This window comes from Ochotona princeps, chromosome 11 (assembly GCF_030435755.1).
Source record: "Ochotona princeps isolate mOchPri1 chromosome 11, mOchPri1.hap1, whole genome shotgun sequence".
Classification (NCBI taxonomy): Eukaryota; Metazoa; Chordata; class Mammalia; order Lagomorpha; family Ochotonidae; genus Ochotona; species Ochotona princeps.
This window is the reverse complement of record NC_080842.1, coordinates 5,385,307-5,447,904: the sequence shown is the minus strand read 5'-3', so window position 1 is coordinate 5,447,904 and position 62,598 is coordinate 5,385,307. Positions and strand designations below refer to the sequence as shown.

General features: G+C 45.1%; 1 protein-coding gene across 1 annotated transcript; it reads right to left on the bottom strand.

Annotated features, from left to right (window-relative positions):
* Positions 1-3,029: 3,029 nt before the first annotated feature.
* LOC101521447 (zinc finger protein 420-like) lies at positions 3,030-53,680 on the bottom strand. Its single transcript, XM_058670470.1, has 8 exons — positions 53,561-53,680; positions 47,739-47,966; positions 47,506-47,648; positions 23,284-23,341; positions 12,894-13,020; positions 11,806-11,898; positions 5,317-5,381; positions 3,030-5,175 (listed from the first exon to the last, which is right to left on the bottom strand). The coding sequence occupies exons 1-8, from the start codon at positions 53,678-53,680 to the stop codon at positions 3,190-3,192; spliced, it is 2,820 nt and encodes a 939-aa protein (XP_058526453.1). The 3' UTR covers positions 3,030-3,189.
* Positions 53,681-62,598: the final 8,918 nt, after the last annotated feature.

Here is a 62,598-nt window from a genome sequence, read left to right as displayed (position 1 = left end):
TCCCTTACTTGGGGGAATTTAAACATACTAAGGTCAAGCCAGAGATAGATTAAATGGAAACTGATTATAAGTTGAAGAGATACAATTAAATGCAATGGAAAATAAAAACAGCAATAACAAAACATACATTATGTCTTAGAACCTGGGTTTAAAGAATTTTAAATATTTGGAAACTAAAAAGATCAAAGCATGCTGTAAACTATCAACTAAAACCTAATTGATGTGAATCTAAGCACTGGTTGTAACAGCTGCTTAACAAACTCCCAGGGCCACTACCGGGTCCTGATTCTGCCAGCAAAAATGATCACTTCAGGACTATACTTCCTGAGTGTTTTGACAGTCTTGGGTAATCAGGACAAGGACACGCCCACTGCCCATCTTCTGGAGATAGGAGTACAGGTGCAAGTACATCCCATTACACTTGCCTTTTCAGAAGCAGGAGGTAAGATGCCAAAATGTCCTCAAGTGACTGCATAAAACCAGGGCAAAGATAAAGAATAGGGTTTCCCCTGCTGTGTTGGTATGTATGAGAAAGTGAGAAATTCAGGAATCTATAATCCCCACCAATCTTTGGGGACCCAAAGGCAGGCAACAGTTCATGTACTTTCTGCTATGCTATGCATGGTCCTTGTGCTTACTGCTGGGCAATCAAGTTTTGGAAGCATGAGCCAAAGGTGTGAGCTGACAGGAGTAATGGCCCCTGAATGATTATACTATAGTATCATTCTCTTCCCCTCATCTAGTACAGGTGGTTTCCCTATGATAATTACGAAAGGAGGCAGTTCCAATGGATGCTTCATCTATGCTGATGTGGGTCAGTCAGCTTAGAACTGCTGTAGAAATAATTCAATAAATTAAATTTACAGTTAAATTGAATAAAACATAAATGCCCACAGCAGGTGACAACATGTTATGGTTTCTGTCCAACACATGGACAAATGCTATGGAGTATGGATAAATGGTAAACCAAAAACAGAGAATGGGAGGAGAAATTAGAAGAAATAATAATGTTAGGCCCCTCATGGTAGCCTAGTGGCTAACATCCTCGCCTTTTATGTACCAGATACCATGGGTGCCGGTTCATACCCCAGCTGCTCCACTCCCTTCCAGCTCCCTATTTGTGGCCTGCGCAAGCAGCCAAGTATGGCCCAAACTTAGGATCCTGCACCTGCATGAGAGATCTGGAAGAAGCTCCCGACTCCTGACTTCAGATCGGCTCAGTTCCAGTTGTGTGGCAACTTGGGGAGTGAATCAACAGATGGATGATCCTTGTCTATCCTCTCTGTATATCTGACTTTCCAATAAAAATAAACAGATCTTAAAAAAAAATACAAATGCCTAGGTGTCACAAAAGGATGAATTAAAAAGATTCAATATATGGATAGATTTTTGATTTCTTAATTTTTCAGAATCTTAGTACTATCATGGCATCTGGGGTACCTGTGGCTGGAGTGCACATAATCATTTCTAGAAATATTCATGACATCTGGTTATGATGTAAAAGCTTGAACCAAGCCTGAAGTTATGTTGAGTAGTTCCAGCTGCACAGCCCTGGTTATCCCCTTGAGGCCAAGGATCTAAGCAGTATGCAGCTGCAATTCACATGCTACTGGCAGCCCTCTGTTTGTAGTGCTTACTAGCTACCTGCCTACATCATCTACAAAGAGCTCAATTACTGGTCAGAATCATGCAAAATGCACCCAATCAAATTAGGATTCAACTATAAGCTGAATTAACTCCTACAAAGAAGTGGAAGGAAAACAATCCAAGAGCAAACATGACAGCAAATTTTGGTGAAGCTAGAATTATGGTACAACATGTTAGTTTCCTTACAATGCTAACAACCATAGCATAATACTGACTGGCATTCTGAGTCAACTCCTCGCAAACATACCTGAAAATGATTAAACAATGGCCAAATTGCTTGAATGCTGCCACCTGTGGCAGAGAAGCAGTTGGAATTCACGGATCCTGGCCCAGTCTCATCGGGTGTGGCTGTTTGTAGAATGAAAGGGTGAACAGAACATAACTATTTTTCACTCTAGCACTTTGACTTCCAAAAGGGGGACATACAGATAGAAAGGAAGGAGAGAAAAGGAAAAAGCGTGATCAATTTTCCATGTTGTTTTACCCCCGAAATGGCCACAACGGAGACTGGGCTAGGCCAAGGAACTCTACCTATGTCCCCAAGGTGGGTGCCGAGCCAGTATATAGGCCATCTTCTGATGCTTTCCTGGTGCTTTAGGGTGGTGCTGTTAGAACTGAAGCAGTCATGAACTGGACAGAAGTTATTTAAGATACTAGCATCTCAGGCAGAAGCTTAACCAATTTTGTGACACTGACAGAAAAAAAATCCTTCGACACATTAAGAAAAAAAATCCTTAAACACTTTGTAAAATCAATCCCAGGAATTTTCCTGGACTAAAGTCAACCAAAAGACAGACAAAAGACCTTCTTCAGCCTATCACCATATGGTAATCTGAGCAAAACATTGTAGGGATACTCACACATAAATCAGATATTCTCATAAAAACATCACCAGAGAATCATTCTCCATACTGGAGAAAACACTCGTCATTCAAAGCCATCTGCTTGGCATTACGATTATCAAATTTATTAGTAGACATTCCTGCAGTTGCAATATTAGCTTGTAGTAGAATAATGTGTGGGAAGAATCATGGAAAGTCAGTAAGAGCTAAACAACTTTGCAAAAAATAAGGGGTATTTCAAGTGAGTGTTATAGACTGAATATTTGCTATAAAAATTGAAGTGAAAGCAGAGCTCACTTACATTCTGAACTCACAAAAATGGGGGACAAAGACTGTATATCAGAGATGAAAGTATTTTGTGAGCACAGCCTAATCCTGATAAGCAGTGTTATGAGAATTCCTTACTACTTGCTAAGATCAACAAGATTATTCCACATCCTTTACACTTTTGCAGTGTTTCATATGTATAAACTTCATAATGCTTGTTTTTTTCCTCCATGTATATTCTCTGATAAAACTAGCTTATATTAGCTAACGTTCATATTTACTGGATTTTGTACTTCCGAGTTCTTTCAACTGTGCTAAAGACTGATTTCGGGAAAAGGATTTTTCAAAATCAATGCATGCAGTTTTTTTTTCTTTTTGTGAATTCTTTGCAGTTCAATTGTTTCTCTGAAGGAGTCTCTTCCATATCTGGCATTCAAAATGCCTCTATGTGTAAATTTTTTTCATATTTATTAAAACTTGTATTCCACAAAAATGTGTTTCCATGTTCATTATATTCATAAGTTGTTTCTCCCGTGTGAATTCTCTCATGTGTAATGAGAGCTGACTTCAGGGAAAAGACTTTTTCACACTCCTTATATTCACAAAATTTCTCCCCTGTATGAATCTTCTGATGTATAATGAGAGCTGACTTCTGGCAAAAATCTTTTCTACATTCTTTACATACATAAGGCTTCCTTCCAGTGTGAATTCTCTGATGTCTAGTGAGACTTGACTTCCAGTAAAAGGCTTTTGCACACTCTTTACACTCGTAAGATTTCACCCCTGTGTGAATCCTCTGATGTCTAATGAGTGCTGACCTCTGGCAAAATGCTTTTCTGCACTGACTACACGCATGAGGTTTCTCCCCCATGTGAATGCTCTGATGTGTAATGAGAGCAGATCTCTGGCAAAAAGCTTTTGCACACTCATTACATTCATAAGGTTTCTCCCCTGTGTGAAGTCTCTGATGCTTAGTGAGGTCTGATTTCTGTGAGAAGGCTTTCCTGCACTCACTGCATGCATACGGTTTCTCCCCAGTGTGAGTTTTCTGGTGTGTAATGACAGCTGATCTCCTAGAAAACGCTTTTCCACACTCACTACATTCAAATGGCTTCTCCCCTGTGTGGACTCTTTGATGTGTAACAAGGTCTGATTTCTGGAAAAAGGCTTTTCCACACTCTTTACATACGTACGGTTTCTCCCCTTTGTGAATTCTCTGATGTGTGATGAGAGCTGACCTGCGACAAAAGGCTTTGCTGCACTCAGGACATTCATAAGGTTTCTCCCCTGTGTGAACTCTCTGGTGCTTTATGAGGTCTGATTTTTGGAAAAACGCTTTTCCACACTCCTGACATTCGTAAAGTCTCTCCCCTATGTGAACTCTCTGATGTCTGATGAGAGCTGACCTCCAGCAAAAGGCTTTTGCACACTCTTGACACTCATAATGTTTCTCCCCTGTGTGAATTCTCTGATGTCGAATGAGAGCTGACCTCCAGCAAAACGCTTTTCCACATACACTACATTCATAAGGTTTCTCCCCTGTGTGAATTCTCTGGTGTGTAATGAGAGCTGACCTCTGGCAAAAGGCTTTTCCACACTCACCACATTCATAAGGTTTCTCCCCTGTGTGAACCCTCTGATGTGTAACAAGGTCTGATTTCTGGAAAAAAGCTTTTCCACACTCTTTACATTCATAACGTTTCTCCCCTGTACGAATTCTCTGATGTCTAATGAGAGCTGATCTCTGGCCAAAGACTTTTCCACACCCTCCACATTCATAAGGTTTTGTCCCGTTATGAGTTCTCTGATACGTATTGAGGATTGATTTGTTACACAGGGATTTTCCGTGCTCATTGCATTCATATGGTTTCCTTCCAGTGTGATTTTTCTGATGTCTAGTCAAGTCTGGCTTCTGGTAAACGGTTTTTCTACATTCATTGCACACAAAGAGCTTTTCCCCTATGTCAGTTCTGTGCTGGATGGTGAGGCAAGATTTACGACTGAACGATTTTCCACAGTGTCCACATGTATAGTGACTTTTTGCTGTGCACATTACCTTACTTCTTTTAAGATCTGATTTGTAAATGAGAGATTTCTCACACCTGAAATGTTCATGAAGTTTCTCTCCGGAGTGTGTTTGTTGACACTCGCTGAAGTAGGGATTTTTCTGGAAAGCTTCCTTTTTAACATGAATTGTTTTCCCAATATCAATTGATTTCTTATAGGTATCTCTGATATAAAAGTCTTCACGTGCAAAAAATATCCTTTTGCTGCTGAAGGTTTTCTCTTCCACACTGTGCTCAGCAGGCTGCAGCACAGCGTGAATCTTGTCATGCTGACTGGCATCTTCCCTGCATTGCAGTATGTTCCCCGGTATAGGAAGATCATCATGGTCCTCTGTAAGTGACATCCCATCAGACTTCCTAGGGAAAAGCACATTCTGAAGTAAATTATATTCCCCAGGTTTTTTTCCTGAATAATTGCCTTTTTATATCATCAATTTCATTTTTTGACCATTCAACTTATTTATGAGTTAATATATTATTTCTGTGACTACAACTTGCCTGAAGTTCAGTTCTTGACTTTTCTGATCGACTCCAAACAGTTTATCTTTTCCTAGGGCATCTGAAATGAGGAAAAAAAATATTTTTTCTTTTAAAATTTTACTCTTAGTACTGTCTATATAGATGAAGAAAGACATGCTCATGTGAGCCTCAGATTAAGATGGGTTGGGTCAGCTATGGAGGAAGATGGGTGGGACACATGTTTCAGTCTTTTTTGTTTGCTCCTGTGTCCACAAAGGAGGAAGGGGAAGAGGGCCATTCCTTGCTGCCAAATTACGTCAGCTCCCAGGGATGGGAGATGTTCCTTTCATTACAGATCCCAATGTTGGGAAGAATGTTCCCAGGGCATTTAGTTAAGTAGTTTTGACAGCCTTGAGACATTGTCAGTTTCATTACTCCAGAATTAAGAAAATCTTTCTAAGGTCTACTGGTTTATAAAGTCCACCTTGATGCATCCGCAGACCCAGAAACATCTGCAAGGCTATTTGTTCTGCTTTCCATCCTCTGAAGTGGCAGTTAATGTATGCTGCTTGCCTAGATCAGGTGGCCATAATGACCTCTGTGTGCAGCTGGACATGTACAGAGGCATAAGCAACTGAGAAGGCCTAGTTCTGTTACATGCACTTCAAGGTTAAACTATACATCCTGTGATTCTCCTTGTGTCCACAATGTGAGTCCAGCAGTCTAATCGGGGACTCCCGCAAGAAACCTTACTTGATTTGACTATTGTGTGTGCCAACCACTGCAGATTCAGATTTGCTATGTCATTTGCACCAGCCAATGCATTTACCAATGTATGCAGCTGCCTGGATAATTCTACTTTAGCCCCAGATCTCAAGTGAATCCATGGGTGTTATGACCCAGCCCAGGAAAACTGCCATAGACCCAGTTATGCATACCAGCAGGTGCTGAAACCTAATTGAGGATATCCACAAAACACCACCAGACCCAACCCCTAACCCAGTGCTTGTGCATGCCAGCCCCTGCAGCCGCCAAGCCTGTACCAGTCCATATCTCAACCAGCTCTCATGCATAGCCATGGGCTCAATAGAACAGCTAAGCCTGACGTAACCCCAAAACCAGCACTCATGTACGTTGACAGGTCAGTACCTTTACAAGCCTGGCCTGCCACCAACTCTGGTTCTTGTGCTCACCAGCAATAGCCACAGACCAGCAAGGGAGGGTCAAAAGTTCTCCCTGCAGACATGTTCCTAGCCCTAGATCTTGTGCCTGACAAGAGTTACTGCACTCCAGCCTGACATGACTTGTACCTAGTTTAGACACTTGCCAGCTGGTGCTGCAGCCTAGCTGGATTGGTCCTTTCCCATTCTGGCTCTTGTGCACACCAGTGGAAGTAGCAGACCAGAAAGGGAGATCCTAGAGTTCACCTACCAGGCCTACTGCCAGCCCCTGGTTTTGCATGTGCTAGCAGGTGCTGTTGCCTAACCCAAGACGGCCAACCTCTAGTCTTGACATTTGTCAGCAGGTGCTAGAGTTCGGTTTAGCCTGCCCTGCTCCCAGTCCCAGCTCTCTTGCCAGTGAGTGTGGCAGCTTAACCCAGCCAGACCCATCCCCAAACCTCTTGTGAACTGGCTGGTGTTGTAGTCCAACTCTGTCTGTAACACACCCCATCCTGGTTCACACTCATGCCAATGTGTGTTATAAACTGACCCTGTCCAACCAGCCCCAAGAACCAGTTCTTGAATGTGCCGATGGGTACCACAGCCCAGCTTTGCCTAGTCTGATCAAGCCCTGAGTCATTTATTTATTTAAATTGGAAAAGCAGATAGAGAGAGGATATAGAGAAAAAGATCATCCTCTATTGGTTCACTCCCCACATGGCTGCAAAGCTGGAGTGGAGCTGATCCAAATCCAGGAGCCAGGAGCTTCTTCCAGGTCTCCTACACAACTGCAGGGTCCCAAGGCTTTGGACCATCCTCTACTACTTTCCTAGGGCACAGGCAGGGAATTGGATGGGAAGTGGAGCAGCCAGAATCAGTGCTCATATGGGAACCTGGCAGATGCAAGCTAAGGATTTAGTCATTAGGCTATTGTGCTGGCCCCACCAGCCCCAATTCTTATACCCACCAGCAGGAGCTGTGCCTAGCAGGGGAGTTCCCCAGACTGCCCTTCCAGGCCTACTTCCAGCTCTGCATACCACACGACACTGGGTGCTGCTGCTAGACTGACATGGCCAGGCTCCAGTCATAGCACTCACTAAGTGTTGGGTATTGAGGCCTATTCTGACTGTCCAACACCCATTATGGCTCTCACCAATGGGTGATATAGCCTAGCCCAGCCTAGCCAACCCCTAGACCTACCTTTCACGTGACCTAGTGGGTGCTACAGCCTAGCCTGGACTGTTTCACACCATCTGACACTCAGGAGCACCAGCAGGTTCGGAAGCCCAGGGCAGTTTGGCCTGTTCCCAAACCCAGCACACACACATGCTGGCAGGTGCTGCAACCTTGCCCAGTTAGTTCAGTTTACCCACAGCCCCAGCTCTTGCACTTACCAGTGGGAGCTGCAGTTCAGCAGGGGAACACCCAGGGTTCCACTACATGGCCCTTTCCCAGCCCCAGGTTCTGCACATGCTACCAAGTACTTCAAATCACATCATGTCCAGGCTCTTGTGTTTGCCTGCAGGTGTCAAGGCTTGGCCCAGCCTAGCCTGCTCTCAGAACCTGGCCTACAGAAACACTGACAAATGCTATGGTCTTACCACAGCCTGGCTCACCCCTAGTTCTGGCTCCCCGATTCCCCACAGGAAGTTGTAAACTAGCAGGGAATTCCCCAAGTTCAAATACCAGACCTACACCCAGCCCTGGAACATGTTTGCTAACAGGGACAGTGGCCCTGCTTGACACAATCTGCTCTTAGTCCTGGTGCTCGCGTGTGCCCACGAGGCCTTCTCCCAACCCCAGCCCGCATGAGTGTCAGGTGGGTTCCTGTCAGGTGAGTTCCAGGGTCCAACCTGGCTCAGCCCATCACCAACCCCAGCTCTCCACATAAATCATCAGGTGCTATAGTCTCCTGGGTAGGCCACAGTTCCCCCGCAGAATCAGCCCCCATACCCAGTTCTCTCACATTCTGGTGGATGCTGTGTCCCAGTCTGATGTGGCCCAACCTCTGCTCCAACACTCATGGGTGGATACTGCAGCCTAGCCTAGCCAGGCATGCCCGCCCCCTCACCCCAGCTTTTGTAAGCACCAGTGGATGGCAGGTAATGCTATTTACCCCAGCCGAGGTCTCCCACATGGGCAGGTATGTGGCCTGACTCAAACATGTCCTTTGGTTTCCCCCTTCCTCCAAATCTGTTCATCTGTGAGTGCAGTGGCTTGTGGAAGATCTCTAAAATAATTCCTTCTCAAACATGCGCTCAGTTGTTCCCACTCCAATACATCCTCAGAACCCTTCCCCAGGCAATCTGTAACCTCCCCCATCCCGATCTGGGGTTTGAGATGGCATTTCATGGCTGGTGGTGACCTGTCATGCTTTTTTTTTTTTTTAAGATTTATTTTATTACAAAGTCAGATATACAGAGAGGAGGAGAGACAGAGAGGAAGATCCTCCATCCAATGATTCACTCCCCAAGTGACTGCAATGGCCGGCACTGCGCCGATCTGAAGCCAGGAACCAGGAACCCCCTCCAGGTCTCCCGCGTGGATGCAGGGTCCCAAAGCCCCGGGCTGTCCTCGACCACTTTCCCAGGCCACAAGCAGGGAGCTGGATGGGAAGTGGAGCTGCTGGGATTAGAACCGGCACCCATATGGGATCCTGGCAATGCGAGGACTTTAGCCACTAGGCCACGCCGCCAAGCCCTGTCATGCTGTCTTACTGGTACAGTTAACACAAATTCAGCATTAACCAAACGCAGAATGCCCACCAGCTATGGCCTACTTTTCTCCCAGCAGTTTAACACTTGCCTAGCACAAGGCAACCTAGGCCGTTGGCTACAGCTGGGGTAAATCTTTATTTTGAAATGTTCTTATAAAGACTAGGAACTTCTTTATTATTCTAGGTGCATCAGGTTTTACCATATCCATAAAATTTATTCATTTATGGACTTTACATACTTTTTTCATTACTATGTTGATGCATTAAAACTTTTCTCAATGTTCAACTGTATTTTCAATTTCTTGACATTTTTCATTTTATGGGAGGTGGGGAAACAGGGCAAATGATGTAGTGCAGAAAGTCTAGCCAATGCTGAGGATGCCTGCATCTCATACAGTGCGAGTTTGAGTCCTATTTACTTTATTTCTAACACATCCTGTTAATGCATCCTGGGAAGCAGCAGATGATAGTTCAAATGGTTGAGAATGTGATACACATAAAAAAATCAAAATATAGTTCTAAATTTGTGGCTTTTGGATGATTTAATTCTAACTGTTGAAGGCATGTGAAGAGTAAACCTGTGAATGGAACATATTTCTCTCAACGTGTCCCCGCTCCCTGTCTCTCTCTAATTTAAATTAAAATATGCAGATACTAACATGTGGGAAAGCACTAGGCAAAAACATTCACTCATTCACTGGCTGTAACAGTAAGGTGAGTGCTTTTGAACACCCATTTTTCCATATTGTTTTCCTGTAGATTCGTTTCTTATTAGCACGGTGTTTTTTGTGCTTCTCTGCTAATTTTTCAGCCCTGAAGATGGGAAAAAAATTTTCTGGGTCGTTTACTTTCTGAAGCAGGAGTGGAACATGTTTCTGTCTCCTAAGAAGAATACAGATTAAGAATAGGATGTCTAAGTAGGAACATGTTATGTTTGCACTTCCATGGGGAATGGTTATAGCCACCTGCGAGACTTTTTTTTTTTTTTTTTTTAAGGAAATCTTTTTCCCTTTACCTAGACAGTTTCTTTCCATTTTCCTAAGGAAACCTGTTATCTTCTCTTATTCAGCACAATAGTTTCAATACACCATCAGGGGTATGCTGTCCACAATTCAGGTTGTGGTTACCCCTTTAGGAAGTGTCTTCCACCTCACTGTCAGGGCAACATTCCTTGTGTTCCCTATCACTTTCTGGTCTACTGGATAACTTGAAGTCTTGAAGGCTGTAGATTTCTGTGTTGGAGGGTCACATGCCTTCTATTTTCATAGAAGTCTAAGTCTTCTATGTATTATCTCTTTTATTTTGGAATTACATTGAAAAGTAAAATTACTGCTTATACCACTGACATTCTATATTGGAGTACTGGTTTGATGCACTTTGGATCCTTTGCTTTAAGCTCTTTGCTCACATATTTGAAAAACCGGTGGAAGATGGCCGAAGTGCATGGGCCTATACCATCCATGTGGTAAAGGTTTAAAAGCTTGGCATGGCCCTAGATACTGTGGATATTTAGGGGGTGAGCCAACAAGTGGAAGACTTTTTTTTCCCATCTTGCCACTCTGCTTTTCAAATAAATTTATCTCGGAAAAAGGAAAAAGAAAGTAGGTCTTTAAGTACAATCTCTCTCCCAAACAAATGTGAGCTATCCAACATGACTCACTGGTTCACTTCTTAGAAATCAGAATCTACTCATTCTTTCAGTGAGCCCATGGCCAATCATTTCCATATTCTTGTTCGAAGTTCCAGTTACCATCATGCTTTCTGATGTTATGAAATAAAAAGTTGCTTACAGACATCACTCACCAGTTTCATGTTTGATTCATGGTTTTACAAAGGAAACAACAGAAGACAGATACACATCCATCATTTTCAGATGCTTTCAAACTTCCCATTTTATTTGCTATTTCATGAGACAGAATCAAAATGAAATGAGAGATATTGAGAGAGAGAAAACTAATGCACAGAGTTCCCAATCACTTCATTAGTTCTCAAATTTATGCAATACCAAGGACAGTATCTAACCAAACCCAGCAGTGAGAACTCAAACTCGGCAAATAAAATAGTGCCTGTATGCCAGCCAATTAATAAGCACTGAAAGAATTAACAAATCATTGAAAAAAAAATCTTACGGCAGATAGAGTAGGAATGTAGAGAGAAGGACAAATTACATTACCACTGAGTAGTAGACTAAGACCCCACCTGTAGGGCTGGCATCCCATATGGGTGCTGGCTTGAGTCCCAGCTACTCTACTGCTGCTGGCTCTGGATCAGCTTGACTCCAGCCACTGCAGTCATTGTAGCCATTTTGGGAGTGAAACAGCAGATGGGAAGTAACTGTTCTCTCTATAAATCTGCCTTTTAAATAATAATAATAGTAATAATGTCTCTCAAAAAATAATTTGTGAGAGGAAGTAGCCTTATTGGGACCATAGGATTTTTTTTTTACTTTTTCATACATCTAGGAGTAGAAAATTCTTAGAGAAAGAGGAAGACAAATATACATGTGACAGCTTTTGGGAAATTGTAGAACGTCTGCATCAGCTGCATCACTGGCCTCAGGGACGAAACTTGGAAAATGTAGCAAGAAGGAATCCAGTGACATCACTGAGCTATGTGTCAGCCTCCCTGCCTAGTGTGTGCTGACTTACCTGAAACTCTCTGGCTTAGGGGTTTTGTCGCTGTCCATGGCACTGCCCCTTGCTCCAATTTGAAGATCACATCAGGCTTGGTGATACAGTAACCTGTTAATGGGAAATGATACTAGACTGTGAAATCACTAACTTGGGGTTTCCAAAGACAAAAATATGGTCCCAGGACTGTGAACCAAAGTGCTACTTGTAATTATTTCTGGTGGCTGCAGTCAGGGGAACTCAGGCTGGGTCAGGTTTGAGGCATGGGATTCTAGCTCCCACAGATGCCATGCAGTGGACAGATCTGGAGTTAGTCTGGGCTTGAGGCTTGAGAAATTTCTCTGTCCATGGTTGCATGTAGATTGGGTCCCAGTTTCACACTCCAGATTCTGGCTCAGACCACTGCTGCCATGCTATGGGCAGATCTCATGCAAGTCTGGGATGGAGGCTCAAGTGCTTAGCTCCCCCAGCCACATGGCTGCAGCCAGGGGAACTCAGGATGGGTGGCCCAGGTGCCAATGGTGTCAGGAGAAGCCGTCGAGCCACCCAGCAGTGTACTCTGAGGACTTGGGGGGATGGAGGTTACAGGGATTTGGGGGGATGGTAAGGTGGGGATCAGTGCGAACAGAGACCTGAGGGTTCATGTCCAGGTGAGGAATGACTTCAAGATCAACAGCATTTCAGAATTATCACATCAACCTGGCCAGAACCCTTGGAGCATGAGTCACGTTGTGATCCTGGATTGACTTCAGGTGGCCATTCCCCATCCTCAGGAATTGGGATGGTTGGGAGGCTGGGTATGGACTCTCCCTTTATCTCTCCCCTCCCTCAAGAAATCAGAAGAAAAAGAAAGTTTGGAAACAATGTCCACACCCACTTCACCCGAACCCTAGACCCTCCCCACCCTGATCAACTATGTAAACATCATCTGAAGTAATAAAGAGAAAAAAACCTACATAATAGCAATTATTTCCTAGAGGGTAAATATCCATATTCTTCACAGCCTCAAATGCTAATCCTAGCAAGCACTATATTTTATCAAGTGCCCTTTCATTTGTCAAATAAGAAAAACGTATTCACCTTGAAAATGACAGAATTTCACTCACCCAAGGATAGCAGACTGCTGAAGGTCTCAAGCATGACATCCCTGTACAGGGTCCTCTGAGCATTGTCCATGTCCTGCCATTCCTCCTGGGTGAACTCCACAACCACATCTTCAAATGACACCAATACCTACAACAGTACATTAAAGTCCGAGTGCATTCTGTGTATATTTATTTCATGTACATCTTCTACAGATGCAGCTTACTAAGTAATTTAAATGGCAAAATAGACCAAGACCAACATGAAAATATCTTGTTTTACATTTTTATAATCCCAAAACTATAATTTCCCTAATTATTCTGTAACTGATATTTTTCTTAAATGATAATGAAATGAGGTCACTAATGATAATGAGATCAAAATTCAGCTGTAGCCATAAGGATAAACATACTACTGAAATAACATTTTATATGAGGTAAGAGGAGAAGGAGAGAAGGAGCAGGAGACAGGCAGGATATTGCTCAATACTGGTCAGGGTAAGATATTTTTAAAATCTTTTGAGTATTTATCTATTTTTATTGGAAAGGCAGATTTACAGTGAAAAGGAGAGACAGAAAGATCCTCCATCCACTTGTTCACTCCTCTTCAAATGGCTGTAACAGCTGGAGTTGAGCTGCTCTGAAGCCAGAAGCCAGGAGCCAGGAGCCACGAGCTTCTTTTGGGTCTCCCATGTGGATTCAGGGTCCCAAGGCTTTGGGTCACCCTCCACTGCTTTCCTAGGCCACAAGCAGGGGGACAAGCTAGGACATGTACCAGTACCCACACAGGTTCCTGGGGCTGATGCAGAGGATTAGCCAACTGAGCCATTGTGCTGGGACTGATACTTCAAAAATCTTATAATATTAATGAAATTCAATTTTTTCTTATACCAACTTGGAAAAATAAAATACTTAGAAATGTTGTTTAAACTGAATTTGAATAAATGAGCAAAGATCCTCTAAAGCTTATACTGAAATTAAATATATCTCCTAAATGTTTGTCCTTTGTATTACTTCTGAGAATGTATATATTAGAATTGTTCTCTTTTCTGCTTACTTTTCATGGAATAACAAACTAGAATTTTACTTACTGCTTGGTGTCCTATACACTGACTTAGTAGGAAAAAGAACTGTAACCCCCATCAAAACCATTTTCTTGCAACAAGCAGCTGAGTTTCAGCCAGTCAGTTTGTCAATTGAGCAAAGAAAATGGTGGAGGTGAATACCAAGCTATAATTAAACAAGCTATTTATGTATACACTTTTCCTTGTTGGCACTTTAACAATACCTAGTTATCTGGTATTTTATTTTCCTCTAGTTGTATATTGTTATTTATTTTAATACGAAAAATACAGTTCATATATGCCAATTTAAGACTATAAATACTTCTACATACTCTCATCTTTCCTCCCCAATTCTTTGTGTTTGTTTTTTAATTTTTATCTTTTTAGTTTAAATTTATTTCAATTTTTTGTGTTTTTTTTTGCATACGTGAGGGGATTTCAGACCCATGTATTTCTCTGGGTGGGATGGGAAGGAATGGGGGTAGGGGTGGTGAGTCAGTTAAAAGACCTTACTCTCCCTCCTGTAACCATGGGGTGGGTCATGGAGGTGGGAGAGCCGCTGTACAGCTCCATGCTGCCAGATCATGTCAGTGCCAGGGTTCTGAGATGGTCCCATGCTTTCATCCCAGGGACCCTGATAAAGAGAAGAATGTTCTGTGTGTGCTACTTGAGTAGTCTCAATTATTCTAAGGTAGCATTAGTTTCATTATACCAGATATGAGATACCGCTTCACACACTTACCGACTATCTACTTTGGGTACGTCCATAGCCTTAAATGGTTGGTGGAAAATCTGGCCTACACCATTATTCAACCTGCTCTTTTTCACATTTCTTTTGGTGAAGCATTCAAGTTCTGTTGAATCAAAGACGCTTGCTGTCCTGTCTTTCATGCGCACCTTAGTATGTTGTCTCTCCTTACACAAAGTCACCAATCGGATTGGCCCAGTCCTGCAACATGCATTCCAAGGCCAGAGCACCTATACATGCGGTGCTCCCTGAGGTTAACGATCAAGTAGAGTGGACCAATTGTGTCAAATCCTAAGAGTCCCTACTGGGTTGGGCCCAGGATCTTACTCTCCTTTATGCTCTCACAAGTGGCAGTAGGTACTGTAGCCTAGGCCAATACAGCCCACCCACAGATTCAGCTGTGTGTGTACCAGCAGGTGTTATTACAGCTTTGGTTGGGGTGACCCCCAAGATCCCAACCAGCCCTGCACCCAGACGTGGAACTTTCTTGTACCAAGAGGTGTTGTGGTTTAGCTGAGAAGACCCCTTTCCAAGGGGATAGTGAGTATCTCACATTCACTGAAAGGTGCTAAAACCTGCCCTACACTGGCCTGGCCTGGCCTGGCCCTAAACCTGATTCTTGTGTGTACTACAGATGCTGTGGCTTGGACAAACCCACCGCAGATCTGACTCTTCCATGTGCTGGCAGGTATTGCAGTCCAGCTTGGCCCACCAGACCTGGCTTTCATGCACACAGGCCAGAACTCTGATCCAGGCCATACCCAGAGCAGACTGATGTGCATGCCAGCAGGTACTACACCCCATTCGGGCTAACCCCTTGCCCAATTCCAGAATGAATCAACGGGTGTTGCAACCTGGCACAGCCCTCATCTACATCTGACACTTCCTTGTACTATTGGTGCTGTGGCTTAGTTGAGGACACCCCTGAAGTCCCTTTCCAGAGCTTCCCCCAGACCTGGCTCTGATGTTCACTGAGAGGCGTTGCAGCCTTGCATAGCCTGGCCCACCCCAGCCCCAGCTTTCAATGTGCACTGGCAGGTGCTGCAGCCTGGCTCTGCCCACCATCAGACCTAGCATGGCCCAGCTTATCTGGAACCACAGCCCTCACATGTGCCTGCAAATGGTGTAGCCTAACCCAGCCTGGTCTACACACAGCCCTGGCTCCCATGTGTGGTGACAGATGTTACAGCATGGTCCAGCCTGGACTACCCCAGCCCTTACTCTTCTACACTCTGGTTGGTGCTGAAGTGCATAAGGGACAGACCCAAAGATCCCCCTCCAGGACTGATCCTGGTCCTAGTTCTCAGATATGCTGCCAGATGCTGAAGCCCAGCCCTGACACCAGTGGGTGTTTGGCACAGTCAGGGTGACCCTAAAGAGACATTACCAGATGCACTCCATAACAGTGCCAGGGCATTAAAACCAACCTGCCCCAGTGTAGTCCAAGCCCTGACTCTAGCATGTGCAGACAGGTGGTTTGACCTGACGTAGGAAGGACTTCTAATTTCCCTCTTATGGTCCACCCTTCTCGGCTCCCTCAATTACCTGTGGGCACAGTGGCCCAGTCCATGGAAGCCCCCAGAAATCATTTTATACATATATCAAACAAATCTGCAGTGGCCCCCATTCTGAACCACTCGCTCATCCCTCGTCCCTCGTCCCTAGCAGTGCACAGCTCCCGTAACATGCTCATGGAAGCGGTGACAGTGGTGAGGTGCCCCTGCGAGGCCTGCTCCCACATGGGCATGGAGGGCACTCTGCTCACACCTTTAAGGAAAAAACAAAACAGGCATTTATCCTGGCACACTGATATATTTAACACAGAGCTGACATTAACCAGACTCAGAATGTCCACCAGCCTTTGGCCAATTTTCTCCCAGCACTGTAACACTTGCCTGGTTATAAGGCAACCTAGGTCATTGCCTACAGTTGGGGATGTTCTTTATTAAAAAAAAAAAAAAAAAAAAAAAAAAAAAAAACAACTTTTTCGCGATGCCATGTTTTAAATTTAAATTGTAATTAAGAACTGAAGTCTCCATTCAATGTAGAGTTCACAAAGAAAAAGGACTGTAGTTCAACAGGGGCATAGGCAAGGACTGTAAAAAAATAACCAAATGACCCCAGCTATAGGAAATGGCCCAGGTTTCTATGTACCTAGTTAAGCTCTACATTGCTAGAAGCAAAACAGCCAATAGCTGGAAGGCATTCTGGGCCTGGGTAATGTCAATTCTTACGGCAGCACAGTTGCTTATTTTAAAAGATTTGAGGGGTGGAGGTAGACGGCCCATCAGCTAGGGCCATTCCACTTCCATCACCGCCATGACAAGCATGTATGTGGGGGGAGGGATGGAGGGGAGTGGGACAGGGATTTGTGCATTGCTAGAGTTGCAGGACTAGGGGTGGGCCAGAAAAGGGGCTGCTGAGGGTTTGTTTTACATAAATAAAATTATTTCTGGGGACTTCAACAGACTGGGCCGTTGCAATTGCAGGTAACCAAGAGACCCGAGATGGGATGGATCAGAAGGGGGAATCCAGGGTGGCACACTGGCTCAACTGGCTAATCACCCACCTCCAAGTGCCAGCATCCTATATAGGTACTGGTTCATGTCCCAGCTACTCTGCTTCCTGTTCAGCTCCCTGCTCATGGCCTGGGAAAGCAGCAGAGGATTGCCCAGTGCTTTGGGACTTTGTACTCACAGGAAGAAACTCCTGGCTCCTGGCTTCAGATTGGCTCAGCTCCAGCCATTGCAGCCATTTAGGAAGTGAATCAGTGCATGAAAGATCTTTCTGTCTCTCCTCTCTGTAAATCTGCCTTTCCAATAAAAATAAATCAGTGTTTCACACAGAAGGGCGGGGAAGATCCAGAGGACCTCCTAAATGGGTCAGGCCAAAGCACCAAGCCACACAGAAAATAGCCAGTGTTGCGGCAGACAGGGACAGGCTGCTTTGCGGCACCTGGCTGTGACTGAGAGGTATATTTAGGGATGGTTCTAGTAGCAGTTATTGAGGGTTCCCCCAATTAGGTTGTAGCACTTGTTGACCAATGTCAGGGCTGAGGGGTAGGCCATGCCAGACTGAGCATCTGCCAACATGCTAGAGAACCAGGGCTGGGACTGAGCCTGGTAGTGAATCTTTTGAGATGCCTCTTCCAGGCCACAGCACCCACTGGAGCATACAAAAGCTGGAGCTGGAGGCAAGCCAGGCCATGTTACAGTACTCACTGGTGCTGCTCTGGGAGCAGACCAGACTGGTCTGGACTATGGTACCTGCTAGCACGCTAGTCCTCTGCTAGCCAAGAAAAACTGACTGCCATGTCCCCCCCAAAGGCATCTGGTAATGTCTCTACTACACGGGCATCAGAACACCTATCTTGAGTTCACTGGTTTAGTTGGAGTGCCCAAGGAAATCTCACCTGGGAAGTCCTCACGCTTGACTGATGTGTTCACCAGCTAATGCAGTGTCAGGTTTGGACTGTCTCCCAAACCAGACAATGCATGTATCAGTGGATGCAGCTGTGTAGTCAGTCCCACTCCAGCCCTATCTCTCATACAAAATGATGGATGCTGCAGCCTAGCCCAGCCCAGACCACTACAGGGCCAGCTCTCACACACGATGAAGGATGCAGCAATGCAGTTAGGGTGACCCTGAATAATCTCCACCCGTCCCATCCTCAGCCCTGGTTTCCGCACATGCCAGAAAATGCTGTGGCATCACACAACCACCCCCCCCACCGCCCCAGACTTTACGTGAACCAGTGTGTGCTGCAGCCCGGGCTGGCCCAGCTCACACCCCACCTGCTGTTGCACATACCAGAAGGTGCTGCACACTAGCTCATCCCAGTCCACCCCCACACCCAGCCAACAAGCATGCTGACAGGTGCTGCAGCCTTATCTAATCAGGCCCAATCCTAACTCTGGCTTTGATGCTCACCAGTGGGAGCTGCAGCCCTAGTTGAGGAGTCCCCAAGTTTCCCTACAACATCTCAGCTCCCTCAGTTACTGGCAAGTGCTATGGCCTTGTCTGTGGAAACCCCCAGATGTCATTCCAAACCCATCAAACACGTCCTTGGTGACCCTTATCCCAATACGTCCTCAGATCTCCTTGTCTGAGCCGTCAGCAGCCTTCCCCAACAATGAGCCACAGCCTGGTAGGTGCCAATACCAAGGTGGTATGTACCAACAGTGTGGCTTTGCCTGATAATCTCTCCTGCTGGGCTGCACGGCTCCATCACTTAAGTATAATCTGTTATATTTGGTGTGAGCTGGCTTTAGGAACTTAGCCAGCATTATTTAGCATAGTTGGAACACTGAAAAAAATCACTAAGTTAAAAGGATAATAGTTATTTGACATCCCAAATTTAATGTGTATCAGCTTCTGAATAAAAAGCAATCAATTGCCATTTTATATTATAAAAATGTGATTGTGGAGGCTGGCGTGTTTGGCTCAACTGGCTAATCCTCCACATCCATTCAAGTGTAGGCATACCATATGGACACCGGTTTGTGTCCCAGCTACTCCAACTGCCATCCAGCTCCCTACTTGTGGACTGGAAGAGCAGCAGAGGATGCCAGAAAGCCTTGGGACCCTGCACCAACATGGGACACCTGGAACAAGCTCCTGGTTCCTGGATGCTGGCTTTGGATTGACTTAGCTCCAACCACTGCAATCATTTGGAGGAATGAACAGATGGATGGAAGATCTTCATCTCTCCTTCTCTCTATAAATCTCCCCTTCCAATGAAAACAAATAAATATTTAAGAATTATATATATACATATATATGTGAATTTAAGATATTAAGACTATACATAGGAAACAAATTATAACATGGGCAACAAAAGAGGAATATAGAATTCAAACCTTTTGTATTTCCAGAATCTCAAGAGTATAACAGAAGCCAATTTGAAGGAAAAATACTTGAAAGTCATATTGTATACAAGGTTAATTCTGGAAATACATGATATATTAAAATTTTTTTCTGTAACTCAAAATAAAAACATATTCCAAAATGGAAAAGGAATTAAAGACGTTTCTACAAAGATAACCATTACTTATCAAAAAGTGAATACAAATGACAAGTGCAATGAGATTATATCTACTGCAATGGCCTTTAAAAAAACAAAAAGTCCACAAAGTTAGAAAAACTAAAACTACCATGAACTACTGGTATAAGTGTAAAATGATAAAATCAATACGGAAAACAGTACTCAAGGAATGCATATAGCATTTTTCCTCTTACTGACAAAGAGGCATTACATGGAAACACGGGAAGCATCAAAGTATGGTCACGGTCTCCCTATGTCTCTTTTTAAAGCTGTTAGTATTGAATAAACCCAAGGCCAACGCAGTGGCTAAACAGGCTAATCCTCTGCCTTACAGCACCAACATCCCATATGGGCACCAGTGCATGTCCTGGCTGCTCCACTTTGGATCCAGCTCCCTGCTTATGGCCTGGGAAGGAAGCACAGTATGTCTCAAGTTCTTGGGTCCCTGCATCCATATGGGAGACCCAGAGGAAACTCCTGCCACCCAGTTTCAGATAAGTTCAGCTCCAGCCATTGTAGCCATTTGGAGAGTGAATCAGTGGATGGGGGATCTTCTGTCTATCCTTTTTTCTGTAAATCTGTCTTTCAAATATAAATAAATAAATCTTAAAGGAATCTAATCAGCCCTGAGAGACCACCTTAATGATCTCACTTATCCTATTCACCTTCCAAAGACTTCACTTCTGAACACTATCATAAGAATGTTTTGGAGGAGTAAAGGGGTTAAACACATTGATGCAGCTATGGACCATGCTGGGTGGGCCACCTGGTGCTACCTAGTGGAGGTTGGGGGCAATGGGCCAGAACACACTACCTTGGCCCAGAGCATGCCAAGCCACAGGGCATGGAGGATTGCAAATTACCCAGGGAGGAGGACCTGGAACATACTGGAATAGGGGCCACTGAAGGCTTCTCATGTGTGGAATGACTTCTGTGGGCTTCCATGTACCAGGCCACTACATTTGCAGGTAAGCAAAGAAACTGAAATGCGGTGGTTTAAGAAAAGAAACCCAAAGGGCATATCTGGGTCAGGAAAAAGGTTCAAGTCCATGTGGGATGCTTGGGCTGGACTTGACAGCATCACCCACTATCTGCAGGCTCCTGTAAAAGCTGGTGCTGAAGAACATGCCTGGCAGGACGAGGCTACAGTACTCACCCACATGTGTTGGCGGAAGGGGTGGGTCACCTCATGCTGGGCTACAGCATCCACCAGCATGCAAGAGAACTGGCACTGGGAGTAGATTCTGTAGGGTATTTTGGGGCTTGCATGCTAGCTGGGTTTGGATGTGGGCTGTGTTAGGCCAGGCCAAAGCATCTGCTGATGCATGCAAGTGACAGAAAAACTCAGTCTGGTTGGGCTTTGCTGCAGCATCCATTGATAAGTACTGGGACATAGTACAAGTAGTGTCAGACTGGACTACAGCAATCCCTAGAAAGTGTAGGATCCAGGACTGGAATGAGCCTGGTAGGGAAACTATGGACACTCCTTCATGTTGCAATGCTGCAGCTCCCACTGGTGTGCATGAGACCCAGGGCTAGGGGCAGACTACGCTGGAAAAAGCAGCAGCACCTGTCAACATACATGTGGACTGGGTCATGGGGTGGGGTGGGCTAAGCTAAACTACAACATGCCTAGGTGTATATGAGAGTCCAGTTGGAATGTGACACAGATTGGACATGTCTGCTGCACATACTGGCATGTACAGGTACTGGGGCTGAAGGAGGGCCTGGTGGGTGTTATTGGGGGTCACTCCGTCTAGGCTGCAGTTCCCACTTGTGCATTTAAGGGCCAGAGCTGAGCCTGGGTGTGCTACAGCACCTGTCAATTTACACAGGACATGGGGCTGGGGACAAAAGTAACCAGGCAACTACCATCACCAGTGTATGCATAATCTGATGCAGGTGATGCACTGAACTGGACCCTGCACTGGCTGGCACATGCAACAGTCACACTTGGGAACATCCCAGGTGAGGTTTCTTGAGGGACTCCCCAACGGGAACACTGGATTCAAGAGTCTGGCCATATGGGAGATCACAGAATTGGGGACCTGCCTCTGGAATGCATGTTTGAGGACTGGGTCTTCTCAACTGCTGGTGCCTGTGCAATGGATGACATGCCCAAGTGTACATGACAGATAAGGTCAAGCTCATTTAGGCCTGCAGAGGATGTCAAGCGCCAAGTCAGAAGATGCAGAACAGAACGGGTTGGACAGCTCTGCTGACTGAGCTTTGGCAACAGGTGTCTGGGTCAGTGGTTGCACTGGGGTGAACTCTGTCAACCAATGGACTTTGGAAGGATTTTCTCAACCTTGGAGTAATGAACCCAACAGCATCTCAAACTATCAAAACCATTCAAGCAATCCCTCGGAATGTTCCCCACATCAGAGTTTCTAAGACGACATCAAATGGACATCCCCCATCCCTAGGCACTGATGTAGCTTGGCATCTGGCAGTGGCCTCTTCCCCCCACCATTCCTCTCTAAACCCCAGATACTGGAAAAAAAGGAAGAAAAAAAATTGGAAGCATTTGGGCCTGGCATGATGGCCCAGTAGCTAAATCCTTGCCTTGCATGTGCCAGGAGGTCCCATATGAGTGTCAGTCCATGGCTTAGCTGCTCCATTTTCAATCCAGCTCCCTGCTTGTGGCCTGGGAAAGTGGTGAGAGACAGCCCAAAGTCTTTGGACCTTGCACCCATGTGGGAAATCGGAGGAAGCTTCTGGCTCCTGGCTTCAGATTAGCTAAGCTCTGGCCATTCCAGTCACTTGAGAAGTAAATCAATGGATGGAAGATCTTTGTCTCTGCTTTTCTCTGTAAATCTTTCTTTGCTTTTTTAAAGATTTGTTTATTTTTATTCTAAACATCTTCTGTCTGCTGGTTCACTCCCCAAGTGGACGCAATGGCTGAAGCTGAGCTGATCTGAAGCCAGGAGCTCTCTCTCAGTCTCCCCCATGGGTACAGAGTCCTAAGACCTTAGGTTACCCTCTACTGCTTTCCCAAGCCATAAACAAGGAGTTAGATGGGAAGTGGATTCGCTGGAACATCAACTGACCCCCATCTAGGATCCTGGCACACGCAAGGCAAGGATTTAGCCACTAAGCCATTGTGCCATGCCCTTCAATAATGTTTGACAACGCTAATACCTTATAGTCAAGACAATTTGGCCTTATTTATCACATACCTTCTTTTTCATTTTAATTAAAAAACAAACAAAAAACTGGGAACTGGCATGGTAGCCAAGTGGCTAAAGTCCTCGCCTTACATGTATCAAGAACCCATATGGGCCCCACTTCCCATCCAGTTCCCTGCTCGTGGCCTGGGAAAGCAGTTGAGGATGGCCCAAGGCTTTGGGACCCTGGAGGAATTCCCTGGTTCCTGGTTTCAGATTGGCTCAGCTCCCATCATTGTGGACACTTGGGGGGCAAACCAGCAGACGCAAGATTTTTACCTCTGTCTCCTCTCTCAGTAAAATCCACCTTTCCAATAAAAACAAAAAGCACCTCATAAAGCTCCTAAAATACAATATAAAATGAACTTTAGAAGGTTGCTCATTTACTTACTGAAGGTGTGGTCATCTTCTCTGGCCTTGGGAACATGAAGTGGGCTCCAGGGCTACGCCTGGAAGAGAAGGTAAATGAAAGGAGTTAGGAGAGAACTTATCTGGCTTACCCCGAGTCTCTGATGTGGTAGGCAATTTCATCACATAAATGGATACAAAATACCGCACACATTGCTTGGGAAAAAAACAATGAAACAAAACAAAACAAAACAAAACAACAACAAAAGCACAATTAGCTTCCTTTTACAGCAAGGGCCAGGAAAACACACTTGAAAAAATACCAAAAATCTCACTAATTTTCAGTGACTACATTCAGTTAGGTCAATGGAAACAATTATTGGCTATTGATTTTATAAATAACAGTAATGTGATTACCAAGAAGTAACTTCTTCTTTCAGACTGTTGCTCAAATTGCAACACACCATAGAAAGAAACACCTTGCTGTCACTAAAATCTATGCTCAGAAGAATACTTGGGTAGTATTAGCTATTTCACTGATCTATAGTACTGCAGAAGACTTCATATTGGGAGTTTCAATAGGACATCTCTTGCAGGCTGATAGAATGGCTCAACTGTTGACTCCTCCACCTTGCAGCACCAGCTGCTCATACAGGTACTGGTTCATATCATAGCAACTTCGCTTTCCATCCAGCCAGTTCCCTGTTTATGGCCTGGGAAGGAACAGAGGATGGCCCAAAGCCTTGGGACCCTGTACCCATGTGGGAGACCAAGAAAAACCTCCTGGCTCCTAACCTCAGATGGGCTCAGCTCTGGCCACTGCAGCCATTTGGGGAGTGAACCAGCAGATGGAAGATGTTTTTCTCTTCCCCCCAATGATCCTTGATGTTGCAGTTTTATTTTCTTTAGCCCATGAGACATCTATAAATAAAACAGCAACGTAGTTTTTAAAGTACTAACAAGCTGGATTTCCCTCACTTAACAGTTACATTATGAAGAAGCCGGGACTCTTCCTGTTGGAGGTACAGAGCCTAGACAACACCCATAGCAAACCATCAGACTTGGGAGGGCTGAATGCTGGATGCAACAGGTTACGCTGCTACTTGGGACCCTACCACACCCCACACTTACATGCCTGGTTAGTATCCTGGCTATTTAGCACTTCCCGTATAATATCCTGCTAATAAGTCTGGGACAAAGTGTGGATGGATAAGCACCTGGGTTCCTACCATACCTCTGGGAGGTTTAAATGGATTCCTGCCTCCTGGAATCAGCATGTCACAGCCCTGACTCTTCGGGACATTTGTGGGAGAATCAACTAGCAGTTGGAAAATCCCTGTCCCCTCTAGATTTTCTACCCTTCAAATAAATCTCTTTTTTAATAAAAAGAACTAAAAAACAAATTAAACAGTTGTATTTGAAACTACATATTTTCAGGTTAGTTTGTTGGACATCAAATGCAGATATACTTTGGTGAATGGGAAAGAATTTAATCACATTTCAGACTCAAGCATGATTCATGCCAACCACATCAGCAAAGATTGTCCCACACAAATTGCAAAAAAAGAGCATAATCCTGAAGTTGTTACAGGTTTGGGGCACTTATTATATCTAACAATATAATCAGTAATAGTGTTATTTATACATTTTAAGTAAGTGAAAATAGGCTCACGCTAGATTTCTATAGCACTTAAGATTATCAATAATGGATAATTTGCATTAAGTGAGAAAACTTGCATTAAGTGAGAAAACTTGCATTATCTACCTATTGAACTGACACAATGTGGACAAAATCTGGGAGGGAAAAAAGATTGTCATGTTCAAGGAAATGCTTCCTAAAACACTGGTATTTTTTTCCCTTGTGTAGACTTCATCTTCTAAAGTAGATTTTAATTAGAAATTAGTCTAATTTATCTCTGGTAGCATGAAAAATACTGTTCAAAGTGCTTTGATACCTTATCATTTGATATTTGTCAACAGAACTATCTTCCTAAATGCACTTTTTTGGATACTTCTTGGTACAAAACTCATGACAAAAACTACTGAGCTATCCAGACAGAACTATCAGGAGGGAGCATTAGCATTCACTCCAAATACTAAATGTGGTGACAGATAATGTTTCAGACAGCTTCAATTCTAGGAATGATAAGGGCAGAATAAAGGAATGGAAATGTTCTAGACAGTGAGGCAGATTCTCAGACATGAAAGGTCACCTCTCTACTGAGGGACACATCAAGAACCTTCTAGTAATATTTCTAGGTCCTTGTCTATCTTCCTAAAGACTCAAACCTTCTCAATATTCACACAAAATTCCTAACATTATCCAGTTATCGCAAGCTTACAGATGTGGTAATACAGTATGACTCTGGCAGTGCGATGAGTCCTCACCACTTCAGGTCACCTTTGCCTCAAGCATGAAGCACTAGTGAGGGTTTGGTCAGTGGGGCTTTTTTTCAAGCAGATTCTAAGCACACACTACTTCATTCAGCAGAACTACTGTGTTAGGAAGGAAATAGGATTTTTTTTCTGGCATCAGCACCATGCTTTTGTGCTGGCACAAGGAGGTTCATAGGGTCCTGGCAGCTGGCACCGGTGCATGCATGAGGGTCTTGGAGGTTCACAGCCAAGCCAGGGAAGCAAGCATGGGGATTCATGCATACGCTTGATGCTGTGCAGGTAGGTGGGAGAGGTGGAGTAGAGAGAAAGGGAGGGTGCTAGGCTGGCATGCTGACATGGTGTAGGGAACTGTGAATGTGCTTGGGTCTCAGGTAGGCAGATGGGTAAGGTCCTAGGCCAGCACATATGCCAGACAACTGGGTCTAGGGAACTGGGCATAAGCTTGGGTTCTGAGTCCTGGGCAGGCAGGGCTCCAGGCCAGCAAACCACCTAGTAAGGAAGGCTGAGCTGGGGAAGCCATGTGCTGAGCCCAGCGGCTGTTGCTCAGGGAAAGGGTCATGGGATGCAAGGGAGGGGAGACTGCTGAGGGAGCATTTTACAGGTGAGGAATGACTTCTGGGAGACTTCTACTGTACTTGCAGGTCAGCAAGGGGACTGAGACAGAGCAGTTTGGAGTAGGAAAACCGGAGGAACTTTCTGGGTCAAACCAACGCACCTGCCCACAAGGGAGTCCTGAGTTGGGCTAGTTAGGATCAATCACTGCTGCCCACCAGCCACTGGTGAACATGAGGACTAGGGCTGGAGGCCTAACTGGCAGGGCTAACTGACCACAGTATCCACTAGTGTCAGAAGAGGGGTTGGGTCACATTAGGCTCAGCCATGACACTAACCAGCATTACAGAGAACTGGATCTGGGGGCAGATTCTGTTGGAGACAATGTGGCTCAGCCTTACAGGACTACAATATCTGCTGGTTTGCTCAAGAGCTGAGGGTGGTGACAAGCCAAGCTAGGAATGACCAGGAAACCCATCAAAACACATGGGTACTGGGGTTGGGAACACACCAGGCTGGTCCAGACTGTAGCACCCATGAACTGGGTGTGGGGCAGTGCAGGCTGCAACACCTACCAGCACCCACAAAGGCTGAGACTGGGGTCGCAACTATACCACAAAAGCCAAGACTGGCGGGGGGGTGGGGAGGTGCATACTCTGCCAGGTAAGAGCCTAACACCCACTGGCATGCGTGAGATCTGTTTCTGAGGGGAGGCTTGATGGGGGAACTTGAGGAACTCTACTTGTGGGCTTCAGCTACTGCTGGTGAGCACAGAAGTTAGGGTTGGATGTTCATCAAGCCAGGCAAGGCTGCTCCTCCTGTTGCCTGGGTGTGGGTTCCTCCGGAGGGGTGCATCATGCAGGACCAGGCAAACTTTAGCACACTGCCATGCACAGGAGCCAGAATGGTTGTGGGCTCTGCCAGGATAGGCTGGGCTGGGCTATCATATCTACCAGTTTGCATGAAAGCCAGGGATGGGAGGTTTGGCAGGGCTAGGCTGCAGCACCCACCAGTGAGAGTTGGAGCAGGGGGTGGGTCACGTCACGTCAGGCTGCAGCATCCAATGGCAAAGGCCAAGTCCAGGCATATCGGTTTTGCCAGGATGGTTCAGAGCTACCACTGGCATGTAGTGATGTGTGACTAAGAGCAGTCCTGATCAGGGGGCTAAAGGGATACCCCAGCTAGGTTGCAATTTATATTGGTGAGCATGACAGCGAGAATACAGGCAGTGAATTGGGCCAGACATAGCTTGTCCATGTCCCTTGGCACAGCTGTGAACTGCATTTGGAATGTGTCATAACGGCTAGCCTCCAACATCTACTGGTGTTCGTGAGAGCCAAAAGGATTGTAGGAGAGTTAGGGCTAGGTTCTGGTACCTGCTGAGCCATGTAAAAGCTGAGTCTGGGGGTGGGCCAGGCGGGGCTGGGCTGTAGTGTTCAACGGTAAGAGCCAGAATGGGTTGGGCTGATCAGTCTAGGCTGCTGTTCCTACTGGGACAGGAGATGGGCCAAGTCGGTCTGGGCCAAAAATTCACCAGTGGGTATAAGATCTGCAACTGGGAGATTTGACAGAGCAGTTGGGGAAATCCTGTATCAGCATACAATTCCTGCAGGTGAGCACAAGAACCAAGGCTGGGAGCAGCCCAGATCAGGCCAGGGTACAGTACTCACTGTCAAATGCTTATGGCTCGAGTCAGGGTTGTCCACTCTGGGCCAGTCATAGAACCCTCTGTGGCAGAGGAAGGAACCAGGACAGGGTACAGGATGAGCCAGGCTGGGCCACAACACTAGCCAGTTCACGTTAAGGTCAGACTATGGTATGCTGCAGCCAGATCTGGGGTTACCTCTGGTAAGGTTTCTTTGGCAATCCCCCAACTGGACCACTGGATGCCAATCTCCCACAGAGAAAACCACAGGATCTGTGGTCTGACCATGGAGTGCATGTGTCAGAACGGGCCTCCTCAGTCACCAAAGCCTGTGCAGTAGACAGCATGCCCAGATGCACATAAGGAATACAACAGATCACTGAGGCATCCAGAGGGCATCAAGTAATCTTGGATGGCAGAACAAATTAGACAACTCTCCCAGCCACGCTTTCACAGCATGTATTTGGGTGAACGGAGACTCTAGGTTGGACTGTGTCAGCCAATGGGTCTTGGAAGGATTTCCTCAGCCTTGGATCAACAAAATCAACAGCATCTCAGAACTCTCGAATCCACTTAAACAGTGCCCTCAGAACTAGCTCCACATCAGGGACCCTGGGATGACATCAAGAGGTCACTTCCTATTCCACGGTACTGACACGTTTAGGCTGCCAAGAGAAGCCTCTCCTGTTCAGCCCCGCTACCCCCAGATAAAGGAAGAAAAAAATTTTTAAAGAAATTGTCTCACCCACTTTCCCCTAAGCCTCAGCCCTCTCCACCCTAATCACTGGCCTTCTCAACTATGTAAACAACATCAAAAATAAAACAATTTAAAAAGAATTTATTTTTATTGGAAAGGCAGATATAGAGAGGAGGAGAGACAGAGAGGAAGATCTTCCGTATGATGGTTTACTCCCCAAGCGATCGCAATGGCCATTGCTGAGCTGATCCGAAGCCAAGAGCCTGGAGCCTCTTCCAGGTCTCCCACATGGGTGCAGGGTCCCAAGGCTTTGGGTCATCCCCAACTGTTTTCCCAGGCCACAGACAGGGAGCTGGATGGGAAGCAGGGCTCCTGGGATTAGAACCAGCACTCATATGGGATCTCGGCACGTTCAAGGTGAGGACATTAGCTGCTAGGCTACCTCACAAGGCCGAAATAAAACAATTTTTAAACAGGAAATAGGATCTTGGCTACTATTGTGACATAGTAAACAAAGCTGCTGCCTGTGATGCCACAGTCCCATATAGGTGCTAGTGTGAGTCGCTGCTGCTCCACTTTTGATCCAGCTCCCTGATAATTCAACTGGGAAAGCAGTGGAGGGTGGCACAAATGTTTGAGCCCTGCATCCCCAATGAAAATGCAGAAGCTCCTGGCCACTAGCTTTGGGCTGGCCCAACTCCAGTTATTGTAGCCACACAAATCAATGGACGGAAGAAATTTCCAGTTTTTTATCAGTTTTTCTCATATCTCTAGTTCTCTCTCTTTCTCTAAGTCTGCCTTTCTAATAAGTGTATCTTAAAGAAAAAAAGGATTTCATCCATTACCCTAACTTTCATCATAACCCCACTGCCTTTGTAAATTAGATTTTGAATAAACTTCTATGAACTCAAACAAGGATACCGGTTAGGCTACACCATTCAAGAATGAATCAGAAGCTTCACTTCCTGAAACGACACCGTAAAACTCACAAACCAACTGCCCCATATTGTATAAGTAAAATGACCTTGCACACAATGCACAATGATTCTGTTGGAAATTGAGAAATTGGTATTTTGACGGACAAACTAAAACTGTGTAGACTGGCAACAAGATCCTTCAGCAGCTGAGCTGAGCTTGAACCAAACTCACACCATATACTCCCTTTGTCAGGTAGCCTGAAGATTGCCCTCTTTCATTGCAACCCTGGGTTAATCCAGAACACGCCAGCCTTCTGGTAAGGAACAGCCCATGGTGCTCCTTTCCCATTTGCAGGTCAGAAGGTCAATACCAGTATGGCCTTTGTCACAGACTGAAGCCTGTGGCTCGTACCTCCGTATCAGCACTTAATTCTGGATGTTTTTGTTCCCAATAAGTTAAGAATGCATGTACCATGTCAAAGGGCAGCCTGTAGGACCTGGTTCTCACGGAGACAGAGGGATACAATAGCCACAGAGCAGCACCAAGAGAGCAGCAGAGCCTGCCCTTTTGGAGGACAAAGCAAGCGTATGAAGGACAGCCCTTGCTCAAATGCAACATGAAAAAGCCCCTTCCATTTTGCTGAGCTGGTGATGGTAAGGCAGTGGGACATTTCTCCCAAGCCTCTGCTTGCCTCAATCTGCAAACAAAATTAATTTGCATTCAGCCCTGCTGTCTACAGGATTCATCTTCAAACATATGCTCCATCACACAGCCAAGTGAGAATTCCTGGCCTGACACACATTAAAAAAAAAGTGCTAGGAATGGATAAAATGAAATGTAAGTACAGCACTTGATGATAAATTGCCACTACCTGTATCTTCATTTTCAGTTCTGATTATAGTACAGTCATAGAACCCACCTTTATGGGCTGCAAGATGGCTCAATAGTACCAGTTCATGTTCTGGCTGATTCACTTCCCTTCCAGCTCCGTTTGTGGACTGAAAAAGCAGCAGAGGATGGCCTAAAGCCTTGGGACTCTGCACCTGCATGGGAGACCCAGAAGAAACTCCTGGCTCTTAGAGACTTTGGACTGATTCATTCCAACCATTGTGGCCATTTGGGGAGTGAACCAGTGGATGGCAGATCTTTCTGTCTCTCCTCTCCATAAATCTGATCTGCCTTTCCAATAAAAATAAATCTTAAAAAAAAAAAGAAAAATAACAGAACCCATATTTACTTCTAAAAGTGCTTGTTTAATTAATTCATGGGGAAAGGGAAAAAAACTGAAATTTTTGGAACTCAGGAATACATGCTTCCTCTCATCTACTAAAATTATGCTGACTCATTTATGGATCACACTCCAGAGTTGCGAAAAATCTTGCAGTGCATCTACTGGAATAAAATAGTGGGTCTGAATGTGGATGCATTTCAAATTCTTTGTAAAAATACAGAAGCTTCAATCTCTGTTAATTTGTTAATTACTTGATCAGAAAATCCTGAATTCCATCTATCCTCCCAGCCATCTTCCTTTCTAACTACCTAACAAAGTTTCATTTATTGCTCTTATGCATGGATTTGCACTTTTAAGCCATTTGATAATTTCTGATTCAACCTAGCATAGGACGTCAATATAAGGTTTTGCAGAACTCCTGTTGCTATTGCTGCTTCTAAGTGAGGAAGCTTAAGGTTGATGTGGGCTTGAACAGGGAACCAGAGCCTATTCCTGGATCACTCTATGCTTAAGGTATGCTTCGCCCTAGACAAATGTCTGTATCTCTCTAATTCTGCACTGCCCTTCTGTGACTCTTCTTCAAATGCAAGAACGTTAGTCTTGAGTTCCTAAAGCTGAGTTATCTTTACCTCTGATCACAGAAGCAGTTATTTCTTGAAAAAAATACCTCCATGCCATATTCTTCAAAATAGAAACTCAGATTAAAAGGGATCAAATAATTAGTCAACACCAGTAGAGAGGTAAGTCTCATGTCCTTTCCAAGGAACATTTCCTCTGGTCATTACACACCTCTGCCACCTCTGTCCTAGCCCACTGGGACTGAGGACATGGATTCCATATGGAGTCTTGTAAAGAGAAAAAGTGAGAAGACCAAACTGACAACTGGTTAAATATCTCCTGTTTTGTCTCTGGGGCATGTCTGCCACGTAGTTACTAGAACTCTTAATTTTGAGCACTGAATCAGTGATAGCAGTTTTGGTGATTAATTTACACTAAACACACAGGAATACATAATCCCCATGGCAAAGATAAAGGCACTGATAACCAGCGTGCAACTGGCTAGGGGTTCCTCAAATATTATGATGTGAGGATATACTATAAGATTTAGGTATTGGGCCCAGTGTGATAGTCTAGTGGCTAAATCCTCGCCTTACATCCACCAGAATCCCATACAGGTGCTGGTTCATGCCCCAGCTGCTCCACTTCCCTCCCAGCTCCCTGGTTGTGGCCTGGGAAAGCAATAGAGGATGGCCAAAAGCCTTGGGACTCTGAACCCATTTGGAAGACCTGGAAGAAGCTCCTGGCTTCTGGCTTCAGACTGGCTCAGCTCCAGTTGTTGTGGCCACTTGGGGAGTGAAACAGCAGACAGAAGATCTGTCTATCCTTCTCTTTTAAAAAATCTGCCTTTCCAATAGAGATAAATAAATGCAAAAAAGCATTCACTCTCGAATGGCAACCATGGGTGAATCTGAGCCAGTGAAGCCAAGAGCCAGCAGCTTCTTCAAATCTTGAATTCTCTTCAGTAAATATATCTTTATTTGTTGTATCTTTGGGATCATCTTGAGAAACTTTATTTTTCTTTCATTTTTAGAAATAGTTTTATCACAGTTGACATTGGGACAAAGCAGGCTGAGCCAGAACTGACATCCATTCTCAGAGCACCAGTTCCAGCATCTTCGTTTCTGCCTCTGATTCAACTTCCTGACAGTGCACCTTGAAAGGCAATGAATGAGGTCAGGGCTTCAGCTGGAGAGCTACACCTACACGTAAGATTCAATTGTATCTCTCTGCTCCTGGCTTTGGCCTGGCTGAGCCTGGGACATCAGACACTGTGGCCACTGTGAGCGTGAACTAGTGAATGGAGGGTCTTTTTATCCACCCCACTCTCTCATTACTGCTTATCTACTTAGACAACTAATTCTGTCTGACACACAGTAAGTACAGATGAGCTAAAAGAAAATCAAATTTGATCAAACACCTCCCACAAATGGCCTAAATCACTATTTATGTGCCTTGAAGAATTTAAAGACTTGTGATACTAAGATACTAACTTTATTTTTAATCTTATCTATATTTTTTTATTTTATTTTTAATCTTGGGAGTGCCACCCCCAAATTCACAAAACTGGTAATATCACCACATATGCTGACAAACACAGCTACGGTAAATTTAAAATTTTAAGTATTATAAGTGCTCATCAAACAGCAGAAAAATCCACAATGTTTTAACATCGGGTTAATATAGTAGACCACAAGAGAAAATAAGAAGCACTAACTAAAACTATGCTACAATAATATCACATTTATGCTTCTGGAAATGCATCATCCCAGTGTCATTCCTAAGTACTAAATGTTTTGAGCAACTGTGATTTAAAACTTGCAAGGGTAAAGGAAGGAAGGAAAGAATAAAGGAAATAAGGAAGGAAGGAAGGGGGGAGGGAGGGAGAGAATAAGAAAGGAAGGAAGGAAGAAAAGAGGGATGGAAGAAAGAAGGAAAGGAAGGAAGGCAGGGAAGAACAAAGAAAGGAAGGGAAAGAGGGAGGGAGGAAGGAAGGAAAGAAGAGACAGAGAGAAACAGACAATGGGTTACTAGAAACTACTAACAAGGAAAAAAACTGGAAGAAATGGTTACTTTCTGGGTACTTACAGCCTACCAGACTGAACCAAGAAGACATTGAGAACCTCTCAAGACCAATAGTAACAACACTGACTCAGGAATAAACACTCTCCAAATGAAAGGCCTTCACCAGATGATTTCCCTACTAAATCCTACAAAGTAAACAGTCTCCTAGAAGCATTCTAGACATGCAAAGGGGGCAAACCATTAGAGAACGACATGGTCATTCCACAAAAACACCTTTATGGATCATGAGGATATGCAATGCATATATCAGAGATATGTGTCATCCCTGCTGACTAATGCTAATGATCACTTTCAAGACAAAGAGTGAGGCCAGTGTTGGGCTGCTACGTTAACCTCCGCCTACAGTTCTGGCATCCTATGTGGGTGCTGGTTCCATTCCCAGTTGTTCCACATCCCAACCAGCTCACTATCCTGGGAATGCAGCAGAGGATGGCCCAAGTGTTTAAGCACCTACACCCACATGAGAGACCTGGAAGAAGCTGCTGGTCCACCTATGGTCATTGTAGTCATTTGCAGTAGTGAACAAGTAGATGGAAAATCTGCCTCTCCTTCTCTATGTTGTAACTGCCTTTCAAATATAAATAAATAACCTTTTTTAAAACGGCATGGAAAATACGTAGGTGTCCATCAGTGAATGAAAGTTAATAGACCACCATGCAGCCTTTAAGAATAAAATATCGGGCCCAGCACTTTGGCCTAGCAGCTAAAGTCCTTGCCTTGAATGTGCTGGGATCCCATATGGGCAACAGTTCTAATCCCAGCAGCCCCACTTCCCATCCAGTTCCCTGCTTGTGGCCTGGGAAAGCAGTTGAGGATGACTCAAAAGTCTTGGGACCCTGTACCTGCATGGGAGACCCGAATGAAGCTCCAGACTCTTGGCTTTGGATAGTCACAGTATTTAGTAAACTTCACCACTGAAAAACTAACTGAGCCTAGACGGAAAGACACTCACACTGCTTTAGTTACAATGTGTTTATTCACTTGAAAAGAAGAGTGACAGAAAGGGAGATTCTCTATTCACTGTTTAACCTCTGAATGCCTTTAACAACCGGGGCTGTGTTAGACTGAATCCAGGACCCACAATTCCTCCTGCACCTCCCATATGGATGGGAGGTACCCTAGTACTTATGCCACCACCAGTTACTTCTCAGAAAGATGGATGGGAATGGTGGAGTAGCCAGACTTGAATTTGGTTAACGATATGGGATACAGGCATTCCAAATTGCAGATTAAATCACTTCAACATACCCCACACCTCTTAAGACTGCTTCATTCATTCCCAATATCAATATCAAGTTACAGGTAGGCTGAAGACGGCTCAAGTCATTGGGCCACAACATCCATGTGGGAAATACAGAAGCTCCTGGCTCCAACCACTGCAGCCATTTGGAGGGCGAACCAACCAAAGGAACATATCTATTTCCCTGTCTCTCCTCTCTGGAACTCTGCCTTTCAAATAAAAATACACTTTTTAAAAAAATGAGTATTTAACCTGGCAATTAAGAAACTAGTACTCTCCATTAGAGTCCCTGGGTTCCATGAGATACGGGGTTGGGGTAGAATTGACAAGGCAGCTGCATCCACCGCCATGTGTGCTGATGCTGTAGGTGACAGACCACCTGTGCTAGCTAGGACACAACAAGAGTCAAGTCTGAGGTCATCCCAGGGAAGATTCCTTGGGACTCTCAAACTAGACCGCTGGATTTGGACCCTGGCCACAGTGAAAATCACAGGATGTGAAGTGCATGTATCAAGACTGGACCCTCTCAGTTGCTGATGCCTGTGCAGTGGACAGCTTGTCCTGATGCACACAGGGGACATGATGGTCAGCTCATGTAGGCCAGCAGGGGGTGCCAACCGCCTCACCAGAGGATGGAAAGTGGAACAGGTTGGACAATTCTCCTGGCCAAGCTCTGCAACACCTTCCTGGGTCTGTAGGTGCATTAAGGTAGATTTTGTCAACCAACAGACCTTGAAAAGAGTTTCTCAACAAAACTGACAACTTCTCAGAACTTTCAAAACTACCAAGTAACACTTTGGAACACTGTCCCCCACTTCAGGGTCTCTAAGGTATCATCAATGACTGTCCCCCCATTTCCGGGTGCTGATGTAATTTGGCAGCCAGGAATGATCCCGTTCCCTCTCCTCCCCTGTGGACACAGGAGAAAAAAATTGAAACATTTGTCCCACACACATTCTCCTCATACATGATCACTGTCTCCCTAGTCAGAGGCCCACATGTGCAAGTATCCCTTTCAATTACGTAAACATTGAGAAAAATTAAGAAATGAAAAACAGAAAATCAGTTTTCACTGATGACTACTACTTGAGTTCACTGATGAATTACAGGCATTTGAAGCTTTTAGCATTGTTAGCATTACAGCAATCACTTGATGGCTGCTTTGTGATCACTCCCAAAATTCCCAATTCCTTCAAATTATTGAGAGTGCATCCCTTTCAACCAGGTAAATAATACTTAATAAATAAATAAAGAAAATTTCTAAAAAGAGGAGTAGCTGGGTTGAACTCCCGGTTCTGTCAATGCAGACCCTGGGAAGCGGTAGTGACAGCTGAACTTGTTCAGTTCTTACCAATAGGCACGATCTAGATTGAGTTCCCAGAGTCAGTCCTGATCCGCCCCTGGCGGTTGTTGGCCTTCAGAATGTGAACCAAGGCATTCGCGTTCTTTGTCCTTCTGTCTCTCACACTCTCTCCGAGAAACAATAGCACTTAATCAGACAGAAACTACATATGGTGTTGGATGTGATCATACAGTGTTAAATTACATAATGGTACAACCAAACATTCACTTTCTTTTCCCCATATATTCTAATGGATAAAAACCCTTTAAAATCATATTGGGGCTGTTTTAGTGGCATAACAGGTTAAGCCCTCAGCTGCCAGTGCCAACACCCCATATGGGTGATAGTTCATGTCCTGGCTACTCCACTTCATAATCCAGCTCCCTGCTTATAGCTTGGGAAAGTAGTGAAGAATGGCTCAAGTCCTTTGGCCCCTATTCCCATGTGGGAGCCCCTGCAGAAGCTCCTGGATCCCAGCTTCAGACTGGCACAGTTTGAGCTGTTGTCATTCGGGGAGTGAAGCAGCAGATGGAACATCTCCCTGTCTCTCTCTCTCTCTCTCTCTCCCCCTCTATAACTCTGACTTTCTAAGTAATATAAACAAATTTTTTAAAATTTTCTTATCAATAATGAAAAGAACAGTTACAACCTCCAATCTCTGAAATGAATGGCAGAAATTACATACAGGGTAGAAAGAACTGAGGACTTTCTTTTATAAGACACATGAACTTACCAAGAAATAATAAAACATTATTTGAGTTGGGTTTAGATTATGTGAAAATGAATACCACAGACTTCAGGGAAATTACTCCAACAAAAATTCAGGACACAACTATCTTTAATATCTTAGTGATGGAAAGCAAATGGAATCCTATAGGATGCTCAATTAAATGAGGAGGTGTGGGTACCTGGTAGAGCGAGTGAAAGACTGCTTAGCACACCCTCACCTAGAACCACAACCAACTCCAGCTAACCATCGATTCAGTCCCTGGAAGCAAGCAGGAAATTATCCAAGCCCACGACGTCCTTGCCACCTCTATCTTGGACACAGACTGAATTCCCGGCTCCTCTTTGTCAAGGTTCTGTCACTCTGTGGTAGGAATTCGAGTGAACCAGAACACAGGAGACCACTGTGTCTCTGCCTTTTATAAGTAAAATATATGAATAAAAATTGTAAAAATGGTGAGAAAAAGTTATTTAGAAACAACTGGCTCTTGATTTTACATCACTCAGCTCCAGCCGTTGTAGCCACCTGGGGAGTGAACCAGGGGAGGGAAGATCTTTCTGTCTGTCTCTCCTTCTCTCTGTAAATCTGCCTTTCCAATAAAAATAAATAAACCTAAAAAACCCACAACAATCGGCGTGGATACTTGGTGCAGCAGTTACAACGATTCTGATGATGACACCCCATCTATCAGAGTTCCAGCTTCAAGTCGGACGCACCCTTCTCATTCAGCCCCCTGCTAACGCACACCGTGGGAGGCAGCAGGTGTTGGGTTAAGAGCTTGGATCCCTAGCACACATGTGTAAGACCTGGATGGCTCTCCCAGTTCCCATCTTCACCCTACTCAAGACACAACTGTTGTAGGGTTATGGGGAGCAAAACAGCAGGGAGAAAATCTGTGGCCCTTTACATTCAAATAAGCAAAAATCAGCAAAAGACCGTTTTAAATGAAAGTTTATTAAAACATCAATGGGATTACAGATGGAACATGAACAGCAAAGAAGCGGGTGTGAGAAGTGCCCTGCCTTCCCTCCTGCGTCCACCGGGGGACAGAGCATAGAGTTCCCTGCTGCTCTACATAGGTGCCAGCAAACAGGAATGGTCCTGCCACGTGGCATCCAGGACCCTGGAAGAATGAAGAATGTCTGCTGGTGGGTTGATCAGTGGGAGGAATTTACAAAGAGTGGGGAAGGTGTATTTCGTACCTGTGAGCCTAGATCAGTTGCTTAGTTGTACCATTTCATTCTCTCATTGAATGGGTCCTTCTCATGAGCCACATATATTTGTTTCAGTGCACACGGCAGTGTCTCACATATCATCTTGACTGCTCTGAAAAGCTCCTGACTTCTTGTGGCAAATTCCACCTGTTCCCACAGAGGCTCTTCACTGTTAAGATCTGTTAGGCTGTCCATGATGACCTCCGACCGAGCGTCCACAGACTTGGATGATCGCTGTAGCACTCGGCCTGAAAAGTGAGTGATACTTGCTTATCTTTTCACCCTCTGAGGAGGTGCTGAGGTCTTCAGTTGGATTTGAAAGTAGGCACCTGGGTATGTTCTTCACCTTTATACAGGAGTCAACAATGGAGATGGCCCAATCATGCAACATGTACTCTGAGGAGAGACCTCATGTTCAAGGGCTCTGTAACCCAAGGCCAGGGGCCTGTCAGTCTGAGTCAATCATGTGATTCAAGCATCTAACCCTTGGGCAGGCCTCTTACGTAGCCCAACCCCAGCCCCAGTTCTCACGCATTACAGTGGGCTTAGAGACCTGACCTGGGAAGACCCTCCAGCCCCCCATACCAAGTCAGCCCCCAGCCCTGGCTCTCGTGTGACAAAACAAACACAATGTTCTAATACAACTATATCAGTAATCATTGTAAACATATATTATCTAAGTACACCATTTAAAAGATAGAGTCTGGAGCCAACACCTTACCACACATGTTAATACTCTGCCTGTGGTGCTGGCATCCTATACGGACACTGGTTGGAATATGGCTGCTACACTTCCCATCCATCTCTCTGCTAATGTTTTTGGGAAAGCAGCAGAGAACTGCCCAAATGCTTGGGTCCTGAATCCATGTGGTAGACCCAGTTAAAGATCCTGTCTCTTAGCTTTGGACAAGCCCAGCTCTGGCTACTGTGACCATTTGGAAATGAATCAATGGATGGAAGATTCTCTGTAGTTCCTTCTCAGTGGGTAATTCTACTTTTCAAATAATAAATATATAAACCTTAAAAAAAGGGAAAAGTAAAAAAAAAATAGAGATTGACACAAAAAATTGAAATCAAAATTTGACAAGAGTTTGTGCTGTTTATAGGAAAATCCTTTAATTATAAAGACCCGAGGTGCTGACTGGCACAGTGGCTCAACAGGATAATATTCCATCTGTCAGTCCTGACATCCCATATAGGATGGTTTTGGTTCTAGGTGCCCAGTTCCAATCCAGCTCCCTGCATGTGGCCTGCGAAAGCAGCAGCAGACATCCCAGGCATTTGGGACCCTGCACTCATGTGAAATCTGGAAGAAGCTCCTGGCTCCAGGCTCCAGATTGGTGCAGCCCCAGCTATTGTGGCTACTTGGGAAGTCAACCAGCAGATGGAAGGTCTTTCTTTGTCTATCCTTTTCTCTGTAAATCTGCTTTTCCAATAAACATAAATAAATATAAAAAAAGATACAAGGTGGAGATTTTAGTTATTTTGGTCAAAGGAGAACATATTTCATTCGTGCAGTAGAGATTCAAGAGGTCTGTTCTACAATCTGACAATAGTTAACGACAATCTACCACTATGAAAAAAAGCTGACTCTATTTTAAGTATCATCATTATAAAACTATATAAACAATATAATGCATATGGTAAATGTCTTGATTTCTCTACCAACACTATATAACCATTCCAAACATCATTTTGCATGCTAAACAAATTTCTTTTTTGTAAACTTAAGATATATTCACACTTTTAGAATTTTGTTGTTTACTTATGTGTTTGTTTGAATGGCAGATTTACAGAGAGGAGGAGACACAGAGAGAAGAGAATCTTCCATGTATTGATTCCGCGCTGGTCAGAGCAGGACTGACCCAAAGTCACGAACCAGGAGCTTCTTCCAGGTCTCTCACAAGAGTACAGGGACCCAGGGACCTCAGCCATCATTTCCTGCTTTCCTAGATCATAAGCAGAGCTGGGTCAGAATTAGAGCAGTTGGGACTAGAACTAATGCCCCTATGGGATGCTGGCCTTAGCAGGTGGAGGATTAGGCTGTTAAGCCAGCATACTAGCCCCTATACACACATATTGTAAAAATAAGCAGAAATTTAGATCTTTTAAAATAAATACAGATTGTCTGTTACAACATGAATCCAATGCAATCTGAGACAGCAATACTAATTTTAGAGTTATTAACATCAGAAAATTCACAAGGAATACACAGTAAGCAGACAGGTTATTGTTTTTTGCTTTAAGATTCATTTATTTTTATTGAAAAGGCAGATTTACAGAGAGAAGCAGGGACAGAGACAAAGATCTTCCGTCTACTGGCTTACTCCCCAAATGGTCGTGAGGGCCAGAGCTGAGCCAATCCGAAGCCAGAAGCCAGGAGTCTAGAGCATCTTTTGGGTCACCCATGTGAGTACAGGGTCCCCGGGCTTTTGGCCACCCTCAACTGCCTTCCCAGGACACAGGAAGGAAGTTAAATGGAAGTGGAGCAGTCAAGACATGAACAGGTGCCAAATGGAATCCTGGTGCATGCAAAGTGAGGATTTTAGCCACTAGGCTACAGTACCGCACTGGATCCAGCAGGCAGTTCTCCAAGAAAACATTACAAACATTACAAAGCTACGTTAAAAAAAATTCTTAGGGCCAGCACAGTGGCTTAGCAAGCCAACCTTGTGCCTATGGTGCCCATAACCATACTAGTGCTAGTTAGTAGAGTCCTGGCTGCTCCATTTCCAACCCAGATCCCCACTTATGGCCTGTGAAAGTAACTGAGGAAGAAGCTTAAACAAGCCTGGCTCTGGCCATCATGACTATTTGGGGAGGGAACCACCAGATGCAAGATCTCTCTATAGCTCCCCCTGTAACTCTATCAAGTAAAATAAAGAAAGAAAAATCTTATAAAACTGCCAAGTACATACCCACCAGTGCTTCTCAGTAAAACTTTACACAACAGTACACAGTCTCCAGCTGTTGGCAACTGCTCAGCTTGCTTGTACCTAGGCAAGTATTACGCTGCTGGGAGGAAAGCAGCCAGGGCTGGCAGGCATTCTGGGCCTGGATATTGCCGATTTGTGTTACCTACACCAGTGTACCAGCACAGCTGCCTATTACATTTTTTTTTTAATATAAAGATATGTGGGAAACTGTGCCACATTGAGACACACAGCCCTAACCTCCAGGCATGCCACAGGCTGCCACATGGCAGGGTGGCTGACAGACTGCCTGGGGACATGTTAGAGTAGGGGCTGCTGAGGGCATGCCTGACAGGGTGATGACTTCTGAGAGCTTCCACAGACTGGGCCACTGCACTTGCAGGTATGTCAGGGAGCTGCATTTGGGCAGTAAATTAGCAGTAGAAACTGGAGCTCAAGGCACCCACCCACACGGGAGACCTGGGCTGAGCAAAACAACATATTCTGCACATGCAAAAGCTGGATTGGGGACATGCCTAGCTGGGCTAGGCCACAGTACCCACTAGTGAGTATCAGAGCGGGGGTGGGAGTGTCAGGCTGATCCAGATAAAAATTTGGTCTAGGGACATATTCTGTAAGGGACTTGTCAGCTCATCTCTGAGGGATTAAAGCACCTGGCGGTTTGCATAAAAAGCTGGCAGTGGGGGGGCACAGGACAGTAGCCTAGTGGCTAAAGCCCTTGCCTTAAACGTGCCGGAATCCCATACGGGCACCAGTTCTAGTCCCAGCTGTTCCACTTAACATCCAGCTCCCTGCTTGTGGCCTGGGAAAGCAGTCGAGGACGGCCCAAAGTCTTGGGACCCTGAACCCACATGGGAGACCCAGAAGAAGTTGCTGGCTCCTGGCTTCGGATAGGCACAGCTCTGGCCATTGAGGTCACTTGGGAGTGAATCATCGGATGGAGGATCTTCCTGTCTGTCTCTCCTCCTCTGTATATATCTGACTTTTGAATAAAAATAAGTAAATCAAAAAAAGAAAAAAAACCTATAAAAAACAAAAAGAAAAGCTGGGTGGTGGTGATGGGCAAAGTCAAACTGGACAGCAGATCCCATCTGGCACTTGGCCAGGCTGCAGCACCCACTGGCACAGGCAAAGGCCAGGACAGAGGGCAGACCATGCCAAGCAGGGCCACAGTACCTGCTGGCATGTGTGAGATCAGAACTGGGAACAGGCTGGATAGGGAAACTTGGGGAACACCACTACTAGGCCACGCCAGGCTGGGAACAGGGAACAAGCCAGGCCAGACAAGGCTCCAGCACCCACTGGAATGCACGAGAGCCAGAACAGGGTGTGGGCTATGCACTGCTGGGTTAGGCTGTAACACCCATCAGTGAGAGCTGAGACTGTGGTGGACTGTGGCCACGCACCTGCCAAGCTGGGATGAAGCAGCCACCAGCACACACAAAATCAGGACTGATAACCGGCCTGGCAGAGGAACTTTGGGCACTCCTCTGCTAGGCTGCAACTCCCAGTGGTGAGTACGAGAGCAGGTGCTGGGAGGGGACCAGGCTGGGAAAGGCTGTAGCACCCATTGGTATGTGTGTGGACAGGGTTTGGGAGCAGAACGGATGACTAGGCTAGGCTCCAGAACCCACTGGTGTTTGTGAGAGCCAGAATGGGTGTGGGACAAGTGTGGCTAGGCCACGGCATCCTCCTGTTCATATGACAGCTGGGTTTGGAGTAGCCCAGGCTAGGCTAGGCTGTAGCACTTACCAGCAAAAGCCAGAACAGCTGAGGGCCAGTCAGGCTAGACTGCAGTACCCACCGATTAGTGCCAGGACTAGGGACTGGCTATATCAGGCTGAACCGCAGCACCTGCTAGCACATACTACATCAAGGACCTGGGAGAAAAATTTGGGGCACTCCCTTGCAAGACTGTAGCTCCCACTGGTGAGCATGAAAGCTGGAGTGGGGATGGGTCAGGCTGCTCATGACTGCAGCGCTCATAGGTTTATGTGTGGGCTGGGTCTGAGGTCAGGTTAGACTAAGCTAAGCTGCAGAACCCATGTGTGTTCATGACAGCCTGATGGAATGCGGAATGGACTTGGCTAGGCTACAGCACATGTGTGGACACATAAAAACTGGGGCTGGGAGCAGAACACATGGGGGTTATTGGGCATCCCTCCAACTAGAACATACTGGTGTGTGTGTTGACTGGGCCTATGGCAGGCTGGGCTGAGTTAGGAACCCATTAGTTTGTGTGAGAGATGGGAGTGAGAGTGACCAGGCAGCTATGTGGATTGGCTGGTACAGTTAGCAGACTACACCTGACCCTGCACTGGCTGGCACACATGAGTCAAGTCTGAGGTCATCTTAAGTGATGTTTCTTAGGTGATTCCCCAACTAGATGGCTGGACTCAAACCTTGGCCACAAGTCCCCATTCCTGGGTACTGATGTGGTTGGGATGCTGGGAGTGGCCCTCTCCCCTTCCCTCCCCACTCACCCCAGATAAAAAAAAGAGAGAGAGAGAGAGAGATTGGAAGCAGTTGTCTCATCCACTTTCCCCATTCCTCAACCCTCTCCATCCTAATCAGTGATCCACATGGACATGAATCCCTTTCAACTAAGTAAACATCAAAAATAAAATGAATTTACCATTAAAACAAACAAAAAACTTGGCCACAGGAAAAATCACTGGGGTATAGTCCAACCTTGAAGTGCATGTGTAAGTACTGGGCCTCCTCAGCTGCTGATGCCTATGCAGTGGACACCATGCCCAGATGCACACAGGGGACATGACAGCCAGCTCATCTAGGCCAGCAGGGGACAATGAGTGCCTCTTCAGAGGATGGAAAGCATAACAGGTTGAACCACTTTCCTGGCCAAGCTTTGTAACATGTTCCTGGTCCTGGGGATGCACTACGTGGGCTTGGTAGGCCAACAGTTCTTGGAAAGATTTTCTCAACCCTCAAACAATAAAACCAACAATTTCTCAGAACTATCAAAAGCACTCAAGTAACACCCTCAGACACTCTGCCCCATATTGGAGTCTCAAAGGTATCATTAAATGACTGTCCCCCATTTCTGGGTGCTGATGTAGTATGCCAGCAAGGAGCGCCCCCGCCTCCCCTTTCTCTGCTATAGACAAAGTAGAAAAAAAATTGGAACATTTGTCCACCCACTTTGGTCTATACCTCAATCCTCCCCACCCTACTCGGAGACTCACAAGGACATGAATCCCAATAAACTTAAAAAAAAAAAAAGCATCAATAGCCAATCAGTGGTAACTACTATTTTCACAATATTATCACACAGAAATGTCAATTAACTCTAACTGAAGAAAATAAAGTCATTTCAAACGCTGGAGAATTACAACTCAACAAGAACACGTGTATGAAATGTCAGAGACCAGTCCTTTTACACTACTAACACTTCCTACGGAATCAGAATTGGTGCAAGATGTCCAACCTAGGCCTCACATGTAAAACATCACTGTGAATTACCACAGGAGGAAAAAGGAGGCAAGAATCAGCATCCCACATGGAAACCAGCTCATGTCCGAGCTGCTCCTCTTCTGATCCAACTCCCTATTAACGGCCGGGGCAAAAGCAGTGGACGATGACCCAAATGCCTGCGCCCTGGAGGAAGCTGCTAGCTCCCGGCTTCAGTTTGGCCCAGCATTGGATACCGTGGCCATCTAGGAAAAGAACCGATGGGAGTAAGATCTTTCTCACTTTCAAATGAATATATAATTTTTTCCCTAATTAAAAAACAAGCAAACTCATTCAGAGAAATATAGTTTTTTTTTTTTTTTAAGATTCATTTATTTATTTGAAAGGCAGAGAGAAAAATAGGTCTTCCACCTGCTGGTCTACTCCGCAAACAGCAGAATTGCTTGGGCTTCTTCGGGGTACCCAATGCGGACACGGGGGCCTGAGCGCTTGGGCCACCTTTGGCTTATTTTCCAAGTGCACCAGAAGGAAGCTGGACTGGAAGTGAAGAAATTCATTCTCAAACCAGCATCCATATGGGATTCTACTACTGCGGGCAGGGGCTTAACGTGCTTTGGTACAGCACCACTTGAAGAAACAATTTTAATCAAAAAGAATCAGGACTCGGTCATCTGTGGGAATAGCTGTGGAAGAAACCAGGTCACAAACTGCCCAAGACCATTTATTTACCTGGGTATTCCATCTCTGAATGATCACATTCTTATTCAAAACTTACCAGAAAACAGAGATGTCAAGAATTTTTGTTTTCTTTCTGAGCTCACTGAATAAACCCATGTTCCATGCAAGATACAGACATAGCATCCATCCCAAATCACGACACATAATCCCTATCCAAGTTGGCAAATTGTAAGTAAAAACAGCAGGCTCTGCATCAGGACAGAGCGAGCTCTGGCAAGCAGCCTGCTTCCAGTTCACCCAAAAGTTCCCCCAGCTTCCCAGGCCCTGAGGATCACTCTCACTGAGCACATACCGCCCCGGGGAGCTCACTCTCACACACTGACTGAGGAAACTCTAAGCAGCCACAAAAAGTAATTCTGGGAACTCCACGTGTCACGCTTTCTCCTCCCAACAGCCTGGAACGCTTCCTCCAGCATCCTGGTTCTCTTCTGCCACCACTCCCTCCCTCAAAGTCAATTTAAGGATTTAACCTGTGGCCTTTGCTTTGTTACTGCTTTTAACACCCAATGCATGATATTTGCTGAATATCAACCTTCCTGCACCTGCTAATTAACAATTCATTGCTGACCATCATCAGAGTCAGCAGAGCTGTCGGGCCCAGGGCTCAGACCCTCCACATAGCTCTCCCAGATGCCACCTGACAGCAGGTGTTCAGTCTTTTGGGGTCTCAGTCCACTGAAGCTATCATGGGATCCCACCCAGAGCTATCCCATTAGCATAGGCTTAGCTAGGTTCCGATGGGGAGTGCAATGCAGAATCAAGACTAGACGGGTGTAGAAAATCTCTAGGCCAAAAAGAAGAGCACTTTCTCAGAAGAACATTGCTTTTTATCATTCCAGTCACAAATATACTTTCAAACTGATAAACTTTCTCTCAGCCATCTGAAATTAGAGCTTCACCTATATTCCCTTTGGCACAAACTATCCTCGACCAAACAAACTCTATGGATGCAAAACGAAGCCGCTTTGTACTCAAGCTGCATTTTGTTGGAATCTTCCTGGGTCTTTGCAAAGACCTTACTCCCTAGACAAGACTGAGAGCATCAGAGGGCATCAATCATTTGCCTTGTCCCTGCAATACCAGCTTCTAAGGAGCTGATATTAATGTCTCTAAGAAGTGACACTGTAGCTGGGAGAAGAAAATCTTAATGACCTAAGGGGTTAGCAGAACACAGGAAGCACGCAACAGATGTTCTTGGGCCACGAGTTACCACTCGGAATGCCACCCCTCCTCCGACTGCTGCTACCTTTCAGAAGGAACGAGCCAGGGACTTAACAAGCACTCTGTACTCCAAGGAAAGCGGCCACCTTGGCTTATCATTCTCAAAGATTTTTGAAACCCAGAAAAAAAAAAAAGGAAAAGCAAAGCACATACTGACAGTGGAGTTTCCAAGGGGGAATCCCAAACTGATGACTCTCTGATAAAAATACCTACACTGAATGGTAGCCAAAAGGAGATGTACAAACATTTGTTCAGACTTATTTTTTGTTTACCTACTATGCAGAGATTTAAAAAGAAAGTTCTTTCATCTGCTGTCACACTCCCCACACGAATGCCACAGTCGAGGCTGGGACAAGGCTGAAGGCTGACATTAAATCCTGGTTTCTCGTACTGGCTTCTCTGCCGGCCGACTCTTAGGGTGTGCCTGAGCTGCAGACTGGTTTGGAAACAGGCAGAACTCAAACCAAGGCATTCTAAAACACAGGCAAATCCAAAATATCTTAAGCACTCCAGAGCCGCGATATGTCAGGTGGGCACTCACTCATGCGTAATGTTCACAGGCAGAAAATAGTCCTTTCAAAGAGCTACTGATTATTTTGTGAGGAAAAAAAAAAAAAAGCACAAAATTCTGAACTTCAATGCAATAGATTATAGGGAAACCAGGGAATATGGTTGTCAGCTTTAGGGCATAAGTTGGCACTCAGCGATGTAGGTAGAGTCGGACATCTAGGGATGTGTTACCAGGCTTAATGTTCTCTATTAAATCCTCTAAAGTTCCTGGAAACATTCAGCCCCAAGTATGAGAACTTCAGCAGTGAGAACAGGTGCTACTATATAAGTAGTTAGGATAAAGCAACTCAGGCATTGGTGGGTTCATGGCTATCCCCGGGGTTCTGCTATAACAGTCACCTCGGGTTAGTCCCTACTGCGCCCTCGTTACTTGTCCACAAGGTCGCTGTGCCACCCAAGCCTCTGCCGACCACAAGGCCACCACCAGATGCTGCCCTTCAGCCTTGGACCAAATCACGAGGTAAACAATACTATGTTTCCTAAGCAAACCCTCGGTCAGTAGCAACAAGAAAACCGAAGCGGACCCCTTGTAAGGGCTATGCAGGGAGGACCGAGTTCTGACCTTAAGACTCCACTGCATTCTCAGAAAATCAGGTCCTACATGAGGCTCGCGTGCTCACTGAGGACTCTCCCTTCCTCACAGCACCACTCCCGAAGACGTGAGGCTGAAGGATTCAAAGTCGCACCGCTCCGGCAGAGCGCACGAAGGTGCCCGCTCCGGGCCCACCTCACAGCCTGTGGGTCTGCGGGGACGGCCTCACTCACTCACGGCTTTGCAGCGGCCGAGGAGCCGGACGTCCTCCCGCGGGGGACAGCTCACAGCCAAAGAACGGCTGCAGAAACCGGGACGGGCCGCGCAGCACAACCAGGAAGGAGAATATGGCGGCCAGGCCTGGTTCGCACTTCCCCTGTCACGCCTGATTGGACAGACGTCGAGTACGCAGGAAGTCAGAGAAGCGGGGAGCCAATCACCGTCGCGCCGGTGGGCGGGCGATCACTTGGGATTGGGTGGGGGAGTGAGAGGCGGGGCTTCGCCTCAGCTCGGACACTTCCCGGCCTTGTTTTGCGGCTGGGGCGTTCCGACTGCGGGGGCTAGTGTCAGCGTTGAGGGCGTCCAGCCTCCCGCACTTTGTCGTGCGCGCGCTCCGTTTCTGGAGCCTCCCGCAGGGCTGCCGTCCGTCCCCGGTGCGGGGGCGGGTGCTGGTCGCCGCCATGCAGCTGCCGCCCTGCTCACGGACAGCACCAGAAGGGAGAGCTGCTTCGTGAGTTCACCCAGGAGCCTTTCACCATATGGTCTTTTGTAGTAAATTCAAGTCCAAGTTCTCAAAAAAAAAAAAAGTATGGGAATCCACAAATGGGTGTTAACCTTTACTAATTACAATTTACTGAATGTTTACTGGTTTCTGGACACTTTTTTTTTTTTTGCTTTTATCAGTTAGGTAATTTGACTTAAAAATATTGACTTTATAGGGCCAGTACAATGGTTTAGTCAGCTAAATCCTCAGCCTGTAAGTGTTGGGATCCCATGTGGGTGCAAGTTCCTATCCCGGCTGCTACACTTCCCATCCAGCTCCCTGCTTGTGGCCTGGGAAAGCAGCAGAGGACGGCCCAAAGCCTTGGGACCCTGCACCTGCATGGGAGACCTGGAAAAGGTTCTTGGCTCCTGGCTTCGGATCAGCTCTGCTCTGGCCCTGGCGGCCTGCCGTTTGGAGAGTGAACAGCGGATGATCTTTCTGTTTCTCCTCTCTCCACAAATCTTCATTTCCAGTGAAAATAAATAGATCTCCAAAAAGAAAAAAAAATGTACTTGAACAATACTTTAAAATAATGTATACATTAATCTTTTCATCTCATGTCTCTTACTGATGTTCATTTCTGTGTTTTGTCCCATAATGGTGTTCCTTATCTGTTATTGCAACACACTAATTCACTGGGTTTCATATATTGGTCTATGAACTGTTTGATTCCCTTACCAACTTAGGTTTGATTCTCGACTGAAAGTGAGAGAAAGAAACCTTGTCAAAATCCACACCCTGAGAAAAACTTTCATTGCTCTATGTTGGCAATGCTGGCTATTTGAGATCCATTGTGACCAGTCTTAATTACATTTTTATTTTATTTTTGTTATTATGCTAACAGTTAATTCTTATTGTTAGAAGCTGAATTTTATTAAAAGGTTGCAACATTAATCTCAATGGTGATTTTTTTTTTTGTCTTTCACATGAATTATTTACATGATTTATTTTGGAACGCTAGCCACTTTTCCATTTTCTAGTGTATCCTGTTTCTTATTTATCTCTTCTTACTAATACTATTTTGCTTAAAATAGTTGCATCTCAGGGCTGGTAAGGTGGCATAACAGGTGAAGCTGCCATCTGTACTCAGCATCCTTTTTGGGAACAGGCTGTTCCATTTCCAATCCTGCTCCCTGTTAATGACCCTCGTGCTTGTGTGTTTGTACCCATGTGGGAGATACAGAAGCTTCTGGTTTCAGACCGGCCCAAAGCCAGCCTTTAGGCCATTTGGGTAGTGAACCAGTAGAGGTCCCTTCTCTGCCTCCTACTTTCTCTCCCTGCATCTCTCCCAAAAATGAATAAATATATTTTTTTTAGAAAAAAATGAAATAGCTGTGTGTCTTTTTATGACACTTCTGTGCTATGAGTTCATTTTTCTTTTTGTGAACTTTCCTGTGTAATCAATGTAATGGAATTCAGCAAAGAATTTTAAATATCTTCCCTGTTTATTGCCACTTTGCATGAATCTGGGAAATGGAGGAGTACTTTTTCCCTTGGATGTCTAAAATATACTCTGAGTATGGACCTATAGTTTTGCTTGTGGAATTTATAAATTAGTTGATTTTAGCTTTCAAATTCTGATTCAACTTAGATTATGTTGGCCTGTCGATGTTACAAAATATTTGTGTTTTTGGAAATTGGTTTCCAAAATTTGGAGTCTTTTGGTTTTGTTTTAAATAATCTTGCGCGTAAGTATTTGAGAAAATATTTTTCCTTTTATCAAACTGATCATCTGTTTGTAATATCATATGCTCTACATGAGGTCAAGGTCCTTTCTGAGTTAGACCAATACACCCTCCCATGTGGAACACCTGAGCTGGGCAGTTAGCATTAACCACCACCCAGTACTGCACATGAAACCTACCTGGTAGGACTAGACCACAGTACCTGCCAGTGAGTGTCAAACAGATCATGTGTCATATTAGCCTGGGCCATAACGCTAACCAGCACATGAGAAAACTGGACCTGGTGGCAGATTCTGAGGAGTGTATATGGGCTCACCCCTGTGGCACTGCAATATCTGCTTTTTTGCTCAAGAGCTGGGGTGGTAGCAGGTGAAACTAGGCATGATCATGAAACTCACCAACACTAATGGGTATTGGGATTGGGATCAGGCCAGGCTAGGACAGGTAACAGCACCCACAGGTGCACACAAGAATTGGGTATAGGGCAGGCCTAGCCATGACATCCACAAAGACCAAAACTGGAGGGTAGACTAATCCAGGTAAGGGCCTTAGCACCTCCTGGCATACATGAGATCTGGGTGTGGGAGTAGGCCTGGTGGAGAAACTTAGGGAACTCATTTGGTTGGCCATAGCGCCCACTGGGGAGTGTGTGATTAAGAATGGGGTATTAATCAGGTCAGGTCAGGCAGGGATGCTTCACTTGCTGGGAGGTGTGTGGGTTGATTTGGGGGCGGGCAGGCTGGGCAGGGCCAGGTCAAACTGTAGCACATTGGCATATGTGATCATCAGCATAGGGTACAGACCATGCAGAGCTAAGCTATCACATCTACAGATTTGCATGAAAGCCAAGGTATAGGACAGGCTGTGCAGGGCTAGGCTATAGCACCTTCCAGCGAGAGTTGGGATTGGGGGCAAGCAAAGTCAGGTTAGGCTCCAGCATCCCATGGCAAAGGCCAACTCAGCAGATGGGCTATGCCAGGCTGGGTCAGAGCAACCACCGGCAAGAATAAGATGTGTGGCTGGGAGCAGCCTGGTTGGGGAGCTAAGCCCTGCCTGAATTACAATTCACAGTGGTAAGCACTGGAGCTGAAATGGAGGCAACCACCTGGGCTGGACATGGCTGCAATAACCCTTGGAATGGGTGTGTACTGGATTTGGAATGTGCCAGACTAGGCTAGGCTCCAGCACCTACTGTTACTCACGAAAGCCAAGGGCAGGGGAGGGACATGTAGGACAGGCTGGGCTAGGTCTCAGCATCTGCTGAGCCATGTGAGAGCTGAGTTTGGGGGTGGCCAGGTAGGGCTGGGCTATAACACACAATGGTAAGAGTCAGAATGGGTCTGGGCTAGTCCAGCAAGGCCATTATACCTGCCAGAAGGTGAGTTAAGTCAGGCTGAACCAAGAACATACTCTGTATGCCAAAGTTGTAACTGGGAGAGGACTTGACAGAGAAGCTTAGAGAACACATCTGTCAGGACAGAGTCCCTGCAGGTGAGCACAAGAACCAAGGCTAGAAGCAGCCTAGACCAGGCCAGGGTACACAGTACCTAGTGACATATGTGTGGGCCAGGTTCTGAGGGCAGGTTGTACTGGGCCAGTTCATAGCACCCACTGGCAGACATGAGAACCAGGACAGGGTACAGGACAGGCTGAGTTGGGCTGCAACACCAGCCAGCTCACATTAGGGACTGACTGGCCCAGGCTATGCTGCAGCACCCACCAACAAATGCTGAGGTGAGGCTGGCCATGTCAAACTGGACCACTTGGTCCAGCCAGTTGGGCAGTGAACCAGTGGATGGAAGCTCTTTCTTTTTGTCTCTCCTTTTCTCTGTAAATCTGGCTTTCCAATAAAAATAAATAGCTAAATCTTAAAAAAAAAAACTATCAAAACACCTGCAACCGTGGGGAAATCACAGGATTTGTGGGCTGACCGTGGAGTGCATGTGTCAGAACTGGGGCTCCTCAGGTGCTGAATCATGTGCAGTAGACAGCATGCCCAAATGCACATGAGAGATATGACATATCATTTAGGTCCACAAAGAGCATCAAGTATCATGGAGGACAGAACAATCTGGACAACTCTCCCAGACAAGCATTGACAGCAAGAATCTGGGTGAATAAAGATTTCTGAGGTAGACTGTCAGCCACTGGGCCTTGGAAGGATTTCCTAAACCTTGGAGCAACAAAAATCAACTCAGAACTACCAAAACCATTTAAGTGGTACCCTCAGAACATGCTCCACATTGATGACCCTGAGATGACATCAAGTAGCCCTCCTCAATCCCTGGGTAATGCCGAGAGCAGCCCTCTGCCTTTCTGGCTTCCCTTCACCCAGAAACAGGAAGAAAAAAGGAGATTGGAAACAATTGCTTCATCCATTTTTCCCCATTCCTTGACCCTCCCCACCCTAATCGGTGGTCCACATAAGCTTATATTTTCTCAACTATGTAAACAAAATTAAAAATGAATTTACTATTTAATAAAAATGTTGTGGTTTTAGGCAGCTAGTTCAGTGTCATGAGTTTGGAAGCCACACTTCCCCCACCTAATCCTTTCTGCCCACCTGTGACTTGGATGTTGTACACTGATCAGCACCTGGAATTTGAGAGGTAGCAGGGTGACATTGCTGAGTAACCACTCCTCTCTCAAACCCCATGAAGGCCCATGATAGGGAGGGGCTCGCTCTCTTGGTCATGTGCTTCCTTCGTTCTTACACTCTGGGCCTCTCCAGTACCCACTTACTTTCTGGCTTCCCGCAGGCAAACTCCAAGGACAGATAGCCCCCGAACATGGTCCCTGTATGTCTGTATTTCTCACCCTCTGTGCACTGCTTGGGCATGTCAGTAAAGATGCAAATGCTAAGAGGTTTTATATTTCTAATTTGTGTGTTTTCAAGAGTTCTGGGAAAGACAAGGCCTAGCAATAATGGAGCATGAGCAGAGAAGCCAGGAAAAGGTGAATATTTGCAGCTTTGTGTGTCCAGATTGTTCACTGCATGTTTCTTAAAATAACTTCTATAGCTGTGGAAGCTGGGACAGAAGTCTTCAGTTTAATGGATGGACTTCAGGGTAATGACCATTTGTTCCTCTCGGGGTTTTGATTCAGACTGGACTGCCATTTGCCAACTTCTAGTGAGTCCTGTTATCACCACGCTTGGTTAATAAAGACTCTTTAATACACCCTAGACTTGTCTAGCGTGATCCCATAGGCACCCCGCAACCTGATAAGTTGCAAAATCAGTAATGTAATAGGAATGTATTACTGATTGATATGTGCTGCCAGCTGAGGAGTTCCTGGCTGCAGGGTCAGAATGGATAATGCCCTGCTTTATGGTGAAACAATTTGCAGAATTATCTTTAGAAACACCCACTTGACCATGACGTAAAAAGTCTGTGAAAGTTTGTCACTGCTTCTGTAAAAATAAAGAGGACAGCTTTCTTGCATTGTCCATTATGATCCTGACATTGTAGTGGTACACCTTTTCTCTTTATCTCTCTTAAAACACCAACTTCACACACCCTCCTCAAGCTCCGAACTCAGCTGGAGCTGGCCTCCGGCAGTACTACCCACCAGTAAGTGCCAGGGGTAGGTAAGAGTCATGGCAGGTTGGACCACAATACCCACTGGCACGTACAAGATCTGGGCCTACTGATAGGCCTGGTAGGGGAACTTGAGGAACTTCCCTTTCTCTACCCCTGGGGATGTCACTACAGAACACATTCTTAGGGGACCCTTAGAGACCCACCCCCCATCATGGGCTTCTTGAGGCAACGGAACGAACATTCCAGGTGGAACTGATACTGTCCTATTTTCAAACACATGCCTAGGTTTCAGACTCACCTCTGCTACTCGCACACTTGGCTTTGCTACACCGTTCTCCCATATTTCAATCTCAGTAGGTAGCTTGAGTGCTGCCCTTTGGGCATAGCCAGCCTCAGTGTTGAGGTTATAGTCCACCATGTTCCCCTTACGGCTGGGCTGCCAAAACTGGGACCGTAGACGTGGATCTGTCCAGCTGGCCATAACACCAGCTGCTCACCAAACCAGCAGCCAACTTGCGCTGTCCTCAAGCTCAGTGGGCTCACGCCAGGTGGCGCCAGAAAGCGTCGTTGATGATGTCATAGAGGCCGGTGTAGAGCGTCCCGCAGGACAGCAACAAGGGGATAGCAACCCGGTGCGTGGTGACCACAGGTGCCCTGGGCTTGGCGTGGAGCCCATCCTGGTCAAGAGGCGCTGCAGCCACCGGAGCAACTCGGCGAGTGTCACGACTGGGAAAACGCCTTCAGCTGCAGGTATGTGGTAGCATCCTACAGGCTGCACTCCTCGTCCCCGCCCAGGTGGTGGGTGTGTTGTGTGAGAGCCCAAGTCCACTTTCCAAAGCGCCAGACCTAAAAGGAGAAAGTCAGGGAAACAGCAAAGTGGCAGCAGGTGGAAGTCACAGTGGTTTCCAGGCTTTTCTGAGGCGGTCTCAGCGCGGTGGCACTTCCCCGAGAGAAACAGGGTAAGGTTTCTCTACTGCCTGTTTTTGTTGAGAAGGGCTTTAATAGCTAGCCTCTAATTACGTGGCCATGCTGCTGTTACTGCAGGTCGTTTTCTAGTGCTATCTGTCCCAGAACTGGTCATTCTGATGTCCCAGTCATCTACAGTTTAGCAGACATATTGCCACAGTCTCACCCCAAAGGCAGCATTTCATAGGTCCGTTTCTGTGGTTACGTTGTTACACATGCTATCAGATGGCTCCTGATGTCTCAATGATTTTTTACAAAGATGTATTTGAAAAGCAGAATTAGAGCCTCCTTCCTGTGATTCGATCATCACACAGCCACAGCGGTGGTGCTAGCTCTAAAAGGTCCCCGGACTGTGGACAGACAGGTTCCACACACAAGCATGCATAAGCAAAGAAACTTTATTGCTAGCTCGAGCTAGGGTCCGAGTCTCATTCAACCCAGTGGAGTCTTGACAAGGACCCGGCTTGGTCCTCCCAGGCAGCTTTTATTTTCTCCTAGTCACAACAATCCCATACATCATCTCTTCTTAGTCAGCACTGCATGTTTGCATAGTGCAGATTAAATTATACAAAGGACTGTGAGAGCTAACTACGACTGGTCTGTTGCCCTCACCCGAGGCCAAGGGCTTTTTATCTCCCTTGGTTACATTTCTCTTGGGGTGGTCTCTGAGAGCCTGTACTGTCACCTTTGGGAAACGAAACTTAGGCCTACTTTTTACTTGATGCATATCGCCCATCATGGCATTAGTCTTGTCTCTTACACTTAAAGCAATTGGTACAGAAGCAAAACTAGCAGTTAGATGATCAATACTCCATTACTAGCGCTCTAGTGTTGCCTGGTGTTCAAACACCCTTTTTATGACTCACTGCCTTTTCCTCATCTACTTCTCACTGATTCATTAAGATCCCTAATTAATCCTTAGCATTACTTAAAACCATGTTCTACTGCTGTCCACCCGCACTGGACCAACAGCACGCAGAGGGAAAGCTTGTGCAGTGGGGGTGGACAGGAGTAAAACAGTGGCAGCAGAGGCAGCTGGAATCCCGGTGTCAGGAGCTTCTTCCTTATTTCACATGTGTGTTCAGGGGCCCACGCGCCTGGGCCGTCTTCCACTGCTTCACCAGGCTCATTAGCAGTGAGCTGGAATGGAAATGGAACGACTGAGACTCAAACCAGCACCCATACGGGATGTCATTGATGCAGGCAGCAGCTTTACACACTATGCCACAGCGCCAGCCGCAGTCTGTGAGGGATTTTGTGAGCAGAGAGGGTTCCTCTAGTGTACTGCAGAATGTTCGGTAGCCTCTCCACATACCTACAGTCTGCTTAGTGAAGGCTGGGCCCTAGGACTACAGAGCCATTCAAACGACTCCTACAGCTAAAATGTATGGGCTAGAACTGACTCATTTGCAGACTTTTTTTTTTTAAGTTTCACTTATTCATTTATTTAAAAATGTGGGAAGGATGGGTAGAGGGAGGGAGAAAAGGTATAATTTTAAATGGCAACTCTGAAACCAGATGGGAAGTTATAACAAATGAAGGTGACAGATGATGGAAGCGTGGATCTGTGGTGGCAGCGGAGACAGACAAGAGCAAGTAACCCTGAGCTGTTTATAAGAGAAAACTGGGGACCTAGCGCCATGGTTCAATTGGCTAATCCATCTACAATGTCTACAGCCTGTATGGGGGCCAATTCCTGTCCCAGCTGCTCCACTTCCATCCAGCTCCCTGATTATGGCCTGTGAATGCAGTGAAGGATGGACCAAAGCCTTGGCATCCTGCACTCATGTGGGAGGCCTGGAATAAACTCCTGGTTTCAGATAGGCTCAGCTTCAGCATTTGTAGCCATCTGAGGAGTGAATCAGCAGATAAAACAGCTTTCTGTCTTTCCTGGAATTGGAGACAAAGGGGCAAACGTCTTGAACATCCCCAGCTGCCTGCCAGGGTAGACGCGTGTGGGAAGCAATTCAGTAGCAGAACCAGGATTCAGTTTTGGGACCTCCAATACATATAGGGCAATTTGACTTGTTATTTTTCACAAGTCCAAAACCAAGGTTAGGGCCCGGGGGCGTGGCCTAGCGGCTAAAGTCCTCGCCTTGAACGCCCCAGGATCCCATATGGGCGCCGGTTCTAGTCCCGGCAGCTCCACTTCCCATCCAGCTCCCTGCTTGTGGCCTGGGAAGGCAGTCGAGGACGGCCCAAGGCTTTGGGACCCTGCACCCGCGTGGGAGACCCAGAAGAGCTCCTGGCTCCTGGCTTCGGGTCGGCACAGCACCTGCCCGTTGCGGCTCACTTGGGGGAGTGAATCATCGGACGGGAGATCTTCCTCTCTGTCTCTCCTCCTCTCTGTATATCTGACTTTGTAATAAAATAAATAAATCTTTAAAAAAAACAAACCAAGGTTAAACTTCTGATTCATGGGGTCTGATTTTCGTAGCACAGTTTCTAAATAAGCCATCCATTAATTATTTAATTGTGTTACACATTTGTTATCAAATCTTTGGGAGTATTTTCTAGACTTGATTTATTTTGGAAATATTCCTGGAAGTGAAATAGCTGGATACTGTGGTAGTGCCATGTTCAGGTTTTCTAAGGACTCTCCATCCTGCTTCGCCTGGCTGTGGTTTCATTTGTGCTGCTAACAGCAGTGTGTTAGGGCACCACATGCTATCATTTATTGTTCTTCAACTTTGTGAAGATCCTCTTGAAACAGAGTGAGAAGATACCTCATTGTGGTTTGATTTGCCATTTCCTCAAGGCTAACGCTCCTGAGCCTTTTCTGCTGCTCTCTTCAGTCTGTCTCCCACATATTCATAACCTCTGCCCTTTGAAGTAGGTTGCTTCTTTTGTAGTTCTGTATTTTCTTGTTTTTTCAGACATAGTCTGACTATTTTTCCTTTGTCAGATGCATAATTTGCAAATATTTTCTCCCATTCTTACAATTGTCTCCCATTGCTTGTGAGCTTTGCTGTGCGGATATTTCTTAGCTTGAAGTGATCCTATTATTCAAGTTTGTCTTATTGACTTTCTTTTTTTGGAGTCTTATCCAAGAAGTCATTGCCTAGTTCAAGCTTTTCAAATTTTTGTCCTATGTTTTCCTCAAGTAGTTTAACAGCACAAGCCTTAAGCATACATCATCCATGCATTGTGGGTTGATTTTTACATGAGCTGTAAGGTAGCGTAGCACTGTCACACTTCTGCACATGGAAATTAAACTTTTCCACCAGTGTGTTGAAGACATTGTCCTTTCTTCAGGGAAAGTTTCTTGTAGCAAAGATGAGTTGGTTGTACTTGTGTGTTTAGATTTCGGGTACTTTCATATTATTAGTGTACCAGTCTCTTTTCTGGCTAGCAGCATGCTGATTTTGTTATGATTACCTTGTCACATGCCTTAAGATTTGCACGATGGTTTTGTTTTCATTATTAAGATTTCTTTGGCTGGTCTACTATTTTGCATTCTTTTGTGACTGTTTGGCATGCTTTCTTTTAATCCTGTGAAGAAAACCATTGGCATTTTGATGGAGAAGGCATTGAATTGGTAACATTGCTTTGGGTTGTATGAACATTGTGATAATATTGATTCTTTCAGTTTAATTTATAAACATGGAAGATTTTTTTTGTATTAATTATTTTGCATTATGTGGTTTCATAGGCTCTGGGAATCCCCCAACCCCTCCCCCTCCCCTCCCCCCTGGTGGATTCCTCCACCTTGATGCAGTATTACAGTTCAAATTCAATCAAGATTCTTTCCTTGCAAACATATACCAAGCATAGAATCCAGCTACTTATTGTCCAGATGGGTTGAACAGTTTCTTGGGGAGACCATTTCTGGTCCGAAGTTAGAGCTGGTAGAATATCATCCCAGTCAATTAAGAGTCCCAATATAACATCAACAGCAATTTGCAATATTATGGAATTGACATGGTTTTGAGTAACCAGTATGTTAAAAAAAAAAAAGCAAGTCCTAACCACATCCTATGATTAGTTCATTGACATTTCAATTTTAGTTTATATATAGGACCGGCTGCTATATACCTTAAAATGGCTATAAGGTACCATTCAGCTGTCTCGTGTCTATTTCATTTTAGTATTTAGCCATTTGTTGTGTTGAAGTATAATTTTGCTGATCTTGGCAGATTTTAGGATAATCTAGACTGGCTTGTAACTCTAACAAGATATTTGTCGACATTTAAGGTGCAGAACATTTTTTTTTTTGCGGGGGGGTGTGCAGGAAAATCTTCAACACCATGGTGAGGAGTAACTAATCTTTGTGTCCCACCCAGCGAGGCATGAGCCAATCCATGCCAGCTCTTTCCTGTCAGATTCCAGGCTCTACTTTCTGTTGTTTGTCTATTTATTTTAGGTTTTTTTTTAGTTTGTATGATTGTTTGTTTGCTGTGAGGGGTTTTCAAAGCAATCCCGATGGTCATTGCGAGGGAGGGCGGGAGTCCAGAGGTGGAGCCAGGCTCGGACCAGAGAAAGCTCTCCTCCCTGGTCCTGAAGGACATTTATTGTTCTTCTGTTTCTGCAGACCGCTCAGGGCTTCTGTTTGTCTTTCCGATGAGGTTGGTTTCTGCGCGGTAGTATTTGGACTTCTTCCATCCCCTGGGGAAGCTCCGGTTGGGGGTGGGTAAACATGGAAGATTTTTACACAACTGCATGAGTTCTTCTTTCTTTAGAGTTCTCTGTTTCTTTTTAGAAATGTCTTCATTTTTTAAAAATTCATGCCCAAGTTATTTTGGGGGAGGGGAATGTGTTATAAATATTTTCAAGATTTTTGAAAAGATTTATTTATTTGTATTGGAAAGTCAGATCAGATTTACACAAGAGAAATAAAGAAGATCCTCCAGCTGCTGGTTCACTCCCCAAATGGCCACCATAGCTTGACCTGAACAGATCCAAAGCCAGTATCCAGAATCTTCTTCCAAGTCAGCCACACAGGTGCAGGACCCCAAGGCCAATCCGAAGCTGCTAAGCAGGACATTCTACTGAATCTCACACATGGGTAACCTCGTTTCTTGTCTCATAGACAAGAGGAATTTTCATGTGGATAAACTCTAGCTTGCAAAGCAAGATTTATTTAAGAAAAGGGGGAGAGAGGGGCTCCTGTCGTAGGGACAGGAGAGTGCTCCAAGGCAGGACAGACCTGAGGAAATTCAAGAGAGAGGGAGAAATCTCCTGCCATGGTGACAAGAAAGGGTTCCAAGGAAGGAAAAGATCTGAAAGAAATGGTGGAAAGTGTGCTTTTTATGCACCATCTCAGGGAGGGGATTCACGTGAGTCACCCAAACAACAGAAAGAAAGAAAGCAGCAATATTTCTCCCCTTGTCCAGCATCAAGGACACCGGAAGGGTGTCCCTTTGACAGTGGCCCAGAGATGAGAACAGTACTGGCCCTGTCTCCTTGTTTTTTGATGACAACAATTCTAGGAAATGGGAATCAATACGTTGATTCAGTCCTTTCATTCTCCTTGAAGGTGAGAACATGCTCTTGAAAGAGTTAAGAAGTGGGGAGAGGGCCCGGAGGCGTGGCCTAGCAGCTAAAGTCCTCGCCTTGAAAGCCCCGGGATCCCATATGGGCGCCGGTTCTAATCCCGGCAGCTCCACTTCCCATCCAGCTCCCTGCTTGTGGCCTGGGAAGGCAGTCCGGACCCTGCACCCGCGTGGGAGACCCAGAAGAGGTTCCAGGTTCCTGGCTTCGGATCGGCGCTCACCGGCCTGTTGCGGCTCACTTGGGGAGTGAAACATCGGATGGAAGGTCTTCCTCTCTGTCTCTCCTCCTCTCTGTATATCTGGCTGTAATAAAATGAGTAAATGTTAAAAAAAAAAAAGAAGTGGGGAGAAGCACAATTTTACATTTTTAAAAGGTAATTTCACCAGGGACAGAGACCCTCACCGACTATTATCCTTTCTGATTCCTTATACTTGGACTCAGACAGGTGCCCGTATGGGCTGATGTCCCATCCTGGGGAGGCTTAGCCTACTATGCCATGATACCAGGCCCAAGTGAGATAGATTATTTCCAATTTTTTTCCCTAAAGAAGACCATAATTTAATGTTTTATGTTAGAGTATAAATGCTGTTTATTTTTGCGTTTATCTTTTCTCTGGCAGTGTTGCTGACTTATCAGATCAATAGGTTTTCCGGAATATTTTGGAGTATAGAATCATGTCATCAATAAACAGCAATAATTGGATTCTTCCTATCAGATTCATCTTCGCTTTGTTTTTTATCTTGCCTAATTTGTCTGGCGCTCTCTCCTTAATTAGATTTAATAAACGTGGCGAGAATGAGCATCCTGTCTGGTTCCAGACCCTACTTTTTGTCCAGTAAACATAATATTCAGTCATGTTGATGTAAATGTTTTTGTTAACTAGATGCTTAATCATTACATACTGACTTTTTTGTCTCTTAGGTAAAGGTTTTTTGTTTGGTTCGGCTTGCATTGTTCCTTGTTTGTTTACTGCCTGACATGAATATAGCTACTTTTGATCACTCTTGGCTTCCAAGTACATGGAATGTTTAGTGTGTGTGTGTGTGTGTATGTTTACTGGTAAAGTGTTTCTTGTGAGCAGCAAATATTCAAATCTTATTTTATTGTCCAATCATCCAGTCTGTATCTTTAAACTGGCATTAAGTCCATTTCCAAAGTTGTTGTTATTATTAATTAATGAATTATTTTGGTAATGCCATGTTTTCATTAGAATATCTATGTTTACCTGAATTCCTTTTGCTCTTTCTCTACAATCACATCCTTCTGGTGATACTGATCTGATGCAATTTCTCTGTTTTTATAGATAATACATTTTTTAATGTCATTTATTATCCTGGGATGTTGGTAATAAATCTTTTCCATTTCTGAATTTAAGGAAGGACTTTCTATCATCTTCATTTGTGAATGAATGCTTTTCTGGATAAAGTACACTGGATTGGTCGTTTTTATTTCTTACAACAGAGACTGTATCTCTCTATTCTTCCACGGCCTATCCAGTTTCTGTGAAGAGAGGGCGAGAGGGAGATGGAGGCAGAGAGAGAATGCTGTCAGTCTAATGGGAGTCTCTGTAACTGTGAGCGGATGCTTTTCTCACAAGTTTAGGATATTCCATGTGTTTTTTACTTTACAAGTCTGACTATCATGTGCCATGATGCAACTCTTTTTGGATCAGGCCTGTTAAGAATCTGAGCATGCGTTAGTCTATAGCATTCCACATACAGGAGTGTTTGCTATCATTTGATGGGATAATTTTTCCAAATCATTCTATTTGCATTGCATCAGGAATTCCAACAACATAAGTATTGGTTCTAAGTACCGCCGTCAATAAATCTTTGTGTTTTTTATTTCTTTATATGTAAATCTTCCATATTCATTTATATTTTTAAATGTAAAAACCTATGTTTACATAATTTTATCTAATAAGTTCTTAATAGTAGTATGTAACAGTGATATGAGAGAATATCTTTAGGCATAGTATGGGTTAAATATGCCTAAAGAAATTATAGATGACTTTCTGTGATATATGTTATATATTGTTGACAGGAAAACATTGTTAATGATATTGGAACAAGTGTACTGGAATGACAAAAATATGGAATTCACTTTGGGCTGTTCTCATAGAAGGCTGGAAAACACCTTTAACTTCAAAGTTAATATTCATCTGTGTGATATTTAAATTCCAAATGTGTATAATTACAATTATTTATGTACTTTGGATATAGTTTTTGAAAAGTTTACAGTTATATTCATGTTTTCAGGAAATACGATTTTGTCCTTTAAAAGCCAACGTTCTGCACCAACAAAAGGCCTTTTGATCAGTTTATACATTTACATACCACTCATTGTTATAATCACTGCCATTGCTCTAAAGTGGAATACGTTGAAGAAATTTTGGCACAGAGATGAACTTTTAAGTGGAGGGTAGGTAAACACATTTTTATGTTTAGTTTTAAAATGCACTGTGGGAAACATTTGTATCAAATTCAAATGTTGCAGATAGGGATTCTCAAAGAATAGGAATCACTTTCATAACTTCTCAATAAGGATGTCTCAGAGTCCAGGCACTCGGGTACACGTCCCATTCCCAGGAGCCACTGCAGCTGCTCGTGACATCTTGGCAGCCTCTCCAGGAGAAGCCGAGCTGACTAAAACGCTCAGGAGGCTCTGCTCACTTCCCAGGCAGCACCACGGTGCCCGCCCTGCCATTCCACGCGCTCAGCAGGTGACACACACAGTCAGGGAAGCAAGGCTGGGACTAGACATGTGGGCAGCTAGACCAATTGGAGCCAGCACAGAATGAGGGAGACAATACTGTTCATATGTCTATAAAAAGTAATTAGGGTATTGCACAGGTTTTTTTTTTAAAATTTCACGTAA

Bases quoted from the DNA above. Each gene is read 5' to 3' on its own strand.
- LOC101521447 (XM_058670470.1), bottom strand. From the start codon at position 53,680: ATGGTGGACTATAACCTCAACACTGAGGCTGGCTATGCCCAAAGGGCA. The intron at 13,021-23,283 runs GTAAGTAAATGA...GTACTGTTGTAG, and splicing joins AGAAGATGACCACACCTTCA to GTATTGGTGTCATTTGAAGA. The intron at 11,899-12,893 runs GTGAGTGAAATT...TCCCATTAACAG, and splicing joins CAGCAGTCTGCTATCCTTGG to GTTACTGTATCACCAAGCCT.